We start from the raw sequence: 72089 nt of genomic DNA, 5'->3' as shown, positions 1-72089 counted from the left end.
GCATGAAGCAAAAGCGTCCATTGCGATACGATAGCAATATCGCGCCGCGATGGCTCTAGCGCGACGCGACAGTCCCATCGTTGCACGGTGGTCCAGTTTTTTCTACTTAAGTCTTTGCACCAAGTCCTATTGATCAATTTATTAATAACCAAAGTCGTATTCATTCCTTAATTGAGTCTAGTCATATAGTCCCATGGTCTTACACAAATGTCAACATGCCACTTTCACTCACTATTAAAAGCACACACTTTATGTAAGTTTCACTATGACCATGTATAGTAAGTCTTGTGTGCGCGTTTTTTCGTCATTTATTTTGGGGAGATGTCAGATATTAATCCTCCCAAGATAACCATGTTGTTTAAACCACTAAGCTTGGTTCCTAAAAATGTCAATTTTTTGCTTTTTGCTTTTTTTTAAAAAAAAACCAATAAAAGTCAAATTCAATTTGAGTCAAGTCATTATAAATCAATGGTTTAATATTACAGCGCTTGTTCAAGAAGAGAAGGACGATTAATCAAGGACAACACCTTCATTCAAGTACTATTCTTCGACAAACCCATCAGACACCGGAAATTGTTTTTACTAATGGCTACTCAACAGGAAGTCGATGAGCTAAGGAAAAACATGAACAACTTGACTGAGATGTTAAAGACTATTGCTCTTCAAGTCAACAATCCTGTCAAACAAAAACAACTTGAGCGTGTGGAGGAAAGCCTCAGCAAAATCTCCAACGACTAGAAGTTTCAGGGAATTAGCTCCCAAGGGGTCTTAGTGGATAAGGAACCTCTTCCGCATAAGTTCAACGCCAATGACATCCCTAAGTTCAACCCTACTGACAATCTTTAATTTCATTTAAGAGCTTTCGAGACTATAATGAGCATTAAGGAAATTGACAGGAAGGTCTTCCCTTCAGCTTTCTCACTATCTCTTGAAACCGTTTGTCAACAATGGTTTTTCTCCCTAAAAAAGGAAAAGACCTCCTCTTGGGAATCTATCACATTACAAACTCTTTCATTGATGGATAAAAGTGCAACATCCAAGTTGAGACTAACCATAGGGAGCTTCAGATGTTGAAGCAAAAGGAAAACGAAGAATTTACTTCCTTCTTCAACAAGTGGAGGAAAACATCTGCTAAGGTGGTAGATGTTCCTACTGAAACGGAATCTGTGAGGTTGTTCATTAAGAACCTCCAAGAAAATTATTCAAAACATTTAAAGTACCAAAGCAATTTGAATACTTTCAAGGTCGTCTATGACATAGGGATTGACATTGAAGACAACCTTGCAAAACAAAAAGCTGCTAATAACAGTAACAGTGGCTGGAAAGGCAAGAAGAACGACAATCCTTCTTCTTCCAAAACCACTCTTTCAAATGACGTTAGCACCTTTAACTTGAATGAGGTCCTTGCTAGGAACAATCAATGACAAAAAAAACCATTTAAGAGAAATTTCACACCTATTAGCATGAGTTATGATAAAGCGTTCGATCGAGTTCACGCTAAAGGACTCATAATTCCTATTGGAACATTTAGAGATCTACCAATCGAAAGGAGGACAACTAGTTGGAATCCCAACTCACATTGCAAGTGCCACCAAGGCAGGGGCCATCTCACTGAGAATTGTTAGAAGTTAAAAGAAGCCATTCAAGACTTAATTGATAGCAATAAACTTCCATTGCTTCCTACCAGTAAGAAGTCAAGTATCAACAGTGCTCCACTTTTAGACTCCTTGGAAATTTCTAATAAGGAAAATCACGTTGACCAATCACTCCTCATCAAACCGATTGAAGAAACTCATGCCAGTGGAGAAGAAGAGGAAACCTTTTTCAACGCCATGAGAGATTTTCTGCCAACTGAAAAACCTGCCTCTAAAGAAGATGTATGGGTTCTCATAAACATAATGAGGGCGGCGATGACCCAACTTCATTATTCCATCCAGGAAGCAAAGAAGATGGTGGAAAAACGCATCGCTAAAAGGATGATGCCCACAAAGACTATTGAAAGAAAACCTTTTTCTCTCAAAGTAGTCGAATCACCAGAAAATAATAACAAGGAATATACACCTATTGGGACTTCTTAAGCAAACATGTTCAAAATGCTCTTCGAGAATGGGAAGATCAAACCTGTCAAGCCAAGACCATTTGAATCATTGAAAAGGACAGATTGGTTCTACTGTTCGTATCATCAATCAGGAGGACATACCATAAAGCACTTTCGAATTCAAGGATCTAGTCTAAATATTAATTGACAATAAAAAGTTGGTTCAAATTCGGCCAGAAAAGGATGTTAGCATCAATTGAGTTTGGGAAGCAATGATGAGGATGTTTACCTCAAAGACGTAGAAGAAACTTCAATCTCCACGATGTATCTAGTCGATGATATATGGGATGAAGAAGATTCCTCTATCGACGTCCCCATGAGATCAGGGAGAATGTAACCTCCCATCACAAATCAACCCATTCCTACCACTCAACAAGTCCCCCTATTCCAATTATAGAAGACAACGATGTTGTCAAACAATTGAAAAAGACTAAGGTATAGATAAACATATGGAAACTTCTAGTCACATCCCACGAGCATAGGCTCACAGTAATGGATGCCTTAGCTAAAGTAGGGATAAATTCAGAAACCTCACCTAAAGGTTTGGCTAACTTCCTCACCAGTGATCTACCCAGTCCCATCAACTTTATCACCTTTTCTGACAAATATTTACCTCCTGAAGGTGATAAGCACAATAAAGCCTTAAACCTCATAGCCATTTGCAAAAGGATGAACTTTTCAATGACCCTCGTAGATAATGGGTCGGCAATTAATGTTTGCCCACTCTAAACCGTGAGAATGTTAGGAATAAGATATAAGGACTTGTCCCCATCAACACAAGGCATAAGAGCTTATGATTACACTCGACATCAAGCTCTCAAGACCATCACTAGGAATGTCACAACGGGATTCATTGAGCTTGCTGCTACTTTTCAAGTAGTATATATTAAGGTTTCTTTCAACCTATTATATATTGGGACGCCCTCGGCTTCACGACCTTAAGACCGCCCCTTCACCAACAATTCATGGTTATAGTTGGAGGAGTTCTTGTCTCCATCGATGCTTCCCCTATGAGAATCAAAGCAATTGATAAGTCAATCATAAATGTGGAGCACGATGAAAACGATGAAGACTTAGGAGACTTTAATGCCAAAGAGGTCTCTTTTATTGAGGAAGATGAAAAGACCCCTCTTTGCTACGACCTCCATTCAAACATGATAGTCAACACTATTTAAGAAAACAAGGACACTTTCCCGGAATGACTCTAGGAAAAAAGAAAAGAATAGCAAAACAAATGGGATTGCCTGGACTCCTTAAATTCGATACTTTTGAATTAATTTCAAAACGACTCCAAAAGACTATAAGTGAGCCCAGGAAAAGTTCAACGCACGGAGAAATGCTTGTACCCAGAAAAAAGCTTTTCCAATGGATCACTATCCCTTCACTCTAAATGGACAGTTCATAAAAGAGGGTGAGGATGATCCATGCCACGAATTTCCCGAAGCGTTTGTCAAAGATGAGATAAGACAACCAGGGTTCGAGATATTCTTGGACTGTAATTTCTTAGATGACCAACTCCCATCTACAAGGAGCAAGCACCTCCATGATTCGACTTTATTATTATGGGTCTCCTCTTTGGGCACAAGAAAAATGAGCCTAAGTGTGTTGGCGACGATTCTGCGCTTATCTAAACGGTATTACAAAGTGAAGACTTTGATCCTACAAAGCTCATTACTCCGGTGGAAGGATTAGTTCAGGGATGGCGAAAACTATGAAGGTGACTACGCCGAGTGGAAGAAAAATCTCCATCGCCACAGGACAAGGACCAATGTTCGATGAATCTGAGTTTGAGTCTGAGTCTGAGTCTGAGTCTGAGTCTAAATCCAAGTCTTTTGTAGCCGAGTCTTAAAATCTCCTATAGTTATATCTCCATTTATCTCTTCTAGTTTAGTTCTACTCCTAGGACAGCTAGTAATCCAGTCCCACCATATGTATCTCTTTTTGATGTAATGGTTTTATAATTTAATAACATGTCTTCTTCCTCTTACTTCTCGTGTCATTCTCTCACCCAAGATGATGAGCATTTCTTTGCTAAAAATGAAAATGATATAGAAATAATTAAAGCAGTAGAAACACTTGAAAATAAAACACTAATAATTGAAGACACCGAAACAGTCAATATCTCAAAGGATCCAACTATTAAAAGAGATGTTAAAATTGGTTTAACCCTTAATCAAGAGGAAAGAACCAATTTAATAAATCTACTAAAAGAATTCATCGATTTTTTTGCTTGGTCATATGAAGATATGCCAGGAATAAATAGAGAAATTTCTCAACACACTATACCACTAATCCCGGGAATGAAACCTGTAAAACAAAAGTTACGTCTAATGAAACCCGACATAGCTCTTAAGATAAAAGAAGAAATGCAAAAACAAATAATTGCAAGTTTTATCAAGGTATCCGAATACCCCAAGTAGGTCGCAAATGTGGTACCAATTCCTAAGAAGGATGGAAGGGTAAGAATGTGTGTCGACTACAGAGATCTAAACAAGGCAAGTCCAAAGGACGACTTCCCTTTTCCACATATCGACATTCTAGTAGATAATACACCGAATCACGCGCTCCTCTTGTTTATGGATGGACACACAGGATATAACCAGATATACTCATGGATGAAGAAGACATGGAAAAGACTACCTTTATAACACCTTGGGGGCACTTACTGTTACACGGTGATGTCGTTCGGGTTGAAAAACGCGCTTGCCACTTACTAAAGACTAGCGACTGCTTTATTCCATGACATGATGCATAAAGAGGTTGAAGTATATGTGGAAGATATGATTGTAAAATCAAAGGACTGTCCAGGACACCAAATAGCCTTAAAGGAATTCTTTGAGAGATTAAGAAAATATAACATGAGGCTAAACCCAACCGAGTGTGCATTTGGAATCACTTCAGTAAAACTCTTAGGCTATGTCATTAGCTCTAGAGGAATAGAAATATATCTAACCAAGATCAAAGCAATCATGTCAATGCCGCCGCCCAAAAATGAGAAACGGATTCGAGGATTTATTGGTCGGTTGCAATACATAAGTACGTAGGTTCATATTTAAACTCACTACGATATGTGAACCAATATTTAAGAAGCTCAAAAAGAATGTACCAATAATATGGGATGACAAGTATCAAAAAGCCTTTGATAAGATCAAAGCCTATCTCACTAATCTTCCTGTATTAGCACCTGCGCTTCAAGGAATCCTTCTTCGATTATACCTAACGATTACCAAAGAAACAATGGGAGCTTGTAGACAACCATTTGTGTCTCCCCAAAACAAAACCCAGTGATGAGTACCTTTCATGCCGAATCATAATCGAATGAAGTGAAAGTGTGGAAATTCTAGTGTTGCAGAAAGTTTTTATTCTTTTCTTTCTCTCTGTTTTTTGAAAACCTATTTTAAGAAAACAGCCAATCTAGTTTGGTTTGGTCCATGATATGGATCCAATAATAGTTTAGTTGGATGGGGTTCGAAAAGAGCTTTCCAACGATATATTATAAGCCCAATTCCGATGAATAATGAGGAAGTTATGGCCAAATTACTAAATTGGGCCCGGTTTGATCTTTATATGCGGCCCAATGATGTAGAGGAGGGCCTAATATGGATTTATCATTCCTAATGCAATTAGAATTGATTATAGTCTTCTAGATTTTTATAGAAGGTTCTTTTCATTCCTAATTCAATTAGCATTGATAAATTGTCTTTGGTTGACTTTTTAGAGTTTTAATCAGAATAAAAGACTGTTTTTAAGGAAAATACGATTTTGCCCTTCTGTACGGCTAAATTTTATCAAAACTAAGAAAACGCGTGAAATTAATTACTAGCGCCTGACGACAGGGATTAGAGCCTAGCGCTAATACTTGGCGCCTTGCGCTAGCCTTAGCGCCTGGTGCTAATGACCAGCGTCTGGCGCTAACCTGTTTTATTCTCGTCGAAACTCTGATTTATTTTTCTATTCGTCCAGCTGATTTTCTCTATAAATAGACTCCTAAAAACTCCGTTTTCCATCATCAAATATCATCAATTCTCATCAACTCTCTAGTTTTCTAATTCTCTTCTCTTTCTAAGCTAAAGCTTACTCTCTCTCTCTCTTTCTAAACCAACCCTTTTGCATACAAAATTCCGCATTCACAAGATCTAGAAACACCTAGCCAAGTTCGAAGTTACCTTCGCCCTAGACGTGAAAGGTTTTAATTTCTGAGGGTTTGGTCCCAAATCTCTCTTTTAATTATTTAATTTAATTGTTTGATTTTATTATTTTCCTTGAAGTTACTAACATGTGTATTTTGTTATTAGAAAGAGGTACGAGGCATCCAAGTAAGTGCTTTAATAGATTTTACAGATTTTATGATATAGAAATCATGCTTAGGTTATTATGATTCCTAGTGTCATGTTAGGGCGTTTTGATCTTCCTAGTATCATGTTTAGGGTAACAACTATAATTTCTAATATCAAATATGCTTATTATGATTCCTGCGACGCCTTTTGTTTCTTTCCTAATAGCATGTTAGTATCATGTTAGGGTTAAAGCTTTGATTTTTAATGTTTAGTGACATGCTAGGGTTTGTTATTAATCTTGTTAGTATCATGCCTAGAATCTTGCTATTATTATGATTTATTTTTAACATACATGAACATGATTATGATTATTATTATTATGATGATGATGATTATTGTTTTGATTGTTATTATTATGTTGCTTGATATTTATTGTTATTGCTTGATCACACCTTTTATGCATGTTTAAAGGGAATTGGTACTTGTAATCACGCTTAATAAGATAATTAATAATCTTGTTTAGGGCTAATATGATTATAATTCAAGTGATCGCTAATAATAGGTTTATTTATGCATTAATATTCAACCAACATAGATTAAACAGGTTTAGAGTTTAACCTATTAATTGCATGTTAGTCAGAAAGCGCACATGAATACGATCAGAATAAAGTAGAGGCCTATTATTAGGGCAGATTCAATCTCTTTTAGGTTGGATTTTTACCTTCATCCCCTAACTACCAGTCATGGTTCCAGACCTATTGGAGTTGACGATCTCCTGGATCGTTAAGGGGTGTAACCTTCACCTCGTGAACGGTTTACAAGTTCCTAAAACTTGTTGGCGACTCTTTTGCTCTATCTTCTTTCCCTTTGGACGCCACTGTATTTGGGGTTCAAGCTAGAGGTAATGCTTGAAATATTCCCTACAGCTATGCTAGCATAAGAATTAGAAAATAAAGAAAACGTCATCTACTACTTAAGCAAAAAGATGCTCGATTATGAAATTCGCTACACACCGCTTGAATAATTGTGCCTCGCATTAATGTGGGCCACAACCAAACTAAAACACTACATGCTTGTCTATACAGTATATGTAGTGTCTCAAATGGATCCTCTTAAGTACCTCTTTGAAAAATATACACTCAACGAGCAAATATCTAGATAAATAGTCAACTTAGCCCAATTTGATGTAAGATTCATGCCTTAAAAAGTGATCAAAGGATCAATTATCTCGGATTTCTTGGCAGATTTCTCAATTGAAGATTCGACACCAATGCATGAAAACGACTTTCCGGACGAAGACTTAATGGTCACGGAAGACGATCTTGGACATTATACTTTGATGGAGCCACAACCGAAAGGATGTGGCGTAGGAGTACTATTAGTGTCACCTAAGGAAGAACATGTCCCAATCTCAATAAAATTGGATTTCAACGTGACCAACAATGTCGCATATATAATACAAAGCATGAGTGGTAGGCCTTGAAACTGCTTTGGCATTGGGAGTAAAGAACCTACACATATTCGGAGACTCTTCCCTCATCATCACCGGATCCAAAAGATAGAAAGTAAGGAGTGAGAGTTTTGCCCCTTACCAAACATACTTAGAAACCCTTACTGACCAAATCGAGAAGGTAGAATACACAAATCTACCAAGAGAGGAAAATCAATTTGCTGATGCCTTGGCAAGACTAGCCTCGATGGTTAGAATTCCTAAGGAAATTGAGAAAATGCCCTTAATAATAGAAAAATGCATAAGCCAGCTTATATCCAAGCCATAGAAGATGATGAAATAGTTCAAGAAGAAGAGGAAGAGGAAGAGGAAACTTGGTACAATAACATCCTTAATTATGTCACAAAAGGGGGATATCCACTTCATGCGGACAAGAGAGGAAAATGTGCTCTAAGACTTTTGGCTTCTCAATTTGTGCTCATAAATGATGAACTACACAAAAGGGTACCTAAAATCAATAATCAATTCTCATCAAAACGTGAAGAGATTCCCTAAATGCCAAATATACGCTAACTTGAAACATGTTCCACCATTGCTACTGTATACCTATACATCTCCATGGTCGTTCTTAACATGGGGAATAGATATCACTGGGAAAATCAGCCCTCTTAGGACAGGAGGCCATGAATACATCCTTGTTGCAATTGATTACTTCACAAAATGGGTTAAAGCAGCATCATAAGCGAAACTCACCGCAAAACATATATGTAGCACTCTTTATCGAAAGAATCATCATATGTCGATACGGAGTCCCACATGAAATGATAAGTGACAATGGAACTCACTTTCAAGCGAAATGTGAAAAATTGCTGCAAAAATATGGCATTCAACATCATCACCCTTCTCCATACATACCTCAAGCAAACCGACGCAGTAGAAGCAGCCAATAAAAATTTAAAGACTATCATCGAAAAGATGACAGAAAACTACAAGGATTGGCCTGACAAACTCCACTTTGCTCTTTAGGGTTATCGCACGTTAATTGGCTCATCCACAGAAAATATGTCATTCTCCTTGATATATGAAATGGATGTCGTATAACCTATAGAATTGGAAATACCTTCCTTACGCATTGCGTTAGAAAGTAAAATTGATGAGGTTGAATGGAAAAGAGCAAGATATGAAGAGCTAATTCTACTCGATGAAAAGCGACTAGAAGCTCTACATCACACTCAATGCTATTAAACTCGCATGGCTAGACACTTTAACAATAAGATTAAGACAAGAAACATCAAAGTAGGAGACTTAATGTTAAAAGCATTAAGGAAAAATGTTCTAAACCCAAGAGGCAAATTTAGGCCTAATTGGTCTGGACCATACATCGTCAAAACCATTCTATCAGGAGGTGCTGCAAAACTAATTGATATGGATAGTAGTGAGTTCTCAAATATGACAAAACTTGACCAACTTAAGAAATTAGACCCATGATTGCTTGAGTTTTATACTCAAAATAGATACATTTAGCCTGATTCATAAAGAAAGGATACATAGGCAACCCTTTATGGGGCGCGGCCAATTTAAATTTTACAAATATCGCATGTTACATCAGAACATTGAACCAGAATTAAAATCGTATAAGAATTCAAGCCATCGCGCCACGACAAAGACTTTCGCATCGGGACAGAACTCTCGGGCCGCGACAAGAACGTCGCGTCGCGATGGATCTAGATTTCAGCAGTCGAAAATTTTCGTCAATCTGGGCAAGTTTCGGTGAATTTAATAAAATTTCGACTTCCGTGCTTGAATTTTTCTTTCGGAATTATTTCAAGTTGTTTTCCATTGCTTAAATAAAATAAAAGAATTCAATATAGAGTTTATTTAATTTTTAAAGCTGAAATTGCATTAATAATTAAAGTAAAAAATTTCCATTATTGATGGAATTAAAGAAAGCTTAAAAACATAAAATTGACTTGAAATTAAATTATCTAATAAATTAAAAGTAAAGCAATGCTTTAATCGGTCTTCTATTTTTTATCCCTCTTCTAATTCTTGTCTGCTTCCTCTTCTCGTCCATCTCTTTCACCAATAAGGATCCCTTAGATGATCTGCATACAATTTTAGTAGAGATGGTTTCTCCCTTGGCCATTACACCAATCTTTTTCTCAACCCACGCTTTCTTTTCTGTAAAGTCAGCTTTTCTTTTTTTCTTTGCCTTAAACAACACCTTTCTTTTTAGGCATCATAGGAGTCTTGAATTTAACTCTTGAACCTAGGCGGTCCTTAGGAGGAATTTTCTTATACCCTAGGCAGTCTTTAATACAGGTTTTATCCTTTTTTGTGTTCCTGATTTTGTTCTTGTCCTTTTGAGATCTACCAAATAACCACTGCTTCACATCTCTAGACAAAGGAGGGGGAACCTTTTGGGACACAACTTCCCATAAAGGCCTAGCGCACCAGTAGTCATAAAATCTTAATGCATCCTGAGAAATTTGAAATTCATAAGGGCGGCGAAGATCTCCTAAAGGAATGGTTTGAGCAAGACCATATTGTCTCTTTACCCTTGAAGGGCAATAAATAGTCAACTTTGATAAGCTTGGAATACGGCAAAAGGGTTAAGCATTGACACCGGTCATCTTCTCAATTCTCCACCAAGGAACAATCCACTTAATGGAAAAGTCGCGAGTTTTAAAGATTCTACTCCACTTCCAACACCCCATTTTTATGGAGAAGCGCTTCTTCCTTCTTACAAGACAATTCGGATTATATTATTCAATATTGTCAGGAGGGCTAATTAGCTCTAGCCTTTCCTTTAGCCAAATCTGCAAAAATTCAATGCAACAAATTATTATTACTATACAAAGTTATATATTTTTTATTTCTAATTAAAAATATGGTTTTTCTACCTGTAATAAATTGGAGAACCTCGAAGAGGCGCTTTTGGATCTCTTTTTAGTTCATCTAAACTAAGCATTGTTTCTCCAATGATTAGTGGCGTGGGATTCCTCCCGGCATCCACTTGCTCCATGATACAAGCTAAAATTGCTTGACCTTTATGCATACTACCATTGTTGAGAAAATATTGGCTAAACATACAAAAAATAAAATAAAATTCTTCTCTTGTAAACATGAAAAGACTCCGACTTTGGTCTATAAAATAAAAAGAAGCAAACTTTTTAAGATCAACTTCAATGCCATTAACTATGACTTTCAAATCATTACCCTTGAGGTTAAGAAAACGCTCAAAATATTTGTAGTAATATTCATCTAACCTAGGAATTACCACAAGATCGAGGGAAGGGCACCAAATTCTTCCGGCATAGGGGAAATCTCATCATATCCTAGTCTAAAGCAATGGGTATCGGGATCCCAATATTCTAAGGCGGTATGAATAAAATCTATGTCAAGATCTACCCCCTTAATACCATATAAACCTCTCAAATGGAAAAAGTCAAGTTATTTTCTCTCTTTAGCAGTCGGAGAATGACACCACTCGCGGGTTGTATCACAAAAATTCCTAGCCATAATTACTTGATTGGGAATTTAAAAGCTAATATTTTTTTTATTGATTCGAATTATGCTGGAATCGGAAAATTTGGGGGCTATTTATAAACAAAAATCGACGCAAATCGAATTCCAGTCGAATTCGGAAAATTTCAGATTATCGCGTTGCGCTAAAGTTGTCGCACCGCGATAGCCTTTATCCTCTGTGACAGAGAAACGCGCTATACTGACCGCATTTTTTTTTACTTTGGCTCAGATTTGTACTTTGGCTCTACACTTTCTTAACCCTCAAGCCTTTTTCAAGCTTTATTATTTTAAGTTTAATTTATTATTAAGCTTAGTTCTAGTCGAACTTCATTTTATTTTTTCATTTTTTTTCTTTTTGGGGGAGAAAGTCGGATATCCTCCAAGATAACAAAAATAATGACGGAAATTTTTGCGCAAAATTTATCACAATTTTTTCACACACTCACATGCACATAAAATATGAAAAAAATTAAAAGGCAAAGAATAAAAAACTATATAGTAATACTAGTATGTACATCGCATAAGAGTCAATAATATTACATAAAAATTAAAGTCCTATATAGTCAAAAATAAATAAGCACGGGTACAACTATGGCGCCGGAGGACGAATGCCAAAAGTATTGTAAAACTGCAAGGTCCGCGAAGTCATTTCCTGACCAGCGTCAGCCTCTCTAGTCGTAGAAATCGAAAGAGTAGGGCCAGCCCATCCTGACTCACTCTGTTGAGGCTTCTGTCGCTATGGCTGCTGTGACGACGAACCAACCTTGTACGTCCCACCGACCATGAAAGGAGTAGGTATCGGCGTACCTTAACCATGTGGTCTCGTCGCCACACCCTCAGAAGAAGAGCCTAAGTCGTCTAAAACATCTGTGTGATCCGACCCCTCTCACCCGTCCCGGGTCTCAACCGAGGTATGAAGGCGCCTCGATCTAGATCTCTTCCTTCTACCCTCTGGCCTCGAACGAGTGCGAGTTGATGGAACAAGCTGAAATCAAATAGTAAGCCAAGTTAAATAAAAGAAACAAAAGAAAGACAACACAATATAAGATAAGAGACGTACCTCTATCGCACCACCATCTCGACGGCATGATACCTGATTGCTTAACCTCACCAACTAATAACGAAAGGCGTTCATAGCTCTCGCCATCCTCGTCATCAGCTCGCGAGTAAACTGCAAAGGGAAAAGGATTAGAAATTATTTAAACATACATACAGACAGAAATAGGAGATAAACCCACCCAGGTCTGACGTCGAGGAATCAATCTCTCCACTATACTCCTATAAGACCCCTAATAGGTGATGGACATGGTCGGAGGTACAAACTCCATAGCCTCTGCAGCAGCCGGCGAAAATAAAGTTCCAACAATTAAACATCGTTGGGGGCTACCAAAAGATAAATCAAAATATGTAAAACACACCTCCGCCTCCTCCAATATGCAAGGTGGTGGAGCCAATCGCGGCAAAAGTCTCTCAGCATAATACTGGTTCGGGGGGCTAAACCTCTTCCATTCAACGTCAGCTGGCGACGAATCCATATGAGCCCCGAGACTCGCCTGGTCCATCATGTGCGATGGAGGACGAGTCGGAACGATGAAAAACTCGAAGGAGTGCTGAATCGCAACTCTCTCACCCAAATACACCGTAGCGTCATACGTCCCCTAGAAGTAGCGTCGCTGAGCTGTATGCTGAACAGCCCACACAGGAACATCCAATCCGACCCATGGACAAAAAAATAAGCTCACGATCTTGTAAAAAGATATATCCATAAGACAGAGTCCTACAAAAAAGAGTAAATGGAAATAATGGTAATGGCTCGTACCGCCAGAAGCGACTCTTGCACGAGTTCGGTAGCAACCATGCCAGGATAACGCCTCCCCAACTAGCAGCAATGGGGAGCCCTCGAGGCAAAGACCTAGCCAGAGATAAGGTCGGAAAATACTCTTAGAACCAAATCTATAATAACAGGGAAGAATCGGCAAAATCTAGCATGCACAGAACATCCAATTCTATTTAAGCAGAATATGAGTATACCTCTACAATCCTCCAGATACTGGAAAGGGTGACCTCCTCCTCATAGCTCCAATGGTGACAAGCGAGTTGCAATCCAAGTAGGAAGTCAGCGTAGGCTAAGTTAGCCCTATCAAAAGTCCCGACCCTCCTAAGGTTGCGAAGAGTAGGAAGGTAGTAGACCAACGCTCGGCTACACTTGTCCAGGGAGAAACTCCTAGACAAAAGAATTGAGACAAAGATGCACACCCGCTGCTCCAAAGTGGTCACATCATCTCGGAAGGTCTCCACTAGCAGAGACCTGTGAATGGATCGGTTGCTTATCTGTACCGACCTAGACTCAGCATGAGCTCGGATATCAATAGGACCTAGCAGCTCAAACACCTAAGGTGAGGAAAGAGTGAGGTCTCTACCAAGAGGAACAGCAGTCGATCGGAACTCCAATCCGGTGATAACCGGGAAGTCAAGAGAAGTGATAGTCATCTCACCCCAAGGAAAATGGAACGTGTTGGTGGTGTCCCAAAAGAACTCCACCAGAGCTTGAATTAAGAAACAGCTTGTCTGCAAGGATAAAAGCGTCTGCGTTGTTTGGAGATGAGGAGTCAAACCGCATGACTCCCAAAGTGTGAGCAGCTCCGCGTTGTTACAAAAGTAGCTATCGTACAGGTGCCCAATATCATTGTTGCCTCAGTCATGGTAACGAACTCGGTCGTCGATAATGCCACACCAAACGCGCTCTGAAATGTGAAAAGCAGGCGCGAAGCACAGAGTATGCTTGTCCCACTCAGGGAACTCCACGAGACTAGTGGACGTACCCTTGCTTGCATCGACATGCTTGTCCTCTTGGTTTGCTTAGAAAAATCTAATTAAAAAAAGCAGATTAACATCAGTGTCAAACAAAATCTATTTTGTCCCCTTCTTCGTAGTGATCATTGTGATCATTACTCTTGAAATTTTCTATCCGAAACAGGCGCCCAAACTTTCTTTTGGGGTTTCTCGAGTCTCGACGTTGTCAAAGCTTTCTTGCCATCAAGAACAACTGATAAGTGCATAATATATCGTATTTTTAGTCCATAATATTAGTCTCATAGCCTCGTTATTTTAGTTAATTTATGAAATTATCGATTTTAATTATTTTAGATTCTATTTTATTTAGTATTTTATTTTATAGTTATTTTTATGAATAATTGGCACTTAAAATTATGTTGTGTGTATTTGGTAGGAAAACAAGAGGGAAATAAGTGGGCCAAGATTATACAAGTAAAGATATTAAAGCCCACTTGTATCAAAAGCCACTTGCAACCACAACATCAAGAAGGAAATAAGTGGATTTGTAAACATAAGCCACTTATTGAAGCCCACAAGCAAATGGTTTCCTGAACAAGCACGTGATTAAGAGCCAAAGCAAAAGAAAAGAAAAAAATAAAAGATAAGAAGAAGAGGAAAAGGGGCGTGAATATTAACCAGAACAAGACCCCAAACTACCATCATCTTCCTTAATCAAAGAAGATCAATACTACCTCCGAAATTCAAGCAAAGATGAATCTCTATCTTTGTTCTCAATTCTATCTCTTTGATCCGGGAAAACCTAGGTTGTTTTTACTTATAAAAACCCCCCAATTATTCCTTCTCAACACACACAACTTAACCAGAAAACATTATCCGAGTGAGATAGTTCGAGTGACTCATAATTGGGCAATTGGAGTAGAGAAGATAGCCATTGGAGGAGGGCTTAGTCTCGAGTCCGAGGTAGAACGAGAACGACGACAATTCGCGGGGTCGAATTCGGGTCTTGTACGGTTGTTCTTGGGAGTATAGTTCATAAGTCTTCTTACTCAATTGTTCCATTTACTGTTATTTTGGATTGTTTTTGCTAAGATTGACTAATTACTTTTATTGGATTATTGGTGTGATGATTTGATTATTGATTTTATAATCTATTTGCATGGTTTATTTCAATTTACGGCTATTTGAATTTGCTAGGTATTAATTATTAATTTTGCAGTTCAGCTATGATTGTTATCTTTCTATTGTTGGATTGTAAAGTATTGCTATCTATATGGTTTAGCTTAGTTTAAATTTTATAGAAGAGTAGTCCCTAATTTTAAATCGAGTCTGCGATTATGGTTTGGTTTAAGTTAGAGAGCAATTTCAATCTAAATAATCTGACATTTATGTGATCGGATTAGTTAGGACTAATGAGGTCTCCTAGATATTAATGCTGCCAAGACTAATTCATGCAAGTTGCGACCATATTTGTGTTAATTAGATTGGTTTAGAGTCAATTTCGGCTTAGTTCAAAATTGGTTTAAAATAAGGGAAGACAGGGAGTCTTTGTTACTAAAGTCTCTACGGTTAGTCTAGTAATTAAATTGATTAATTATGCGAGTCCGGTTTATTATAATCACCAATAGTTTAATTTGAGTAAATGTTATTAATGGAGTTGGTTAAGTATGTCGTCGATTGTATATAGTAGTTTAAATTCTATTTTTTTTCATTATAGTACTAGTTGATTATTATCATTTAAACCCCCCCCCCCATCACATGTAAATAGTGTAAATAGTTATTGTATTTTACGAGTTACTCGAGTATAGTAGATTAACAATCTCTCCGTGGGATCGACCCTTTCTTGTCCTTTTTACTACTTGTAAATATTTTTGAAGGTCTAGTTAGGTAAATAAATTATTAATTTAATACGGTAAACGACACGTATCAATACCTAAGATTAGGGTGGTCTTTCCACCCTTCATTATAAGTTTGTGACAAAGGATCATACTTCCTATTTTGTTGACTAGAAAAACCTCCTAAGGCATTAACATCTTCACTCTGTAAAGTAGGACATTCATCAGTAGCATGAGAAAAATCAGAACAAACACCACAAACTCTGGATTTAGACTCATTACTAGCAATTTTAGAAACAAGAGTAGTCAAAGTAGCAATTTGTTGAGAATTTTCTTGCAATTGATTATGAATACCACTTATATCAATTTCATTTACTCTAGATTAATTTTCTAGCTTCAGTAGGGGTTTTATCAACTAATGCACCCCCACTAGATGCATCTATCATACCTCTATCATTAGGTAACAAACCCTCATAAAAGTATTGAATTAACAATTGATCCCTTATTTGGTGTCGTGGACAAGATGAACAAAGCCTATTAAAACGTTGCCAGTACTCATATAAAGACTCATTATTATTCTGTCTAATTCCACAAATTTCCTTCCTAATAGAACCTATACGACTTGCAGGAAAGAATCTTTCAAGAAAAACTTTTTCTAATTCTTCCCATGAATTAATAGAACTAGGTGGAAGTTGTTCATATAACCACTCTTTAGCAGGATCTTGCAAAGAAAAAGGAAAAGCATGCAATCTAATGTGTTCCTGTTGTATACCTTCGGGATTCATGGAAGAACATACTACTTTAAACTCTTTTAAATGTCTATAAGGATTCTCACCTGCGTTCCCATAGAATTTAGGGAGAAGATTAAGGAAACCTGAGTTTAGTTTGAGAGGATTCTCTAATTCCGGAAAGACAATGCAAAAAGGATCTTCCCCTGTTTTAGGGGCTCCCAGCTCCTTCAACGTCTGTTCTGCCATGTGGTTGTATTTGATCGGCAATGGATCTTCTATTTTAAGTGTTGGTTCAGCACTGAAAATATGAAGAAGCTCCTCTGGTTTCGCTTTGTTTAACAAGTCTATGTACGCTCTTATGCGGTGAAGTCTTGCTTCTTTATCGTATGCGTACATGCACCTGAAAAATATTTCATAAAACAAGTACATAATGAGTATATTATGCTGCCAGAATGTTAAGTAAATAATGCATTTCAGATTTTCAGCTTATTGTTGACACAGTAGCATAAAAACAACATTTAGACAGACAATATTCATTTAAATTTATTCTGCCAGGGATTTTAGCATATTTGTTTCAGTCTATTTCTATTCGAAAATCAGTTATTAGACCAGATTTGCAAAAACTCAAACTAAAAACAAGCAAGCTCTAATCTATGCTATTTAATGCACTTCATATGTCAAAAATAATTCACGGAATGACACATAAAAGGGAACTAACTCCTCATACAGTTTCTGCCAGGAAGCAATTATACACGTTTCAACATTCATAACTAAGTTCTAATGGTTCTAGCAGATTACATAAACAAGATTAATTCTTGCAAAAATAAGTTATGTGAGTACTTAAAGCAAAAGCTGAACATAAGTTGCTAGCATGCAATTATTCCGGTGAAGAAAATAAATAAATTAATAGGATCAGTTACAATATGTCAATCAGATTTTACCAAGTTATATTAAAGAGGATTAAGCAAGTCCTATTGTAGTTAGGCTCAAACAAACATAATTAGAAAAAGCCAATCAATAAAACTTGCAAAAATTTGGGTCTAAAAACAAACATATTCTATATAATCATGATAACATGCTACCCAATTTCCATCATCCATGTTCACTCATTAGTACTTAACACATATGCATCAATAAAAAAAAATCCATAGCATATACCAGATTGTTTAAGCTCACTAATCAGATTGTGTTAAACAAGAATGAAGCTTGCAAAAACGGTACCAAGAAACAAGCAAAAGACTCATTATAACCAATCTATCATATAATTAAGTTTATTTATATATTCAAAGTTCAAAAATCTGGTTTCATGCTATTACTAATATAGTCATTATTATTGATTCAATGGACTAAGCATTATATATATAAGTACTGTTGGATCAAAATAATATTTATATTAAGATCAAAACAAAAAGCTTACAATGGTACTTATATCCATACTAGTTAGTCAAGCAATATATGTCTAAACGATTTGTACAGCTATAGTTTGCAAGCAACTACAGTAAAGCAAACTAACTATCCACATTTAGGCACATACAAAAGCAAGCCTACGTGTATATACTCCATACTCCTAGAGTTAAGTAGGAAATAACTAATAGAATACTACATGCATTAATAATTAAACAACAATAACGGAGTTGACGAGTATTAAGAAAATTAAACATATCTCCCCGGCAACGGCGCCAAAATTTGATACGTGTCGTTTACCGTATTAAATTAATAATTTATTTACCTAACTAGACCTTCAAAAATATTTACAAGTAGTAAAAAGGACAATAAAGGGTCGATCCCACGGAGAGATTGTTAATCTACTATACTCGAGTAACTCGTAAAATACAATAACTATTTACACTATTTACATGTGATGGGGGGGTTTAAATGATAATAATCAACTAGTACTATAATGAAAAAAATAGAATTTAAACTACTATATACAATCGACGACATACTTAACTAACTCCATTAATAACATTTACTCAAATTAAACTATTGGTGATTATAATAAACCGGACTCGCATAATTAATCAATTTAATTACTAGACTAACCGTAGAGACTTTAGTAACAAAGACTCCCTGTCTTCCCTTATTTTAAACCAATTTTGAACTAAGCCGAAATTGACTCTAAACCAATCTAATTAACACAAATATGGTCGCAACTTATGAATGAAAGGTCACATGTCCAAGTGATCTCCTTGAAGGCCTTACCTATTGATAAGTTGATCCTATCAAGTAAGGTTAATCTAGCCATGATCGAACAGTTTCTGTACTCTATGCTATCTTTGTGTTTTGAAGTAGGTATCCACTCTTCCTTCTATAAGGAGGTCCTAATCTGCAACGTATCCGGCCAACCCCAGTTATGTAATTTTGGTTTTAGTTTTAAAAGTAGTAAAGGCTTAAATGTTAAAAGTCATGTAGTGATGAGTTTTAATTTTTATTTCGTAGTTTGTAAACTCTGATTTTATTAATATAATTTGCTTTTGTAAAAAAAAACAAAATGTCAAACTAATTTAAACTCGGGCTCTTGATATGAATAATTAGAGTAGAAAAGAAACAAATAAGAGGAATGAAAGAAATGATTTAACTCTTACCTTCCCATTTGTTTGGTTTAATCATGAAAAAGGAATCACTTAAACTTATCTCCCTTTATTTTTGTTGAGGATAGTAAGGGTAACTGTTACCAGGTTTTAGATAGGTAAGGATAATGGTAATTGTTACCCAAGCCTTCCGAACATCTACTTGAAAACGGTCATGTACTCATAACTCATGGTTTGATTGAATCCGTTTCCAACCCAAAAATTACTCTTACCAAACATCCTCTTAATTTATTTCTAAGTTTGTATCCTACCATGTATAAGATAAAAAATAGAATTCATATGCAAATGTAGTACTGTGTCTTTGATTAGTTGTTGTTTTTGGTAGAAAAATGTACTCCCTCTGTGTTTTTTTAGCTGTTACAGCTTGACCGGCACATAGTTTAAGCAATTTAATTAATTTAAATAAAATAAGTGGTCAGTGGGGCATTTGGAGTATTAAAAATTTGTAAAAGAAAGATAGTGGGGCTAATAGTTTATTAAAAAGTAATGAATGTGAGAGGAGAGATATAATAATAATAATAATAATAATAATAATAATAATAATAATAATAATAATAATAATAATAATAATAATAATAATAATAAAGTAGTCGTTGGTTTGGGTGGGGACCATGAGAGGAGATAAATATAATATTTTAATGTAGCTTTTTTGCAAAAAAAGGAAGTCTAACTCTTATTAAAACATGGCCGGATTTAGTAAGTGTAACAGTTAAAAAAACACGGAGGAAGTATGGTGTAGAGATTAAGACTTTGTTTGGATTGAAGGAAATAGAGAGAAAAGAAGGGAAGGAAAGGGAAATGGAGGGATTGATTATCTTTAATTTGGCTAATAAATTAGGAAGGAAAGGTATTTGAGGGGGTGACATAGAAGGATTAGATTGTAAGAAATTAATCTCTCCAACAATGGAAAGATTTAAAAGGAAAACTCATCTTTCTTCACTCCTCTTCCTTTCTCTTCGCTCCCCTTCACCTCCCCCCCCCCCCTTCTTTTCTTTCCCATTTCTTTATCCAAACACGCCGTAAAAATAAATAAATAAATAAACAATGACGTGATTGACATCACTCATAAAAAATAGAGAAAAAAGTTTTAATGATAAAAAGACATAGGATAATTTAAGGAGGCAGCCCCAGGCAATCAGCCTGATTGACGAAATTTTGTCAATCAAGACGCTGTTGTGGGCCATTCACCGTACCTGATAATAGTATTATATTCATTTGTACGGATTATTTTAACGGATGAAAAATGCCCGTTAGTGACGGTGGCAAATAACCCTTGAATTGTCACTCTTAATTTCTCTCTCCTAACTTGAAGCTTTCATTAATGGCGGAACCCGAATACGAAGATATCTTGAAGAAAGGCACCATAGCTGAAGTCAGTTCTGAAGACGAAGGTCTTCGAGGTTCCTGGTACACCGCTACTGCATGTTCTCCGCACAATTTCTCGTAAATCCCGCGAAATCTTCGTTGAGTACGGAGTACCCCAATCTCATGGAAAACGAAGGTGGTTCCAAGCATCTCTGTGAGTTCATTGACTAATTTTTCAATATACCACCATTAATGAAAGCTTCAAATTAGGAGAGAGAAAATAATGAATTCGTATTTACCAATGATAATTGGTCGGAAAAGTACCCAATTACTTGACACGCATCAGAATTCGTCGAAGAAATAACCGAAATCACTCCTCAAATGGTCGTAGAAGATGATCTCGCAACCAAATTTAATTAAGGTTATCAATTTGGGAAAGTGAAGTAAACAGACGGAAGTGAATTGCTTTGACTAACGACACTCAAGTTAACGTTTCAGCAACATCATTGTAGAGTTACATATTTACCCCAGGCTTAAACATAAAAAAGACCAGAATACCCTCTGATTTACATTCTATGTCAATCAGGCTGATCAACTAGTATTTCCCCTAGGGTTGATGATATCTGCAATGTTTTTTTTTTTTTTTTTTTTGTTTTTTTTTAAACGAGCAATATTTTGTTTTAGTATTAGTTAATTAATTGTCTTTAATGACTTATTTCAATATTAAGGCCACGTGGCCTAGGGTAACGATTAAGGAGAAATGAATAGGTCGCAAAGGAAAAGTGTAATAAGCTTCATTTTTCGAGAAAAGAACACTTTCATTATGAGATAAAAAAAAGATTGAAGACAAGAACCAATTAGTCACAACACATAAACTGAATATAGGCATCAAAAGTTTCAGATAACTAATGGCCATAACGCCTACAAGTACAACTTATATGACCAAACATTGGAACTTCATCACATATACAAATTGAAATTAGAGTTCTGCAAATAAATTACTCGTACGTGATTAAGCACGACAAAATGATTTATCATATACTGTACATGAGAAGAGACGCGATTTCAAGTGTCAAAAAATATTTCGCTTCATAATTATCTCTAAATTCAGTGTCAATGCTGCACCAATTCTTGAACCGTGCTAAGCCAGAAGGGGCTCTGATATAGGCTTTGGAGGAGTTTCAAGTTTCATACTATATGTTACTGCCACACCAATAAGAGCACAAATTGCGGGAACAATACCTACTGCATACCGTGTAACTGAGAAGCTATGTATAGACGAATGAAGCTCTCCAACATTTGAGGAGACATCTGTAGATAGATCAAGAATATCATTTTTAAGCTTTCAGACATCTGTAAATGCATGCACCATAGGAGAGTAAATAGGGTATATACTGGATATAAACAACTTACTACTATGATATGATTCCAAAATGTATAACACAATTCCACAACCCATTTTGTCCATAAAACTCAGTGATCCATAGACAAAAGCACTTCCATTAAGATCTTGTCCAACAAGAACACTCTGCATGCCTATTCCGGTGACCTGCAACAAAATTGCGAAAGTAGAAGTTATTAGGGTAATCATGGGCGATACATAAGAAAAATTTCTTAACATCCATAAGATATAACACACAAAGAAATCTCAGACAAACAATAACCCTTCTTTTACTTCCATTCTCTAAAACACAGTTACGTTAGTGTTGAATAACTCTTCTACAATTCAGGTACCCGAGTACTATTGCAAAAATAGGAAAAGTCCTTTTATGGTCCAAACTTCAAGTGGAATGGAATTGATGCGTGAGCTCACAATGATTTCAATATTCACATATAAAACCAAAGACATATTAAACACTGAATTGTGCATGAAACAGAATTCAAGACATACCATCATTAGGGCATTTGCAATGCCAATAATAACGGAGATGATATACATTAAACCACTCAAACCCAGAGGCAAAAATAAAACTGCTACACCGCAAAATATCCAAAGTACGCTTCCAATAGAAAAGAACGTCTTCAGACGGTAGCCAGTCCATGACATCTCCTATAAACAAGAACATATTACTCTCCAAGTGCTTAGTAGCAATATAATTAAGAGAATCCAATAAGGGGTACAGATTGAACCTGTAGAATAATGGATATGATAAAACTGCAAATGTATATGATAGCAGGCACCTACACATTATAAAGTTTAACCAATTACATGAGCTTGAGTATAACAGGGAAACCCCCCCCCCCCCCCCCCCCCCCAAAAAAAAAAAAAAAAAAAAAAAAAAAAGAAGAAACAATGCCATATGAAGATGTAGCTAATATTACCAGAGCTTTTGAAGATTGAGCCATTTGTAGGTCATTGATGACGTAAAAGGCCAGAAATGACTGACAGATACATAAAAACACAAAATCAGAGTCATACAACAGACAACTGACTCCTTTCGGGGGGAAATTGCCAGGAAAATCCTTACAAGATCAACAATTCCACAAAGATAAACTTTATATCTCAAAAAAAAAAAAATGATGGAGATTCCTACTCACCTGTGAGACATTAGTCACCAGTCTAGTCAAAACATATACAAGAGCAACCTGGTAGTATAGAACTTTATGGAACCAATAAGTCCATTCAACTCTAGCATAAACTTTTCCTGGAAAGCCATCTTTCAACCTACAGAGAGGGTAAAAAAACAGAGCAAAAGGTAAGGGGGACACATTGATCAAAGACGGTATACATAAACATAGTAGACTAAATTTCTATAATGTAAAAATATAATAGCACCATGCTGATCCTTGAGCCTTAGGACTCTAATTATCTAAGATATTATAATTAATATTTTGACAAGTTGAAAGCATTGCATTCTTTTAATATGAATTTTCCGATAGGGGCAATATCTCAACATATAGAGCCTATGGGTTTGGCCAATGAATAAAGCATCATAATCATACAAAGATTAATCCTCAATACACAGAACTAAGTCAAACAAATACACACCTGGGCTCTTTAGTTCCAATTAGGAAGATGCAGACAAAGCAGCACCCGATAAAAATTGATGAATAAGCAATCCAACGATACTGTGAAAGGAAGATGGTCAGCAAGATATTCCGAAAAGATGCACCAGTTAAAAGAAAGGTAATGCCTGCATAGGCGTACCTGGCTTTCTATCTCATCATGGGTCCTTGATTTACCAAGACCAAAGACAACAAAAGCCACAGCATACAAGCTTAAATTTGCAATCTGAAAACAAATATTGGGGCCAAAAAAAAATTATATCAAGACAAAGCAGAGCATGAGCATGCATGCTTCAAAAAAACAAACCACTCTGGTTAAGAGCGTCACCATAGTAAATGCATTCCGACAGCTGGCTAACACAACTCTGCTTGTCGGATTCAGCGTCATACAGTTCACCATAGACCTTTCATGCATAAAAGAAAAAATAATATATATCTGTTTGGAAACAAACGATACTACCATTTGCAAGTATTTCTAAACTTGATGCATAAAGAGTATTTAAATTTACATGTGTGACACTTGAGTGGCAGCCCAACCAATATTGAAGATAGCTGCAAAAATGCTGTATCCAATTGTCTCCAAAGCAGATGAGTCTGTACCAAATATTTTGCACGGTATACAACCACCAAAAACAGAAGAAAATGAAACAGCAACCAACAGAGAACCAGCGCCATGCCAAATTTTGAAGCGCCCAAACCGGTCTATCTAGCACACAGAGAAACAAAAAAAATACAAAGACGAGTTCACTAATGGTACAAGTGAGCAAGTAATTCAATTACAAACAAGCTTTCAGATAAAACACACCACAAATTTAGGACCAACTAAAAGAAATGTAATTCAATCAAGCATGAAATCACTAGATATATTTAATTTGCATTAAAGAAATATTAATTCCATCATTTTAGGTGGTCTTAATACTGTGCTAGAAGCCAACTAAGATCAATGAGCTAATATTGTTGAGCCCGTCAACAATTATGATTGAATCCTATAGGCCACACAACAAATATGACTGTATGAATTTGGATAAAAGATACACCATTGCCCACATAAGCATTGGTGTGGCCGACCAGGCCACCAAAATAGGTAAATTAGGATAATTAGATTTCCCTCTTGTTGCTTAACTATACTATATAATTAACATATGTATTATGTATAAAATACACGGCACACAAGAAATACTGAGGCCAAATTAAACTATCTAGCCAACGCCCCTTCAAGCAAAAGTAAGAGAGTGATTTGATTCTCCTGTTCTAGCAAATGTTAAGATCTGCATTCATACTCATGGTATAAATAGAAGAGCTGTGTTTGAAGCTATTGATCTCTAAATGAGGATTATATAAAGTTAGAGGAAAGCACACATCAAAGGTTGTAATTCTATACTCATTATGCAATTCATGTTATTAATATGCATATGATCCCAAGTAAATGCGAGAAAATGGTTCCCCACAATTTCATTAATTGCATCTAAAACCCTAAATCAAATTATGTCATGATTTTAACACCACCAACCCTCATTAAGATCCTCACCAAAAAAAAAATTTCAAAAAAAAAAACATGACACATGTTATGAGACATAACTAAGAAATGAAGATCACAAACGAAAGCTGCAAAACTGTATGCGTTTACAGTCTATAAAACATGACAGTTGTCTGCTTTCGATTGACAAGTACTATGTTCACCAGCCTTCCAAGCGATAAAAGAAATATAAAAATAACAGGAAACACTTGAATGCTATTAGTTAGAACTCTTGAGTAGCCTAAACTAACTAAAATGATGATTTTATATGAACCTATTCTTTAGTTGACTGAACCAATAATTTTCTTACACACTACTAGTTTAAGCACATTTTCACCTCCTGAATCCCCAACCATGCATACTGAAATTCTTCCATCATCACTTCCTTTCGCCACCCAATTTCACGATTATTTAAGCCCTCTATAATCAATGCCAGCCACTTCACATTGTCACAAGAAATTAAAGAGAAGTACATACTTCAAAAAAAGCATCAAATCCTCCCATTACTCAACTTCATCCCCCCAATTCCATTCATTCCTAGTATCTTGTCTGTATGTGTCAACAAAGAACTCTACAGCCTTCTCCCTGTGTGCTCCCAAATTCACTATTTAGATAGCACAATGTAGGCAACCCAGGCGGACAGTGTGCGTTGCTTCCTGTCATCAGGACCAGAACTATATCGCAAAGAATCAAGGTTATTTTGAACTATATGACATGTGACACTTTCTAGTAAAAGAAAGGTGTAATGAGAAGGATAGCTACATGTTGAGCAAGTGTCTTCGTATTACTTAATATTTTCTGTTAGCATTTTCTTTTACACGAAAATAATTATGAAATGATTGTAAAATAGTCCTCAAATTCTCATCTAGTCCAGCTTCTTAGCATGTACTACTACCTAATCTTTTAAACCAACTGCTGTCTATAATTATACAATCAGGTTAAGCAATTCACTTCTGCCTCCACCAAGATATATCAATTAATAAGCTAATACTAATTCTACAAGAATCTATGTCAAAAAAGGCATATATGATGACTAAGGCAACTTAAAGCTGTAAAATAGGTTTATAAAATACCAGTTCCCCAGAAAATGCAGTCATGAATCCATCTGCCACTTGTCCACTAAGCATTACAATTGCAGCATTCCTGTAAACATACAGTAAGTTATAATCGACATATATGGATCATATACAAATGTAACACAACCAAAAGGGTGTACATAGTTAAGGATAAAGAGGAAGAATCATCAACTAAAATCATTGACGCATACAAACTTCGTAAGAACAAGCACTTCATACACATCTTATCTTAGACATATGGCAATAAATCAAAACAATATCAAAATTACAATAACAATAAATCCAAACATCTAAGCAACTCCCGTCGTAGGGGGAGCAATTAGAATGACGATTTAGTTTAACTGTATGGCATATGAGAGATTAGAATAGTACTGTTTATTAATTAACACCATAATGAAGGGTATCATCCATTTTCAACGAAGTTAAATAAACCAACATTTTGAAAATTATGTTACAGCTTGCAACTCTTGGTTTGTAACACACATCCACTATTTATAGTGGACTCTCCTTTTTCATATCTGCAAAGCAGCAGGGCTACCAACTGCCTTATCAAACAAAGTGCTTTAATGCCAGTAGCCTCTGAGCAATTGCATGAATAAAACAACCTACATAATATCTCCTTTACTTTGTCCTAGAGTCTCATCCATTACGACCAATATGTCATCCTTCAAAAGAGCTCATCACTTGCAAAACAGGGACAAAATCATAATTCATGCCTCATAAATTATTATAATATTCATAAATGATTTAACATCGGTTAATCTTATGAAATAAGATTTCATCCGCACCTATGCTACTTTGTAACTTCTAAGCTATTCTTCCACGATAATATAAACTTTAAATGATGAAAACAACACCAATCTAAATTATAAACCCTCTTCCTTGCCCTTCGATATACAAACCCTTTTAAAAGAAAGTAAACAAATGAAACAACAAACAATATATAGAAGCATACCCTGGTGAAAGTCCAATATCTGTCAGGAAGACCAACAAATAAGCAAACCAACAGGCAGATGTAATGTCATTGAGCATGTGGCCAACACCATAGACGAAAACAGGCCACCGTCCAAGCGGCCTGTTGTAATACTCTTCATCTTCCACATCACCAATCATACTTCAGTGAATAAAAGCTCACGTAAGGACTTCAAATGCCTGTCAAATGCAACATTTCAGTACAATCAGCATAACTGAAGCAACCAAGCAAGTATCTAACGAAACTTCAACACACTACGAGCACAATTCAAATTACTAGGTGTTGTTATTTATCATTGACAGATTCCATTAAATCGCCATTGCATTACTTTTCGTTACAACATCCTATGCTTAATAATCAAATGCAGTTGACTAATGTTTCATCAAGGAACTGGCAAATACATGATGAACACCTTAAGCTCATAAGAAAGACTCCAGCTATCAAAATTGGTAGACAATTTTACAAAACATAAAAAAAAAAAAATTAAATAAATAAATAAAAAGACTAACATCCTAATTAAACTTGTATTTATCGGAATTTCGCAATTTGTTCGAATCTAAGTCTAAAAAATAATAATTCATAGTTAAAATTAGGTTAATTTTTCCAAAATTACAAAACCTCAATAGATAAGAAGCTAAACAATACTCAGAAAACTGGAATTCTAGTTAAAATCAGTAGTGCCTTACCTACCCTCCATAACTAGTTCAAAATTACAATGGTTTCTTTTTCAATTTCTCATATTGTTCATCAACAAGTACACAACATAATAATAAAACTTTATTGTTCTGTGTACAGCTGCATATAATTAAATATTATATGCTCGAAACGGAATTTGATCTCCGGTCTTGGTTAACTAACTAAACTAACCACACTAACTAATCAAATTAAACTTAAACACAAGTAATAATAAATAAACAAATAGTTTCACATATAAAAAAAAATAGAAAGTAAGATTAGGAAAATAAAGAGGGGCAAAATGCAGAGTAAAGAAACATACTTTGATAAGAAGTTGCAATTCTTCAAGTACAGAATCCAAGAGTACAAATCAAATTCATTTATTACATCCCCACTTCTAATTTAAAAAAAAAAAAAAAAAAAAAAAATTCAAGGAAAAAGCGACGGAAATTGCTAGAGAAGAAAAATAAATGTGAGGTAGTAGAAGAAGAAGAAAAAGAAAAAAAGAAAGGATGAAATCGACGCTTTAGATAGTTCCAACATTGAGTCATGGGCATGAGTTACGTAAAAGATCAGAAAGCATAAAATGGTTACGACAAATGGTGTTACCCTTGAAAATTGTGGACTGCAAATTTTGAAAATTTAATTATCCAACGAAACAAATGGGAGTATGGGACCAATCCTACCAGAAAAAATACTCTTTTTTTTTAATTCTAACTGGGAATTTAATTATTCTCATTTCCGTTTCTTATTATTTGTACCATTTTAGTGTTATGGATTAACAATTAAGGTTGTTTAGTTTGTCTCATTTCTATTTTTGATTATGGTTTATAATTTAACTTTTGCGGTAATTTTGTCTCTTCTCTTTCTAATGTCTCTCAGTGAAAAAAAAAATTAACAATGACGGCAAATAAAATGAGAACGTATAAGTAAAGGCATTGTTTATGACATTAGTCATTACAAGTACAATTAACAAAAAGACAAATCTTACAAAAGAAAAGTGTTTGTGTTAATCACACTTACAAATAATAACGAATAACAGATTTAATTCCCTAATATAGTATTATGTAATTGATTGGAAAAGAGACAAAAACAATACGAAACTGAAAAAGATTATGTCATAACTCATAAAATCTTATTGTGAAATCAAAATTGTTGAAAACTAGGGAGAATTAGACTACTGTAAAATCAAATAAAATAGAAATTATAATGAAATAGAGAAAACAGACCTTGTGACAATTGAAGAATTACGGAAAATAGGCCGACGTCGGAAAATCCGTCGCCGGGGAAAGTGAGCATAGGAAGTGGAGATGATGAAATGGGAAAGGAATGAAAAAAATAGTACTCCGTAAAGTTTAAGGAATGAAGGGATTGCGTGGTTTGTGGATGACGATGACGACGGTGACTTTTTGACAGTTTAAGGGTGTGCACTTGTTCGGCAACATAAACCAATTAAACCTAAGGAATAAAGATTCCTACAGTATTTGTATTTTCCTAGTTTTAAATATCTTTTCTACTGTATTAGATTCAATTGCACTTGCCAATTATATTTTATTTTTCCTTTTTCTTTTTGACTTTGTTTGGTAACAAGGGTTTTTTTATTGGCAATAAATAAAAAATAAAAAATAAAAAAAAGCATTTGACTAATTTAGAGGGTTGACTTTATCACTTTACCATTTTGGCTCTTTGGTAAGGAATTAACCCAATTAGGGGGTGTTTGGTTCAAGTAACCTTAGGGCCTGTTCCGATTGACTGAACTCAGCTCAACTGAACTGAACTGAACTCAACTTATTAATTAGTGATTTTTAACTACGGATTAGTGATTTTTGATTATTTATTGATTATTTATTACTATATATATGTGTATATACAAATGTACATATTATTAATATTATTATTATTATTATTAATTATTGATTATTATTATTATTATTATTATTAATTATTGATTATTATTATTATTATTATTATTAATTATTGATGATGATGATTATTATTATTATTATTATTATTATTATTATTATTTATTGATTATTATTATTAGTATTATTATTATTATTGTTTTATTATTATTATTATTTATTGATGATTATTATTATTATTTATTGATTATTATTATTAGTATTATTATTTCAATTATTATTGTTATTATTATTATTATTATTATTTATTGATGATTATTATTATTATTTATTACTTATTGATTATTATTATTATTATTATTATTATTATTGTTAATAATATTATTATTATTGTTGTTGTTGTTGTTGTTGTCGTCGTCGTCGTCGTTGTAATAAAAGCTTAAAAGAATGAAATTTGGCTTTATATCATTAGCAATATCATTAGACATAAATTAAGAGCTAAACTGAACTGAATTTCAACGGAAGAGAACATGCCCTTAGTATGGCCCATGAGGTACGGTTTTAGGGTTTAGATCGAAAAAACTCAAATTTAATATAGTACTAGATAATATCCCCGTGTCACGTACGGGTTTAACAAAATATTATAATGAGTTATAATGTTAATTTAAAGTTTACCAAAATATAATCCTCATATTTTTAATTGAAATTGAAAAGATTTGAATCTTAATTTATACTGAAAATTGGGTTTTGAATTCGGATTATACCAAATTACCAAAGGTAGATCACCAAAAAACAAAGTAAAATATGTAGAATAATATTTTATACAATAAAAATATGAAAAATATGTGAATATTTTTTTAGGAAGTGTATCACAATTATAGAAGTAAATCACAATTAAGGAACTGAATAAAAAATACAAAGGAAAAAGTTTTGAAGGGGAAAAAAAATAACATCAAGAAGTGACATGTGTCATTCTTGGTGTTTGTTTTAGTATTATGTTATTGATTGATTATTTGATTGATTGATAAATTTGTTTAAGAAAATTTTAATTTTTGGAAATTCAATTTTTAATTTTTAATCAAAGAAATTCAATAAAGTGGGTATTTATTCCATTTTATGAATCCATGTGGGCTGAGTATTGCTTATACCATATATTCAGTTGCCATTTAAAAGAAAATGTTCATTACTAGCAAAACCAAACATGTGGTATTATGAATCAAGTTGTAATTCTACACTAGCCAGATTTCATACTTGAATCTTGATTACAAACCAAATCAACCCGACCTGCTAGCCCGACCAAATTTATTGCGGACTTTAGGTAGAAAGTTTCGCCCCAAAACAATTTTTTAGTTTTCTCAAAAGCCTTGGGCAAGCAATTTTCTATAATTTTTGTTTTAATTATTTGGCAGGTCCAAAAAGCCATCTAGATTCAATCTATTATTGCGGGGTTTGAGGAAACAAATTTGGCCTAAACCTTGGCACAAACCAGTCTCCGACCCTATCAAGCGACTTGATATTTTTGCCTTCAGCTTAACTTGACCCATGATCACCACTAACTTGAGGGTCATCTTAATTGATCATTAATTCTTAAATAGACCTACTTCACATTTAATTATTTATTGTGAACCACTATTATTAGGGACACTATAATCGCTATATTATTATTATTATTATTATTATTATTATTATTATTATTATTATTATTATTATTATTATTATTATTATTATTATTATTATTATTATTATTATTATTTTATTTTTTTTACAAGATTGCTATGTTAAAATAAAGGTTATTATGTTATAAAAATCATTGTGTTTGTATAAAGATCATAAGAGATTAATTTTTTTTTTTAATTGAATGTTTGTATATAGATCAATATGAATAAAAAAAGATCACTATATTAAAAATAAGATCATTTTAACATAGCATCAGTTGACATATAAGTACTTCAGCTTCACAACATATAATATTAAAGGTCACACGAGTTTAAATAAAGCTCAATATATTAAAATTAGGGTAACTATGTTCAATACAATTAATATTATTTGTGCGCGTATAGTATATACCTACAATAATATTATTGTATGTGAACCAGGTCCTAACAAGTTTTAATTATCTTTATTATATATTGACCTAATTTATAATCCTATTTTGCTATTACATACTCTATATGAGGTTGTTAAATACTTTTTTAATAAAAAATAAAATTAAAACAATATATATCTATTTATAATTTTATTAAACTCAAAGAGACGATGATATGATATTGCCATGTGTCATATTCATTCTTCTACCGTGACTTAGAGTTACATAAGTAATGACATGTTTTTTTTTTCTTGCCATTTAGAGAGCCATAAGGGCAAGAGTGAGAATCGATCTCAAGATCTCCTGAAACTGGGAGAGAAGCTTTAAGCACTTGAGCTATCCCTCACTATCATAAGTAATGACATGTCAAGTCCATAAAACCCATAAATATTAAATACTATACAACTAGTTGGTAGCCCGGGCATTGCCCCGGGTCATTGCATTACATGTGTTTATGTAAAAAATGATTAAGGGAATTGTTGAACTATGGAATGAATGAGGTTAGATAATATCTGTATTGGATCCATCATATGCATGAACTTAAGCTACAAATTAAGCTAAGCCAATAGTTGGCCCCTCCCTTCACTCTTTAGAGGTTAATAGTTTCACCCTACATATAACAATTATAATAGACTACTATACCCTTGCTCATCACCATGTATATGGATTATAATTGTTTACCTTTTCATTATTGCATTGGTTGTTTTGACCCTCCTTTTAATGATCTCTATGCAATCATAATATATAAACACTAACTACACTGATTTATGCGCGTTTTTGTCATGAATTTCTAATTTTATACAATTTTTAAGAGTGTATTTACACCCTCCGTGTTTTTTTAAGTGATACATATTGACCGGCACATAGTTTTAGGCAATTTAATTGACTTAAATAAAATAAGAGGTAAGTGGGGTAGTGGAGTATTAAAAAATTGTTAAAGAAAGATAGTAGGGTTAATAGTTTATTGAAAAGTAATGAATGTGAGAGGAAAGATATAATAAAAAAGTAGTAGTGGGTTTGGGTGGGGGCCATGAGAGGAGAGAGATATAATATTTTAATGTATTGTTTTGCCAAAAAAGGAAATGTATCACTTAAAAAAACACGGCCGAAATTGGAAAATGTATCGCTTAAAAAAACACGGAGGGAGTAGTGTTTATATATATCCCTAAGGGTTAGGGCTACATATAGCATTACCCAAATAAATAATAGTTATTCGGCTCCCTAGTTAAAAACTTAATAAGTATGAGAATACATAATTAGCTACTCCATCTATAATTATGGACAATGTCACTTACAAATATATTTTGGCCATTCATTAAGACTATTGAACTATTTAGTGTAAATCAAGGTAAAAATTAAATTCATGATTAATGAATGAAGTAATGACTTGTTGGTAGTAAAAATTGTTATTGTTATCACACTGACATGTAATTGCTTATGTGGTGCTTTTTCAATTACTATAAGTAACACATGGCATATTGATTCTCCTTGCGTTGGAGTTTTAATAATACTATATTGACTATTGATATAATTAAAATTCACAGGAAAAAATATGATGTTGGAGTTTTAATAATACTATTGACAATTGATATAATTAAAATTCAAAGGAAAAACATGATGTTGTCATTTGTTATCTTTCCTTCACTATGACTAGGCGATGTATAATAAATGACATGGCAAGTCCATATAATCTTAAATTCTTTTACTATTTTGTTTAATGAATCACACTAAATAACTACCTTACTATAGTTAGCAATAATATATATTTTTTTTGATGCAATATATTTAGCAAATATGCACCAATACTTCGTCATTATTTCCGGTTACATGTACAACATGTTATTTTTTACTGAGTATGATTTTGTTTTTAAACTAACTATATACGAAGGGGAAATGATTTTGGCACACCCTTAACTGATTTTGGCACACCCCTATGTGAGAGCACAATTTTTCTATGCTCTTCTCACATAGGGGTGTGCCAAAATTAATAAAGAGTGTGCCAAAATCAATTTCCTATACACATCTATATTTTTTTTTTTTGACAAGAAGAAGAATATTATATTAATAAATAGCCATATATACGACATCCACAACAATAATAAAGATTTGTAAACCACAGATCTAGAGAAAATAACATAACTTTCACAATCAAAATCATAACTAATTTGCATATCGGGCATAACTCACACTCCACCGCTTCAAACTTGACGCGAGTATTAAAGTTTGGTTCATGTGATTGCTTGAATTTGTTAATGTTATAATATTAAACTACATATTTCCTACCCATGTAAAATAAAATTCCTATAACATCTTACATATTATTATTTTTTTCTTTTTTTTTTTTTTTTGTACAAAAAATTATGGTCAAAATAAATGGTGAAATTAAAAGGTAATTATTGAATGATGTGCGTATAGCAGTATAGCTTTTTTGTAAATATTTACCGAAATCACCCAAATATGAAGATGTATGCAACCTTAAACGCTATTTATAAGACTTCATCCATTGGATTGTAAGAAGTCTTGCCCACTAACTCGAATTGGTGAACACTGAAGAGTTCAAACCATAAGGGTCTTACCTTATCTTTTCCTAGTTATAACAGTCCCTGTGTTTTGTTCAAGTGTCTTAGTTTATCTTTTTTTTTTTTTTGTCAATATATAACTTTGACTAATACTCTCTCCATTTTTAAATACTTGTTTTATTTCTCTATGTATGGAGTTTAGTTTTAGAAGAAATTGGGGAAAATAATAAAATATGGAGGTAGTGGGGTAAAAAGCAAAAAGTAGTTGAGAAAATTGGAAGAGATAGAATATGAAATTAATAAAATATAATTTATGTTGGGTCAGTAGGTGAGAGAAAAAAATTAAATATTATAAAAGATTTCCAAAAAGGAAAATTGAGCAAGTATTTAAAAACACGGCCTATAAAGAAAAGTGGAGCAAGTATTAAAAACGGAGGAAGTAATATATTTTATTATCGATAAGTTTTAATTATAAAAAGTTGATAATAGAAAAATATGCATTGAGACGATTCTAATAAGCACTTTATGACTATAATTAATCTTATTTATTAAACAGAAACATTGGTTAAAGAGGTGCATGTGATGCTAGAGTCAAACCAGGGCACTTGAGTAAAAATGGAGAGAGTATCTCTTTGTATTTTGTATATACTCTCTCCGTTTTTAAATACCTGCTTCACTCTTTTTTTTCGGCCGTTTTTAAATACTTGCTCCATTTCTTTATTTGGAAAGTTTTTACAATATTTAATTCATTTACCTCACCTAGTGGACCCAACAAATATCATATTTTATTATTAATTTTATATTCTCTCTCCTCCAATTTCTCCACTACTTTTGCTTTTTTACAATTTTTTTTTTATTCTTCCACCAATTCCACTACCTCCATATCTTATTACTTTCTTCAATTTCTCCTAAAACTCTGCGCATGAAAAAATTGAGCAAGTATTTAAAAATGGAAGGAGTAGCAGATTAGCAGTTCATGTATTTGTAAAGTATCTACATCAACCCATATTTTCTTAATAATGACCTTTTAAATTAATTATTAAAAATGAGAAGACATCTTACTAGACCGACCTTGTATATTACAACCTAAATCGGTTTTTCAACTTGTTCACATTTACTGAACTTCTGAAGTGAACTGATTGAAGCTGAACTGAACTGAATAGAGCTAAATTGAAATGAATATTTTATGAGAGAATGAAAATTAAGAACTGAACTGAACTGAAATTAAGGTGAAGTGAACAGACCCTTTAGTGATATATCATTCCTTACAAGAATATGAATATCGATGTTATCAATACTTATGTTTGATATTTCTACATGCATGTACAAGATGTATACATCATTTTCCAAAAGCAATAAATTAAATTAGACAATATGAAAAGCAAGAAATGAAATGAAATCAGACCTTAATAGAGATACGTTGACTTGATGATTGAAGAGCTAGCAATGAATGTGGTGACAATAAGTGAAGATGGTTGTTTAGATGGAGATAGTTTACATGAGAATAGGTGCTCTACTGAAGAAGAGGGAAAAGGATCAAAGAGTATTTATAAGTTGATGTTGTGTCTTAAACTTTTTAGCCGATTAAGATCGATGATGACATGCTAACAGCAAGGGCAACAGTAGTATGTATAGTTAAAAGTGGCTGTATATTGTGGACCCTGACGCCTGACGGTCGAAGTCAGGGTGCATAAATTATCTTATTCTCAAGTCCAAAATCTAGGCTAGATTCAATTCTGGCTACCGTCTTCCTCTGACTCCAACATATATAAATCCCTTTATTTTAAGATTTTTAACTACGTCCAAAAAAAAAAAAAAAAAAATTAACTATTTTTTTTTATTATTATTATTTTTTTTGGTAGAGCTCTAATCATTTGAACTATCTCTCACTCTTAGGGCATGTTCTCTTACGTTGAAATTCAGTTCATTTCAGTTCAGCTCAGTTCAGTTCAGTTCAGTTCAGTTCAGTTCAGCTCCTAATTTCCTTGTCTTATAAAATATTTATTTCAGTTCAGTTCAGCTCCTAATTTCCTTCTCTTATAAAATATTCAGTTCAGTTCAGTTCAGTTCAATTCAGTTCAGTTCAGTTCAGTCAATGAGAACATGCCCTTAGTTTTTATGATTTATACATGTAATAAAAATATAATCCGTAATAATGTGTGATCTTGTTTGAATTATCTCACTGTACTCTATCCATGTTTTAATAAATATTGCACTTTTTTTTGGGTAAAAAATTACTCCCTCTGTCCAGCTTACTTGCAACATTTTGACTAGACACGCTTGCCAATTCATATGTTTGACCGTCCATATCTTTTATTATATATTTATAAAAGCTTTAAAAAGTTTATATTAAGATACTACGCATTAAAATAGATCCAACAACATCTTACATGATTACATTGGCATTCATATAATAATTAAAAATGATGGTTAAAATGAGATGAATGAATAGTGCAAAAAGTCAAAACGTTGCGAGTAATTTGGGATGGAGGGAGTACATTTTAATATTAAATTTTCTCCTTTTACGTCCTTACCAAACCCACTCCTACTTTTTTTTTCCTTTTACAATCATTATTTTTCAACAAACTATTAATCTCACTAGTCACTATCTTTCTTTTACAATTTTTTTTAGTACTTTAACTACCACCACTTTTCTCTTATTTTATTTAAATCAATTAAATTGTCTAAAGTAATGTGTCAGTCAAAATGTCACAATTATTAAAACACGAAGGGATTATATTTTATAATTAATATCCACTTTTATTTTTTAAAAATAATTTTACAATATTGATAATTAATCTTTAAAATAGTGCGTTGGCAAGCGTGATAGGTGCGTGTCATCTAAAAAAACCCAAAGGTAGTACTCCCTCTGTGTTTTTTTTTTAGTGTTACAATTTGACCGGCACATAATTTTAGGCAATTTAATTAACTTACTAGTAAATAAAATAAGAGGTAAGTGAGATAGTTGGGGTATTAAAAAATTGTAAAAGAAAGATAGTGGGGTTAATAATTTTTTTTTTTTTTTTTTTTTGGTGAAGGGGAGGGGCAAGCCCCTAAAAGACAAAGAGAAAGCTAGAAAACTAGAAACAGAAAAGAGAAAAAACAGAACACAGAAAAGCAAATAAAACAAACAGAACAAGAAATAAGACTACAAACAAGAACTAAGCCGCTCTAGCCGGAACCATTCTTGCTATAGTCACACCCCCCAAATCCTCCAATAAAATAGCACGAAGATCCGAAGGGACCGCCTCATAAAGCATGAACCGGGAGTTCAACTCCACCCCCGCATTAGAAAGTCAATCCGCAACCCGGTTGGCCTCACGATAGCAATGTTGAATTGTCACCTTCCAACCTTCTCTGCGAATCATACACTTGCATCTCCGAATGATATGAAAGAAAGGAGAATTAGGAACAAATGGTTTCGTTAATAGGTTGACCACTATTTCCGAATCCAAGGAGAGTTGCACTTGCTTATGCCCAGCATTCCAAGCCACTGCGAGCCCACGAACAACAGCTAGAAGTTCAGCCTTAGTAGAAGAGCAGATCCCACACTTGGCAGAGAAAACTTCAAAGAGTTCTCCCCTATGACCTCTAATTATACCCCCGCACCCTGCAGCACCTGGGTTCCCCCTTGAAGCTCCATCCGTATTAAGTCTCACCCACCCCATCCTTGGAGCTTCCCACCTTATATATTTCACTTCTCTACTCCTCTTTCTTTTACCCAGCATAAGGTCCTCTTGCTTCATAGCTCGCTGAATAAAGTCTACCCTTGCCATAATGAAACTTACTGGATCAAAAGGCATGTCCACCTCTCTCCCAAAACACTTGTTATTTCTCCACCTCCATATCCACCAATGAGTCATAGCAAAAACAATATGCCAATCTTCCACCCAAGATACATTACTCGGCCGAAGATTATATTCTACCCAGTCATTAAAAGGTCTCCCAAAAATCTCATTATCTTCTAACCAAGGAAATTTCTTCCAAATCAAAATTGCAGCAGGGCAGCTTCGAAATATATGTTCCACATTTTCCTCTATTGCTCCACAAACAAAACACCTAGGATTTTCAGACAAATGCCTCAAAAATCTATTAGCATTAGACATCAAACGATCTCGAAGCAGCAACCATAAGAAAAATTTGATTCTTTGAGGGATCCTCAGCTTCCAAAGCTGATCCCAAAATCCCCACGGTTCATCCACCCCATCCCCTCGAATCAGTTGCAACGCTGATTTTATAGAAAACTTGCCCGACGCTTCACCATTCCAGAAGATTTGGTCAATAGCCTCGTCATCTTCTTGCAATTCAAAGGATTCAATAACTCTAAGTATAGCAGGGGGAAGATAATCCGCAAAATACTCCAGCTTCCAGCCAATATTTTGATCCCAAACTTCCTTTACCAAAAGGTTATATGACTCACCAGGTGGTTCCACAAAGGTATACTCAATCAGAGGCTTAGGAGTAGCCCACGAGTGGTGCCAAAAGGAAGTATTCAAGCCATTACCTACTACTTTACTGATCCCTTTTCGCAAAACATCTATATTATCAACTATGCCTCGCCAAGCATTCGATGCATCATTCTTTACCTTGAACATGTCAACATCACATCTCCCTTCACAATATTTATTTCTAAGCACCCTAGACCATAGGGCATCCGGTTCCGCAAGTACTCTCCAGCCTAGTTTGGATAAAAAGGCTGCATTCGCTTGCCTTATAGACCTAATTCCAAGACCTCCCGCATTCTTAGGCTTGTTAACAACTTCCCACGCAACCAGATGGCACTTCTTTTTTTCCTCCGACCCACCCCAAAGAAATCTCCTAGAAATACGATCAATCTCATCACAAGTTGACCGAGGGAGCTTTGTTGTTTGCATAGCATAATACGGCATAGAGCTAATACATGATTGTACAAGGGTTGCCCTGCCAGCCATTGAAATTAGCTTCGATTTCCACCCTGCCAACTTCCCATTGATGCGATCTACCAAAAATTGATACTCTTTTTTCGAAGTTCTTCCATTAATAGTAGGCACTCCCAAGTAAGACCCTAGATCTTCAGTCTCCTCAATCCCCAATCTCTCACAAATGGTATGCCTCTCTTCCAGAGCTGTATTTTTGGAGAAGAAAACACGAGATTTGGAGCAGCTCACTTTGCTCCCTGACTTCTCACAAAATTGTTCTAAACACGCAGCAACTATTTGGGCTTGATCCGGAGTGGCTTCCGCAAATAATATCAGGTCGTCAGCAAATGCAAGATTTGAAATTTCAGGCCCAGCTCTACAAGCTTTGACAGGTTTCCACGCACCCAACTGAATAGCCCTGTCAATAATATGCGCTAGCCTTTCCATACATATCACATAAAGATATGGCGAAAGAGGGTCCCCTTGACGTATCCCTCTCGTGGGTTTGAAACTCTCAGTAGGTTCCCCATTCCACAAAATCTGGAGGGTAGTTGAAGTTACGCAGTTCATGATTAGCTCAACCAAACCTTGAGGTAAACTAATATCCATTAGAGCTTGTCTAATAAAGCTCCATCTCAAACGGTCATATGTCTTCTCAAAGTCTATCTTGATAGCCATGTACCCCACTTTCCCCTATTTTTTCCTCATCGTATGAAGCATTTCTTGGACGATGATTATGTTATCTGTGATTTGTCTCCTAGGAACAAAACTACATTGTGTAGGAGATATCACAGATGGGAGCATACCTTTAAGTCGATTCACAACTACCTTCGTGACCAATTTATAGACAATATTACAAAGCCCTATCGGCCTAAATTGCGTCACCAATTGAGGATTCGAATCTTTGGGGATAAGAACCAAAAATGCTTTATTCAAATCCTCTGGAAAAGCTCTCCCCTCTAGCACATCCATGACTGTTCGAGTTACCGAGGGCAGAACCAACTGCCAAAAGTGTTGATAAAACAGCGGTTGGAATCCGTCCGGACCCTGAGCTTTATACGGTCTCATCGACATTAGAGCTCTGTATATCTCACAAGGAGCATAAGGCTTGGTCAAGGTCTGCCATTCATCTTCAGGAATGGGAGGAAATTAAAGCAATTAGGCATAAAATCATGCACATTCGCATGGGGATTTTCCTCTTGAAAAAGCTTCTCCCAATATTCAACAACCATATTCTTCACCTGCGCAGGTTCAGTAATCCACTCCCCACTAGAATTTTGCAGCATATCTATCTTATTTCTCCTTCTTCGAATTACAGTGGAAAGATGAAAAAATTTTGTATTTCAATCCCCATCTCTAATAGCCTCTAATCTCGATTTCTGGAACCAAAGAAGCTCTTCTTTCTGTAACACTTGCTCCATCTCAAGCTTTAAGGATTTCTCGAGTTCAATCAACCTGTCCACTCTTCTTTCAGCCAACACTTTCTGAATCCCCTCTAACCGAGCCCACAAACGAGATTTCCTACAAAATATATTGCGAAAGATATCCCTATTCCAATCATTCAACTTATCCGAGAAAAAATTCAGAAAGGAAATTAACGGGATATCATTATTCCAATTTTGCACCATAAATTCTTCAAATTTCTCATGAGTTAGCCAAGCTGCTTGGAATCGGAAAGGCTTTAGAGACATAGGAATCGGAGCAAAACCACAAGTACTCAATAAAATTGGATAGTGATCTGAGCAAGCTTTCGGAAGGTGACGAACAGAACCCTCTTCGAAATTCAACCTCTAGTCTTGATTAGAGATAAACCGGTCCAACCTTGCAGATTTATAGGTCTGGGCAGACTCTCCCCTAGCCCAGGTATGCGCAGGACCCGAGTAACCTAGGTCTATGAGGTCATTATCCTCCATCCAATTGCTAAATTGCAGACATCTTTGCATTTTGAATCCCTCTACACCTTGTCTTTCAGACATATTTCTTGTTTCATTAAAATCTCCCGCCAAGAGCCACGGGCTAGAAAAGTTATTCTTAATATTCTCCATTGCACTCCACAAATCTCTACGAATAGTCGAGTCAGGACTGGCATAAATAGCCGAGAAAATCCAAGGATCATCACCTACCCTTGCAATTTTCACAGTGATATGTTGACCATGGTGTTCAATAGGAACAACACTCACTTCATCTTGCTTCCAAAACAACCAAATCCCTCCGCTAAAGCCCTGAGCTTCAACACGAGTTTGGCCAGAAAATCCTATTTTGTCACAAATCTTTTGAGCTCTCTCACCACTAATATGAGTTTCCACAAGTGCAAGCACATTGGGATTATTAATTCTAATAATCTCCCTAAGAGTAGGAAGAAAGGCTTGCTTCCCTGCCCCCTAAACATTCCACATCATTATTTTGAGCGACATATTAAACATCGGACATAAAGGTAAACGGTCATATAAGTTCAAAGGAACTCTAGGCAGAATTTTCATGAAGTCCATTGACAGGTCCTTCAGAGGGTGAATCAATTCCATAGGAATCTTGATCGTTGCCAACAATTCCTTGGGAACATGAACCAGAGGCAGGAATGAACTCACATTGAGTTCCACCTTGTGAATCAAAGGGTGAACTGACACCATTGTCAGACCTTCCATAAGATAATCTAGGAATGTTGTATAGTCCGGAGGCATTCGCACTTCCAACGTAATTGGGGGAAGGAGAGGATTCATGGCTCACTAAATTTACCACACAATCCGGAGGAACAATATTGAGAGGAACAGAATTCTCTCTCGGAGGAGATAGAAAATTCTCTTTCCCCACTTCAATTAAGGCATGCGCATGAGGGAAAGGTAATTTCCTAAAATCCTAGGATTTCTTCTTTAATTGTTTATTAAACTCTTTCAAAGGGACTTGTCTAGGGCTCAAATTCTTTTTTCCTAAATTGTCTAGAGAAGAAGATCTTCTCAAAGGTCCCCCACTTTTTGAATTTTTCCTTACCTTAATTGAAGGCATCCTTTGAGAATCCAATCGAACAGTATCTTAACTAAATAAAGTCTCACCCAAGATCATGTGATTCCCATCCTTAATCATTTCCAAATCCATATCCTCATTACCTAAATCAGCCGTAGCAAAATCCTTGGAGAAAACCTCCTTTTCTTTTAAATTGCTAGCCTCCACCTCTTTTCCTTTTTTCGTGTTATTTCTTTCCAAAACAGAGCCTTGAGAATCAATCTTCTCTGAGTTACCTTCTTCAGCAGAATCAATCTTCTTTTCCACTTGGGAAATTTTTTGCAACACATCGAATCGAGACCCAAAATTGGATTTTTCCTGAATTACACCTTGACTGATTTGTTTCTTCTTTCCTTGATTTTGGTTTCCTTTATTAGACTCTGTAAAGTTTCCCTCACCACTAGACGGTGGTTTCCTAGCCGGAGTCTCCTTGCTCTTAGTGTTTTTTCTATTCGGCCTTTGTACCAGCATCCAGGCTCCGTACTGTTCTGTTGGCTCTGATTTTTTCTGGACTTCGTCACTATGTGTCCGTTCACCTTCTCCCCTGTTATGCGTTGATGCAAATAGGAGGAAATCATCCTCCTTGTGACCAAGAGTTCCACACTTAAAGCATATTTGCCTAAGGCCCTCATATTGGATTAACCAAACCCTTCCATTGAGCTTGAATTTTGATAGTAATGGTTTAGAAATATCCACTTCAACACATAGACGAATGTATTGTCCACGGCTCATAGCTTCGGTGTGCATTTTTATAACTTTCCCAATTCTCTCCCCTATCCTTTGCAGGAAACTCTTATCAAAATACTCGACAGACAGATTTGGTATTCTCACCCAAGCTGTTAGTACCTTGACTGGTTCTTCGTCCGGTATGAAATTCGGGATCCACTTACGGATGGTTAGATAACTATCTCCAATCATCCATGGTCCTTGAGTCATGACAAAGGAATAGTCCTCATAGTTCGTGAATCTCACAATATAGTATGAGCATCCCACATCAGTCAAGGAGATGTCTCCTTTCAAACTCCACCTAGATCTCAAACGCTTAATGAGATCATCATACCTCATTCTTCTATCATATAACTTCATAATTAAGGCATTTCTCCATGGTTGCCTCAATCGAATTTTCTCCTCTTTAGACAGCTTAATCACAGGACAGTTTGGAACATCATCCTCCTGACCATCAGACTCATCATCTGAGGCTTCCTCAAACTCTCCATTAGACTCCAGTTGTTGATTCATGATTCGAACCAACTGATCCCCATAACCATCCGCAACCTGGCTATATGAGCCCCCAGTCTTCGCTTTTCCATACTGCTGAGATAAAACAGTCTGTGATGCATGAGATCCTACTAAGCCATAGTCAGACTCAGATCCTAATCTCTTGAGCCTTCAAATTCTTTGCGCTTGAATTTTTTATTAGATCTATTTATCAAGTCAGTCTCTTCTTTGGAGAGTTCCTCATTTTCTCTCTCTTGATTCTCTCTCATTTTTTTTCTATTATTGCTGTATAATTGAACTGAAAATATATACTATTTCATATGAGGTATCTATAGGTTTGTATAATTTATTGAAAAGTAATGAATGTGAGAAGAAAGATATAATAAAAAAGTAGTAGCGGGTTTGGGCGGGGACCATGAGAGGAGAGAGATATAATATTTTAATGTAGCTTTTTGCCAAAAAAGGAAGTGTAACACTTAAAAAAAACACGGTCGAAAATGGGAAGTGTAACTCTTAAAAAAATACAGAGGGAGTATAATTCATGTTTGAAAGAGTTTTTTTTTTTTTTTTTTTTTCGAAAGATGTATAGTGTTAAGATTGAAAGTTTGTGTACCATAAGTTATATGTTTAGATCACCCCACTCTTGTTTATAATTTGAATTGTCTTTTTATATCATTTGCACCAAAAAAAAAAAAAAAAATCCATTTCGTTTCACCTATTACATGGTGTGTCGGTGTGGCCAGAGTTGTTTGGTCGATCAAAGTTTACTCAATCAAATGTTACTCGGTCGTTCAAGTGTTACACGATCAGGGGTTGTGTGTGGATGGGGTTACTTAGTCAGATGTTACTCGGTCGTTCATGGGTTACTCGATGAGGGGTTTTATGGCTAGGGTTAACCTATCGGACAAAGGTGATCTGGTCAGTGTTTTGGTGTGTGTTAGTGTGCTAAGAGATAAAAGTTGTGGCTGACTACACCAAAAAAAACTGCTGATTAAATATACTTTTGTTGTTAGCATAGCAAAATGATAAACATAACCTTAAAGTTAAAAAATATAAACCTAATACATAACAGCCAAATTTTATAAATAATACTCTTTATTATTATTATTATTTATTTATTTAATTGTTCCACTTTGACTTTCATATTTAGAAATGCATAACTTTGACCTCATTTTTATAAAGAAACTTTGTTCAATAAAATCCTTAACTACTACTACTACCAATAATAATAATAATAATAATAATAATAATACATCTGTTTCATATTTTTTGCAACTTTTGCCAAAAATGGATGCTACACATTATTTGCAACTAATGTTTTCAATTCTTTTTAGGTTGTCATTTCTCTCTTTCTCTCTCCTCATCACATGCATTCTTATTTTTATCTCTCTATCTTAAACTCACAAACAAATTTTGTCTAGAAACCCGTGCACCCTTCAAAGTTGCAAAAAACTGTGAAACTGAGGTAGTAATAAAGTTGATAATTTTTAAATTACATGGAGTACTAATATATATAGACATTTTTTTAAATATATATATATATATATATATATATATATATATATATATATATATATATATATATATATATATATATATATATATATATATATATAGACATATTCATTAACCGTTGATAAGGTTTTATAAAAGTAAAAAAAAGTAGTGAGAAAAAATTGTATGGATGAGTAAAAGACCCAATACAAAAGAAAAAGTAGAGAGAGAGAGATTCCTTAAAAATTAAACAAAACAAGTAAATTGGAACACCCAAAAATGAAAAGGGAGTATATCGATATACTTGTAATACACATAGTACTACTCTTATGTAATTAATTTAGAAATACAGTGTTAAACTGTTAATTTGATCGACATCAGTACATTATGAAACTAAGATCAATTTTGTTGACATAATTATAGATTTTAAAATATATGATAAATTTTTTAAATAAACTTGATAGCTAATATACTTAATTAAAAAGATATATTGGCATTTTAGTTTTTCCAGAAAGTGAATAAAGAGTAAAGTAATTTTTCTGATTAGTTGTTTGATTCAAAAAATAAAATGAGGGAGGTAGAAAATCATGAAAATTAATTTAATAACTTGAAATATAATGTTGTTGCAATTAGGAATTTGTGATTTGATTGATACATTATACTCATCCATTGGAATTTTTCTTTTTAAAAAAAAATGTAATTTATGAAGTTAATTGACATTTTTTTTTTAAAAAATATGAAGTTAATTGATTGTAAACAAAAATTATAATAAGTAATCATTTTGTGAGTTTAATTGAAATCATCATTGAGAATTAATTAGAGACATAATTGATTAAAGATTATTTTTTTTGAAGAGTTGATTAAAGATTATTGATTAACATAGAAATATTTTTTTAGTGATTTAATTATGGAAAAATTGACAACTTATTAAAAAAAAAATGAAAATTGACAACAATAATCTCAACTTTGTGTGATTCGCCCAAAATAATCCTAACTTTGGATCATTATTGATATGAATTTGCTTCAAATAGTCCCAAGTGTTCGGTAATATGTAAAGTAGGTAAATTTCTTTTTTTAAAGTTTAATTTACACGTGTCACCACGTGATTGGTCATAAAATAAGATTTTTTTTTTTAAAAAATATGATTATTTGTTACTAATTTACACTTAATTAACAAACATAAAACTAAATAATTTCAAAATAATTAAAAAAAAAACAAATTAATGTTAACCACACATCAGCCACCAACACCAACGACCCAACCACCTCCACCACCCTACCTCCCCCCCCCCCGAGCCACCAACACCAACCCAACCACCTCCAGTCCTCCACCACCCTACCTCCCAAGCCTAACACCCACCCCTACCACAACCACTGTAACAAAAAAAAGACAACTTAAGCAATCTCCTCGAAACGAGAAACGTTGACGTGGACAAGGCGGCGTCCAAGATCACAGTTAAAGCAGAATCAACGACGCGGTCGATCGGATGAGCCCAGATAGAGAACAAGCTGCCTAGCCATGGACGAACCGACGTTCGACGACGCGTGGGAGTAGAGAAGTATCGGTGGGAGCTGGTTTAAAAAAGTTTTGTGGGGTTGGGGAGGAGGGTTGGTAGTTAAGAGGGAAAGGGGTCGGCGCAACGTCGGCGCAGGGGGAGAGGTCTGCTCGCGGTCGGATGTTACTGTCCTTTCGTTGAGGCTACATGAGGGTGGCTTTTGACTGCGGATTTAATGATTCATTGCAAGGTATGAGACTTGAGTCCCACCGCGATCATAGAGGGGACTAATGTGGGATTTGAGCTAGCTTTTGGGGATGGCTGTCTCATCGCCTTATATCAATGGTATCAGAGCCAGGTTCCTCTCCTTCGAAGCCACATGAGGGCAAGTGGCTCACAAGGGTGTATGTTACGATCCTCTCATTGAAGCTACAAGATGATGGCTCTAGACTGCAAATTTAATAATCCATTGCAAAGTATGGGACTTGAGTCCCACATCGGTCATATGGAGGACTAATGTGGGATTTGAGCTAGCTTTTGGGGATGGCTCTCCCATTATCTTATATCACCGGAGTTGGTGGTTGGGGGTCGGGTTGGCGGGGATGGCGACGGATAGCGTGGTTGGGGATGCCGGGGTAGGTTTTTTTTTTTTTTTTTTTTTTTTTTTTTCTTCTAATTATTAGTAATTTTTTAAATTATTTTTCCTTAGAAACATCATTTTTTTAAAATTTTTTGTTTTTATTTTTTGACCATCTAGTGCCGACACGTGTCATCAAAGTTCGTATCATTAAAAAATAATCCGAAGTTGGGATTATTTTGGACGAATCACGTAAAGTTGAGATTATTCTTGTCATTTTTTCCTTTAATTATAGGTAAGTTGCAAGTAAGAACCTAGAATTGCTTTTTTACCCCCCCCCCTTTTTTTTTGTTTTTTTTCCGTGCGCTAGAGCAAGCCGGTATTAAAGTATTTTTAGGAGGACATCACAACTCCATGCCTTGGCTAGTTGGCTTATAATATAAAGACTAGATTTATATGAAGGAAGTGTGTCCTCGACTTTAGTGCAATTACTTAATATAATCATGGATCGTATTATGGAGATAGTAATTCGTTTATTTGGGTCGTCTATACGTCTTGCTAGAGAATGCTATAGAACTTTGGGTTAGTAAGTAACAAACCCGAAGCCCGCCTAAACGGATCCTACAAGGTCACACATTAGGATTGGATCAATAAAGAAACCCGAAGCCCATAGTGGGCCTTAGGGTGACCGGCCAAATAGGGAAAGGGGAGAGAAAACCCTAACCTAATTAATAATAATATGATTATATATTAATTAGTTAGGGATAATTAAAATACACAGTATTTAGTTTTCTGAAAAACAACGTAAGTTTTCTCTCAATATTTTCTCTCTAAAATTGGTTCTCAACTCCAAGAAAGGTGAAAGGTTTTTCCCGTCCAACTAGCATTGGTGGAGTGTTGATTCAATCCGGTGGACCGAATAGAGGAGTTACAATTGAGGCTCTTTATCTCCGGTAGAGAAGAAGATTGCTAAGAGGATTCACGCTTCAAAGGTTAATTCTAAACTGTTATGTGATCTTTATTTGTATATGCATGAGATCCTGTTTAGGTGCGTATGAATGTGATTCATGAAATTCCGCTTAGAGTACCTAAAACCCTACATTATATTCATCTTACATCTCTTGCCAGGTACAATACGTACTGAATGACGTAAGTGTATAGCACATATCATTTTACAAGGTTCATATTACTGTAATCTTCAATACTGAAAACATTGACTCATATTGGCATAGTTTTAAAATGTCTAAATAACATTAAATAATTTTGATGGCTTCTCTTGAAATTTACAGACTAAATATTTACACTGGATCATCATTTCATCTATTTGATCATTACATTCTAAATACACCATACTTTGTCTCTTCCGGAGCACGATTCATTGAAGCAGAGATGCATAGACCAATAATTTTTCTAGTATCTGCAGGATCAATGACACCATCATCCCAAAGCCTAGCAGTGGAGTAATATGGAGAACCTTCTTCCTCGTATGCTTGTTCCACCTTCGCTTTGAATGTTTCCTCTTCTTGAGCTGTCCACTACACAAGTAAAATATATGCAAGATCAGGTAAACGTAGTTGTCTGGCACATGAACCAAGATTCTAAAGACCAGTAGCAATGTACAAGTAAAATGCAGCATTTCCAAACAAACATTACCTGGATCCCTCGCCGTTTCTTGTTTGCCTTTTCTACTTGAGTCAGTACACCTGCAGCCTACACAGTGCCATGCAAGAAATTAGTCCTCATTTTACAGTTTAATCACGTGATATTTGTCATTAAACATCAGCAGGAGAAATGTTAAAAAATAAATCAAGGATCTTGAGCTAGCTCAAACTGTTGTAACACCTTCTATCATCAGCACAGGCAACTGAGGATTGGGTAAGCAGACCATTCAAGTGAGTAGTGACATGGTTTACATAATCTTAGCTGGGTCTTAACCATGCTTTTAGGGAGCATAATAACTTCGTGGACAACTACTCTATGCTTTAGTACAATTACAACTCGGATACTTGGCTTTTCAGGTGAGATTGAGCACTCTTTGGTTTGGCATCTCTTGGCCTCCTGGATTAGATACTTCAAGTCTGTGTTCTATTTAAAGAAGAGAGAGTGCACCCCCAGCTAATCAACATGCACATTTGATGTTGCTCAAAAATAAACATCATGTTTAAAACCATTAATTAATATACATATCAAAAATAGCATTGATCCCTATTCTTCAGTTTAATGGATTAAAAATGGTGGTCCAAGAAGAATGAAAAAAAAAAAAATTATCATCTTATAAGAGGTATTTGATCTGATCAGGGGTATCCTATAATGCTCAGATGGATTATAAATGATTATCACTACATAATGCTCAGGTTGGAACTTGCAAGCCTCACTTTCCAAAGATCCACTTAAACCACTCAATATAAGGGTAGAAGGTAAAATTCATCAAGCATGATGTTATTCTTTTGATAGATCAACATATTAACTGACAAAAAGAAACAGAGAAGTGCATCTAGTATTTACATAGTTTATGCTTCCAAGGGCCAAGGCATATCATAATCACCATTGTATATTGGAAGTAATTCACGTAAGAACATTGAAAATGATATCAACCAACCTTTTTGACAATGATGGAAAAAGAACAGTCTTTATGGGTCAGCAAGCTAGCGCCCCACTCAACCCACAATTATCCACTCCCCCCCCCCTCCCCCCTAATTCAGCTCATATGAACCTATAACCTAGCTCCACTGCCAGGCTTCCACCCATCCACAGGACTCGCAATGAATCGAACTAAACTAAATTCCAACATGGCTCGGCTCAATCTAACTTGGATCATACGGAGTTCAAACACTGGCTCCTCTTAAACTAGATGAGCCTAGCTGAAGCTTAGCTTGGATTCTAGATCTCGAACTACAGCTGAAGTTTGCCTAGATAAACAATGTTTCAACAATTAATACATGGTAACATACTGAGAATAATAACAGTGTTCTTTCTATTCAGTTATTTGGTAGTGTTTGGCTAATAGGCTTGGTCCAATTTTTGCTAAAAATTACCATATCCTTTAAATAGAAAGTTGATGCACAGAGGTAAAAAAAATTTATAACTACCTCTTATGATTTGAAAGGTATACATCGATTTCTTAATTTTATGAGCCCACGACTCAAAATCAGCTGAATTTAAGTTCAGCTCATTAAGGCTATATGTTTGGATAACAAAAAATGGAAGGAAAGAAAGGGAAGGGAAAGGGAGGGAGACAAACTTCTTGTTTGGATAATATGTTGGCAGAGGGAAGGGGAGGGGGAGGGAGGGATCCATGATCCCTCCTCCTTTCATAAAGACCATCCCTTCAAAATTGGAGAGATTTGGAGGGAAAATGGAGCTCATCATTTCCTCCACTTTCCCTTCCTTCCCCTTCCTCCTATTTCCCTCCCTTCCATTTCTCTTCTAATTTGTTATCCAAACATAGCATAAGTACTCAAGCTCATTTACAAGTGAATTAAGCTGAGCCAAGTCATAATTTCTCATGAGCAGCTCTGTCTGTTGCCAACCCTAAGGCCATTGCTGGAGACATGGTCATGCTCCGCTCCAGCCCTTATCCTGTCACTACCATCTTAAAAGATCTGTGTTGTTTCAGTAGCTTCTGTGTTGAACCTACTAATAGCCAGCTTTACTGATAGTCTTCCTTAATGGCAAGTCACTCAGACACGACACACAGTAATGCCAAAAAGATACCCTCAAAGGAGTATGGGCAACGCAAAACCTATAGAACAATGAATCTGAAGAGGAAATTGACAAGAACTATGCTAAAGATGAACTCATCCATGAAGTGAGTGTGGAAGAATTTTTTCAAAAAAAAAAAAAAAAAAGGATAGCAGTGGTGTCCTGTGAAACTTGTCATGTGTGGGGAACTGGGCATGGAACAAAGTCAACAAACTACACGCTGAAAAGTAGGTCTTTTGAACTCTGACTTACACGGGCCATAGTCAACAGTTCCATTTATTTGATTTACAAGATGACTTTTTAAGTCTGTAAATGGGATAAAATAAGAACGCCAAAGTAAAGCAGGTAGCAGCAGATAAGTCAAGCAGGTTGAGATAGGGGATGTTATAGGGGTAAGTAATTGCCACTACTGTGTCATTGCACATCACCTAACTCATTTAAAAACTGCTAAATCTCAGTCTTTGATAATTTAAGCTCAAGTAGCTTAAAGTATTCCTCATGGTTCACAAATGAACCTAAAATGTTATGGCACAGCAACCTCAATTATCAAATACGTAGTACTACGTAAGACACAATAAACAATTAAAATCAACACTTTATTAAAAAGGCGGTAAAAAGAAATAACATAGTATAAAAGTTATACCTGCGCCCCTCCCATTATGGATATTCTTGCATTTGGCCAGAAGAACATAAAATTGGGACTATATGCACGTCCACACATAGCATAGTTTCCAGCACCAAAACTTCCACCAATTATAACAGTGATTTTAGGAACCTGCACAGAGTGATAATTTCAGAAAACATATACAGGTCACTCATTTCCTCGGGTCTTTGATCCATTAATTATTGCACACGAACTTGGAAGTCATCCATTCAAAGATAGTGTTATATCAAACATAACTAACTATAAAACCACACAGGAATTGAGGAAGAAATTACATTTCAAATTGGGGATCCTGCCACTTTTTTAGTTTTATTCCTATGATGTCAATACGGAGTATTTATCTTACAGCATTTGGAAGAGGTAAAGTATCCCAGACCAAACATGAGACTAATGAGTGTCATTTATGGCACTCATATGGTTCTCTTTAGGGTGGAATTCATGCTATTTTATAGCTATTTTCTTTAGTTTTTCCTTAGTTTTACTCTCTATTTCCTTAGTTTGCATTTTCCTAGTTGATTTTCTATTTTTATGCATTTCTTTTTATTTTGTTTCGTTCATTTTTCAGGTTATGAATGATCATAATCCGAGGATCCCCGAGTCTCCTTCCCAAGTTTTACATCGTTTGAGATGCCTCTTGCCTACCATTTGAAGTTCAAGTTTGAAGGAGTGTAAAGTCCAAGTCTTCTAGCTCGTGCATGCAAGCGGCGGGTACACCACTCTTGGTGTTGAAGCCACTGTGGAGGCTATCTGCTCCTTCCGTGTTCATCAACATCATCAAGTGGAGCGCACGAGGAAGAGCAAAGTCGAAGGTGGAGGCTGCCCTGCTCCCAGGCGCGGGCGCGCGCGACCTGGTGGCGCGGGCGCACCTCGCCTGGGCACGCCTCTCTGGGTCTCTGTTCCGTACCCTTTTATGAGCGGCTGCGCATCCACCTTGGAGAGGGCCGCGCTTGTACGGGTCTTTTTGGACGATCTAACTAATTTCTCTTTGTTAGTTTTACTATATACAGATTTTCCTTCTATTTTTAGGGAGAGAAGTGTTAATTTTAGAATTAGGTTAGATTTTGTAGAGAGAGAAACTCTAGTTTTTAGAGAGAGAAATTCTTGATTGAAGATTCTAAGCATTTTCTCCATTGATTTGAAGCAAGTTTGTAAGGATTTCTTTTACCTTAATGCAGTCTTTAGTTTTTTATTACAACTTATGATTGAATTAGTTTGATTAATATGATGATGATGAATTTGTTGTTTAGTTTAGTTTTGATCTTGATTTCCATGGATTGTGAGTAGTTTTCTTGCTAGGGGAATGGTGAAGCATATATGAGTAATGGATTGATGCTAATTGGGGGAAATTGATGGAGTTGATGTAGTGATTAAAATGGTTGATTGATTATGTGCATGTGTGTGATTGATTGAAGAGTAGCTAACTTTCATCGTTGCACTAAATTGCATTGTAAGTTCACATTGATACGAACAATTGATTTGTGGCTTGCATTTGTCGATTGAGTTGGTTTGTGAAGTTCCTAGCTAAAGTCTCTCGTAGTTGACGCTAGTTTGACCTCTAGGAGAATAGCCTATCATACTCTCTTGATTGCTTAATTGATTTTCCCTCGCAACACTCGACTTAGTCAATTCCAATCCCGATTAGTTGTATCCATTGCATGTATATGTGGATCCTAAACCCTAGTGTTTGATATATTTGGTTTTAATTTCATTTTCTTAGTTGTTTTAGAGTACACACACCTTACTTCACTTCTTCGAAATAGCTTAACTCTAGCAATAGTGACCACCTTCCATTCCTAGTGGTTCGACCCTCGACTTACTCCTATGCTAGTTATAAGGGTGTGTTGAGTGATTACAAATTTTGTTTAACCGAGGGAGGATTAGTTTCAACGACCCAGTTCCACCCCTCGTCAAAATGGCGCCGTTGCCGGTGAATAGTGTAGTTGTTTGCTATTGTTGTAGAGTCTATTTCACCTTATTTCAAAAATACAAAAAGATTTTTCTCCTTTAGGCTACATTTGTAGCCGTGCTACTAATAGTTTCTTTTGAGTTTATGTGTGCAAGTTAACATAGGAAAAGACCCAAGGCTTACATTGAAGCAGTTGGGCACTCCGGGTGCATACAAGTATGAGAGCGGGATTGCTCCATTATTAATCCCGGATAGTGATTTTGAAATCAAGCCGCCAATGATTTTATGTGTGCAAGTTAACATGGGAGAAGTCCCAAGGCTTACATTGAAGCAGTTAGGCACTCCGGGTGCATACAAGTATGAGAGCGGGATTGCTCCATTATTAATCCCGGATAGTGATTTTGAAATCAAGCCGCCAATGATAGCTTTGATTGAAAGAAGACAATATAGTGATGCAACAAATGAAAGTCCCCTCAATCATCTTAAGGAGTTCGAGAAATATAGAATTTATAAGGCTTAAAATATTTCCCTTTTCCCTAATTGGAAGAGCTTAAGAATGGCTTGATAAGGAAGTGAAGCCTAATTCCTTGAGAACTTGGGATAAAGTCACCGGGAAATTTCTTTCCCGTTTCTTCCCTCAAAAGAAAACGGCGGAGACTAGAGTTTTGATTCAAAGTTTCAAGCAAAGGACTAGTGAAAGCCTCTATGAAGCATGGGAGAGGTACAAAGATTATCAAAGAAAGTGTCCTCACCATGGAATTCCGACTTACCAAATTATTCAATTTTTTTATGGTGGTTTGAGTCCTCAAGGGAGGTCAAGTCTTGATGTCGGAGCCAGAGGCCCAATCATGAACAAGACGGTGGAGGAGGTTGTGGATGTGATAGATGATGTAGTGAGGAACTACATGGATTGGCAAGAAGTTGAGATAGAGTCGACAAGCGAAAATGGCTTGATTGATCAACTCAACGCCTTCAACAATTTGTCCACACTACTTTCGAACTTAGGGAAGGAGGTGGTTTCCATCAAGGCTAAGCTTGAGAATGCTTCTTCACAAGCACAAACTCTTCCCTCCCAATTTCCGTGGAGTGGTACGTCTTCTTACTCTAAGTTATAGGAACCAAGTAACCCAAGGGTTTCGTGGTAACCATAACAACTATGGTTATAATGATCAAAGTCACGGCCAAGGATATGGGGATCATAACCAAGGTTATGGTTACCATAATCGAAATTTCGGCCAAAATCATGGTAGGGGTATTTGGAGTAATCAAAGTAGGAGAAATTTTCAAAACAATGCTCAAAGAGGTCCCCCACCCGAATTTACTCCAAAGACCCAAGGGAAAAGTGATAATTCCTATGATCTACTATCTCATTCTATGAGTAGGTTAGAGAATGTCATGGTAGATCAAGCCAAGAAATTGAATGATTACATATCGTCTAGTAACAAAATGTTTCATGATATGTTAACTCATGGAATGATGCTTGAGACCCAAATCATTCAACTAGCTAACACCTCGAAAGAGCATGCTACCCTTTCTTCTTTACCTTCGCAAGGAATTGATCCTAAGAAACCGGTTTGTTCAATCACCACTAGGAGTGGTAGGGTCCTTGAGAGTGAGGTGTCTAAGAAGAGTGATGCGAAAAAGAGTCCAATTGAGAATGAGGGAGATGAGAGCCCTTTAGATGAGGAAGTTGCTAAGGAACAAGTTGAGAAGGTGAAAGAGAAAGAAAAAGAAGTCTACAAACCCAAACTTCCTTACCCCCAAAAGTTCAATAGGCACAAATTGAATGAACAATTTGGGCAATTCATCGAAATGCTTAAGAAAATTCATCTTTCTATTCCTTTCACCGAAGTCTTGGAACAAATGCCAAACTATTCTAAGTTTCTTAAGGAAATTTTGAGCGGCAAGAGAGATTGCAATGTGGTTGAGCCGGTGAGTTTGGGGGAGTGTTGTAGTGCCTTTATCCATAATGACTTTCCCCCAAAGATGAAAGATCCCGGAAATTTCTCCATCCCTTGCAATATTAATGGGAAATTGTTCCAAAATGCCCTAGTGATCTTGGTGCTAGTGTTAGCATCATGCCTTATTCCGTCTTCAAGAGACTTAAGATAGGTGAGCTCTTTCCATCTAACATGACCCTTGAATTGGCCGACCGTTCTATTAAGTTTCCTAAAGGTAGAGTTGAAGATGTCCCCCTCAAGATAGGAGAATTCACTACCCCGTTGATTTCATTGTGCTAAAGATTGCGAAAGATGACCATATTCCTATCGTTTTAGGAAGACCTTTCTTAGCTACCTCGGGAGCTTTGATAGATGTTAAGAGAGGTCGAATTACTTTGAGAGTTGGTAACAATCAGGAAAGTTTTGATTTAAAACCGATGCATGAGTCTTTGTCCCTTGTGAAAGGAATCACGTGTGTTAATTCCCTTCACTCCATTGATAATGTTTGTGTGATTAATTTTTCGACTAACGATGTTCATGAGATTTGTGATGCTGTGCTTGTGAGTTTTGATTGCATGAAAGTTAGTGAAGAGAAAAAGGAGCTTTCAAAGGCTATGGACGAAGAGGTAATTGACATTCCGCATTGGTTTGAGCTCTACCCTCAAGAGGAGGAAAATGATCCTAAGAGTGTGGATGGTGTGAGACCGTTTACAAAAAGGAACAAGGTAAAGAAGAAAGCGAGAGCTTCTAGGAAGAAGAGAATGAGAATGAAGTTGAAGCAAGAGAGACTTGCTTTAGAAGTCCAATCAAACGAACTTTTATCAAGCAACAATGAGAAGTTGCTAATTATTGAAGAGGAATTTGTGCCTTCCACCACTTCGAAGAAGGTGGTGTTCTTTGACCCTCCATGATTTGGAGGAAGGGTCGAGTTTAGGACCATAAGCAAGCACTTCTCGGGAGGAACCCTGAGATTTCTAACCTTTTCTTTTGATTTCTTTTTCTTAATTTTCTTTCTTTTATTTTCTTTTCTTTCACTTATTTTTTTTTCTTTTGGATTTATAGGGTGAATTCAGGGAGTTGGATTAATTCAAGTGAGCATGAGCAATGGAAAGGTGTTTCGCGGTTTTTGATGTGATTACATTCGATTTTATCGAATTTTGAGGTAAAAAGGTCAGCCTTGTTTGTGAGGTAAGATAGGGAAAATTGTGCTTATATTTGAAGAAAGTTTGAACTTGGTGGGTTCATTGTGGTGCTATCATTATTTTGGGATGTTGGACGCACTATCAACGTGTTTTGAAATTGCCATATTTGGTGGTTTCAATAGCCCCGGGATGATATAGAATGAAGAGCCCACGGGTGAACCAAGGAACCAAGGTGTGTGTACTCTAAAACAACTAAGAAAACGAGATTAAAACCGAATATATCAAACACTAGGGTTTAAGATCTACATATACATGCAATGGATACAACTAATCGGGATTGGAATTGACTAAGTCGAGTGTTGCGAGGGAAAATCAATTAAGCAATCAAAAGAGTATGATAGGCTATTCTCCTAGAGGTCAAACTAGCATCAACTAGGAGAGACTCTAGCTAGGAACTTCACAAACCAACTCAATCGACAAATGCAAGCCACAAATCAATTGTCCGTATCAATGTGAACTTACAATGCAATCTAGTGCAACGATCAAAGTTAGCTACTCTTCAATCAATCACACACATGCACATAATCAATCAACCAATTTAATCACTACATCAACTCCATCCAATTCCCCAAATTAGTATCAATGCATTACTCATATATGCTTCACCATTCCCCTAGCAAAAAAAAACTACTCACAATCCATGGAAATCAAGATCAAAACTAAGCTAAATAACAAATTCATCATCATCATATTAATCAAACTAATTTAATCACAAGTCAATCAAACTTGAACAATCAACAAAACAATTGAAATAAAAAACTAAAGACTGCATTAAAGTAAAAGAAACCCTTACAAACTTGCTTCAAATCAATGGAGAAAATGCTTAGAATCATGAATCTTCAATCATCAATCAAGAATTTCTCTCTACAAACTAGAGTTTCTCTCTCTACAAAATCTAACCTAATTCTAAAACTAACTCTTCTCTCCCTAAAAATAGAAGGAAAATCTATATATAGAGAAACTAACAAGGAGAAATTAGTTAGATCGTCCAAAAAGACCCGTATAGGCGCGGCCTTCTCTAAGGTGGATGCGCGGCCGCTCATAAAAGGGTACGGAACAGAGACCCAGAGAGGCGCACCTGGGCGCGCCCCCGCGCCACCAGAGACCAACAACTTAAAGATACTTAAAAAAATTTTAGCAGTCTACTCATCGGTGTGAAGCAGGCTAGCAGCTAATCCAACACCCAGAACCATCATGCTAAATTCTAATATTTTCCTACAGCTAAGCAGGATTTCATTTAGCCATCTTGAAAGTTCTATGACATTTTAAAAAAAAAAAAAAATTAAAAAAAAGAAAAGAAAAGAACAAATATACATGGGCCACATGTTATAAATAGAGTGCCTTATAGTTATATAATTTTAACATAATATTCCTTGGAAAGTTCATAGACAATGAGCATACTGATAACTGATAATATATGATCATTTTTTTCTCCACAATTTGATAGATATATCAGGGTCTTAGAAAAGTTGGGTATTCTATACCCCTAGAATCACTACAAACACCCAGTGTGACATCTTTTGTGATGCAATAATTTAATTTGGCTACTAATTACTCTTGATTGTAAGGTCAATCAAGAAATTAAAGATGATATCATCCTATAGCTAGTAATGTACAACAAAATTGAAGGTTGCCTCTTTTACTAGTCTCCAATTACCATACTAAAAAATTGGCCCATAATTCTCCAATATAATGCAATGCACCAACACCCTCCACCAGTCACTATCGTGTACAGAAGAAGACAAAAGACAACAGCAGCAAACCACCACCCTACTACCAACACAACAGCAGCAGAACACCCTCCCACTACCAACACAAGCAACGGTTAAGTGGGCAGAGAGCAGGACTGATTTTCACTATAGTAACTCAGCAAGAGACAAAAAGTAGTAAAGTAGTAATTAAGGCTTTTGTCCATTATGTAGTAAAGCAGTAGTATAAATAGTAGAAGAGTAGCAGAAGGAAGGCATTCAGAAATTGTATGAAAAAACATTGAGAGTGATGGCCTAAAGCCATTAATGATTGTACGAAGCTTTAAGCTAATTTATCTCAAACAACCTTCCGGCTAATTTTCTGCTTGTGAACATCCGCGCACGTTGCATATAATCAGTGCTGCAATGCCCTCAATCTCATCAGTACTTAGTAAAAAAGCTTGCGGTACTTGCACATTCATTTCCATTGCTTTTGAAAGTTAAGGCTTCATTAAGAGATAATATTTACCCAACTCGTGAGAGAGAGCAGTTTAACACATCAAACCAACAGTATAGTAACTGATCGCACAAAAATCATATTAATGAGAAGACGGTGGTCATGTATTTTAGTGACTAAAGCTGATAAACAACCACAGCACTGACTTCCAAAGTCGAACTCATCCTTTATAGTCTGATCAAGCATGGACAATATGAGATACTACCTTTGCTTCTCAATTCTTGCAAGCCTTTTTTGAATAATTCATTTAAGATTTTTAAATGACATGTCATTAATTTAACCACTGTTGGGTTGATCTCAATGTATATGTTTATAATATCAGCTTTTTTTTTTCTTTTTAATATGAATAGGGATATTAATGGTCAAAGTCGCATATAAATAGTGCTAAAAGCTCAAATATTACTAGAATTCAAACAAAGGTAGTAGTGGTTGATAATACTCATTATGTAAAAATCAAAGCTGAAACTTGGTATATATACTGTGTTGCACAAAGGGAATAACAATAAATGAGCTCAAACTCCAAAATCACAGAGATCAAGCTTGATCATAGCAAAGTTAACCGAAAGAGCATGACCATTTTAAGTTCAATCAAGATTTTAACACCTAATTCTTGAACTTGTTCACACAACTCTGACATAGCAAAGCCTCTTAATTTGACAATATTACATATAATGTCAAAACACAGATAGCATCCTTTACTATTTACAAAACTAGGTCCACAAATAAGCGGTATAGCTCATGCTAAACTGAGCAACTGTACAGAAGCCTGAGGTCATTTCTCATGCTCCTTATATAGACAAACGATCTATAGGGTATAATAAAGGATGCATGCAATATGATATGAAAAATACAATTGGACTTCTGGCATTGAAGAAATTAGCCAAGAATTAGAAGCAAATTGATCTGAAGGTCAATACTTCCATTAATGCCCCATAGAGCAAAGATCACTAATTTTAAGAAGCAAAAACAAACTAACTTGGGGGTTGCAAGTGGAAAATTTCACCAGATAATGGAGTAATGTGAAAGAGACCCCTTAAAAAGGAATACGGGGCAAGCAAAGTGAACAATTTTGAGAAGGAGAAAGCAAAAGTAAAAGCAAGAATTTGAAAAAGTGACATGATCTTGCACTTTGAAATTTATGCAACTTATCTGTTCAAAATACATCAACTGTATGGTGGTAATCCAGGGTCTCAGAAATGAATCCTGCTGTGGCAGGTTGGATGGAAGGGAGGGAGGGGGAGTTGGCTGTGAATAACCTTACTGGTTCAATAATAAAGGTGTTGTTTCCAGATGAAACTGATCCGAAATGCAATGAAATCATATACTTCACAATAAAAGAGAAGCGCCAACACTTTGATGAACCATTTTAATTTTGTCCACTTAAATATGGATTCAAAAAGTAGTGAATATTTTGTTTGCATTATATTATATGCTATCTCTACCCCCCACCCACCCCTTTTTTTCTCATTGCTGTGATGCTGTATCTACTGACTAAAGACTTTATTCTATAGACAATTGTAGTTTATAGCTAAGGTTGCATAAATAAAGTGTAAATGGGCAATACTTACAATAGGAGGGGGAGTTGGCTGTGAATAACCAAGCCCTTACATATGTCACCAATGGGAAATTAAAATTCAGACGTTCCAAAAATTTCAGTGTCACAAATTTTACACAGAAATAACATAAACAGCATAGATCTGACATGGAACTAACAAGGTGGGAAGGAAGTGGGAACCCGCGCTGATAATGTCACAGCATGGAGACCACCCCAATCCCGCGAAATTTTTTCTAAGGGTCATGGGTACTGCAATAGTCAGAAACTCAGAACACTTTAAATCTACATATTTTTTAATTATCAGCATTTCATATTTCAGACAAATTTTACTTGGTAGATCAAAATTCTAACAACCACACATGGTAGATCAAAATCTAACAAATACAAAAGTATCTGATGATGGGAAAATGCTCTCAAAAGGAACCTAAACCCCCAGAAATGCAAATAACATAATCTCAAAATAGGAAAAGAATGATATCCATGTGTAAGAAAGGAAAGGGAGTGAGATAATATCCATGTGTAAGATGGAGGGCAAAAGTCAAAGTTACACCAACCTTTGCACATGCAACGGCCATCACCATTTTTGCCCCAGCTTTTGCTATGCCATTTGCTTCGGCCTTTGAGCCAACCTACCAAGACATTATACCAAGAGTTATTGCATAATGAAACAATTGTCTGTTTAATGTTATTACTCTATAATATACTCCCTCTAATCCTAAAAGTTCTTCCCACTTTTTTTTTCACGTTTGCCAATGCATTACTTTGACCATATATATCTTTAGACTTTAGTTGCATAATGCATATTAGTAAAAATGTAACAGTTGAATATTAATAAAAACACTCATTGAGACGAATCAAATAAGACACAACATGAATGTGTTATGTGTTACATATTGAGAGTAATTTGGAAGATTCTCTCATGGGAAGAACAAAAAGGAATGGAGGGAGGACAATGTATGTGTTTAGAGGACAACATTTCAGGAAAAAAAAACCAGCAAGTTTGATTTAAAAATTAAATTTGAGACGGATTAAGTAAAGACAAAAGATTAGAGAAAACATGGGATGGGATTAGACAAAATAGGATTGTTGTATAGTGAGCTAAGGATGGGATGGGATTAGAGAAAACACTCATTGAGACAGGACAATTAAAAAAACCCTTGAATTGGTGTCGACTAGGCCTGATAAGGTCTGCCCATACACAATTGTGAAAGGGCAAGTCTCTGGACCAACTAAATAAGTTAAACCTCAAAATTTACGAGAGACCTAATCTTTAGCAATATGTTGCATAACACCTATATTAGAAATTTGTCTCAAGTCTTTGTTGACAGAAGGTGAACCAGATACGCATGTCTTCAACTCTATAGAGGTGGCTCTTGCGTATAGAAAGATCTTTAATCAAAATGTATCTCAAACATGGTTAACTTATATAGCCATGGTAACCCTATAGTTCCTTTTAGTTCGATAACATCAGCTTTATAACACGAAGGCAAAGGAAACATCTCAAAGCAGTCTATTCAATATTTCAGAGGTATAAGAATGCCCCATACCATAAATCCTGTAATATTCTGAAGAAAAACCAAAGGAATGCCTCGCTGAGTGCATAGTTCAATGAAATGGGCCCCTTTAAGAGCAGATTCATGAAATAATACTCCATTATTTCCAATGATGCCAACAGGTTTCCCAAAAATTTTTGCAAAACCAGTTACAAGGGTCTGCAAAATATAACAAACAAGAAATTCTAATTCAAAAATTAAAATTAAAATAATGATTAGCCTGAAATAGTAAATAACTATAACCTAGGAATTCAGGTGAATGTGTTTGGGAGATAAATATGGGACTCACAGTGCCATACAGTTTCTTGAATTCATCAAATTCACTCCCGTCAACTATACGAGCAATAACAGATCGTATATCAAATTGCTGCTTGTGATCAATTGGGGCAATATATCTGAGCTCTTTCACATCATAAAGAGGTTCCTTAGGCTCTGCTGTCTTCCAGGTACTAGATAATTCTTCTACTCCAGCCTTATATAGATTCTTAATAATACTCCTTCCTGTATGCAGTGCATGCAGTTCATCTGCAAGGAAATGCCATAAATACGAGAATAAAATGTTTTTAGTTGGTTGTTCCAATCCCTTATATATCTTCCACTAAAGGAGAGGAAAAAGGAAAAAGGATACAGAAGAAGAGAGAGCTGCTAAAATTAAGCTGAGAATGTCATATTTCCCAGGTTTTAGAATTTTTGCTTCTGTATCCTATAAAGTTCAAAAATTGCAATCTAGACATGCACAAGATGTTCAACATACACACGAAAAGAAACAAGGAGTTGCATTCAAAGAAGGTGTAAAGCATGTAATATATGATGCCTTAATCTCTGACGAGTTCAGTTCAAAGATTTCTCCACAAGTATCACTAGTCATGAAACGGGAGCTGGGTAGCTTGACATATCACAGTCACAATGTGGTGCCTTGTGTGGATAAACATTAAAAATAATATAAGTGAAAGTGTGAAATCATCAAAATAATATGCAGTTACTAAATCATATTAATGCATCACTGCACCAGGAAAAAGCATGCAAGTTAGTTTACAAAGTACAATTCTGAAACTTATCGATCATCACATTCAAAGGAAGAAAGCAAACACATTCAAAGGAAGAAAGCAAATATCTAAAAGCTATGATTTCAGGCCATATTGTGCTTGTATTAGATAGTTGGTGTCCTGCCACCACCTTTATGCACTTACACCATCACAAATTTTTGTCTGTGTCATCTTGCCATATCATGCGATGAGCACAGCGAGAAGTCAGAACTTGAAATATGTTCAACCTTATTAGTGTTTAAAAAAGTGCGTTAGGCATTGAGGCGCAAGGCGATATAGGGTAAGTGCTTAACTTGGTCAAAGGTTAGACGCAGGTAAGGCGCACGAGGTGCACCAAAAGCACACGAGGCGCACCTGAAACAAATTTTTGCCATTTTTTTACTGTTCATAACTTTATATAGTGCGCCTCACTTCAAAGAGGCGCACCTAGGCGCTGCATAACCCTTCACGTTTCAGCGCGCCTTGAGCTTTTTTATACATTGAGCCTTATGTGCCAAATAGGCAAACAACGTCATAAAAAGATTTGTATAACTGAGACTTTAATAAGACATTCCTCGGTCATATCAATCAAAGCCTTAATCCCATAAGTGGGGTTGGCTACATGAGCCAAAAATGGTTATTCCGTGTAGTCATCCACAAAAATCTTCCTCCTCCACATTTCTCAGTTACCTAAGCAATAATTACTAGCAGTTGGCATACACGGAGTAGAATTGATGCAAGGAAGGGGAAGGAAAGTGGACAACCAAAGTTTGCCAGGACTTTAAACAGTAAGTTTATTAGCTGTAAGGAGGTTTTAAAAATAGAGTAGTTCAATAGTTGAGGCAATATGTGATAGCTAAAGGGAACTTTTCGACTCCTCTAAATTGTTGAAATAAATGAATAGTAGAATAGATCTCATTGCAACAACATACAAGAAAGAAAAGGGCTAATACGTATAAATTGGGAGAAATTCTATTATTAGGTACAACAGATCACAGAGCAAGAAGGTATGACAATACACATATGTTTGCTTAACAAAAACACATGAATGCATTACTTTCATCATTCCAACAGAAAGGGTTTCCTTAAAACCATGAGCCGTATTATAATATAGGGGCGAACAAAGAAGTAGCAGCGAAATTTCACAGGAGTTCACGTAAATAGACTAATTGCAATAATGAGTGTGTAAATCTTCAATTTTTTACAAAGAACATAACTCTTTTTTTTTTTTTTTTTTTTTGGGGGGGGGGGGGGGGGGGTTGAGGGGGACAACATGTATAAATTTATGCTGAACCTTTGATATTATAGAACTAGCTCAAAAAGTAAACTCTCCCTCCAGCAATAATCATAAATTGAAGCTTTATTAATGATGAAACCTGAAAGTAATTTTAGGGGACTACATATTACTAATTCAAGTTCTACATCAACTATAGTATGTAAATTCAATTACATTACATGCAACAGCCAGATGTAAATATTAATATAAACAGTTCCAGCCATTATTTTTATTATATATATATATATAATAGACAGTAATGCTTGTTTAAATTGTCATGACATTAGTGTCGTAATAATGCTAGATGAAGATTGTAGAAATGGTTTCATTAAATCATGAAGCTTACAAGAGAAAGTAATCAATAAATTATTGATCAACCAACTCTTATGAGATAAAGAAATAAGATTCTACAGCAGTAGAATACCTTCAGCAAAATAATCAGATACTCCTGATATCTTGCAGTGCACACTAGCACCTCCCAAATCTTCAGCAGAAATTTCCTCACCAGTAGCAGCCTGTTTCAATTTATATCCATCAGAAAAAAATACACGCACACAATACAATTGCATTCTCATAGCTCTGAAAACTGAAACAAGACCAACAGATCAAGCTGGAAACAGATAAAAAGAAGGCTTCATGGTTGCCATGGTACCCTGTCCGGATACCATAACTGTATCACTAACCTTCACAAGTGGAGGTCCAGCAAGAAATATTGTTCCATTTCCTTTTACCATGACACTTTCATCAGCCATAGCAGGTATATATGCTCCTCCAGCAGTACATGAACCCAAAACAAGAGCAATTTGAGGAATGCCTTGGGAAGACATTATGGCTTGATTGTAAAATATTCTGCCAAAATTCTCCTTGTCGGGAAAGACTTCAGCCTGTTTGGGTAGAAAAGCACCACCACTATCTACAAGATACAAGCATGGTAGTTTGCATTGAGCAGCGATTTCTTGTGCCCTTAAGTGCTTCTTGACTGTGATGGGAAAATAAGTTCCTCCCTTGACAGTGGGATCATTAGCTACAAACATACAAAGTTTCCCATGAACTGGTCCAATTCCTGTTATTATTCCACCAGATGGAAGAGATTCTTCATACAACCCATGCCCTGCAAGCTAATCACATCAATTTGAGCTTAGACAAAGTAGAAAACTTCTTTTCTTACATTACTTGGCTATTATTCGCATGATGTCTTCCTAATGAAAAATCCAAAGGTAGAACTACTAGAACAGGAGTGGAGAGCATAGTGGATCAATACAATAAAAGAGTTAACAGATTACCAAGAAGATTGAGTCAGGACCATCAAAAGTCACCACATCAAATCAGCCATGATGTGAAATCAAGCAATTCACTCATGCAAGTAGCCATATGATGAGTGACAACATCCTCAAACGTACATTCTACTTTCTACAGGCCTTGACAAGAATTATTCAAAGTTTGTCCAGCTAGCTAAGTCATTAATCCACTTTTAGCTAAAAACTAACATATTCAAAGAATTCGAGTGGTTACCCCCTTACCCACCCACCCAACCTAGGATATTCAAAGTGTATGCCAACTACCAGTCGAAAAATTCAAAACTAGTCAAAATTTCGCTTACTTAAGTAAAATGATAAAAGCCGGAATTGGACTACATGAATTCCAATAAAATTAGATGTGATTATTTTATAAAAGCAGGATTCAACTCTGAATTTCAAGACAACCCCTTACCCCAAACTTCAATTCCACAGTCCATGTACCTAAATAATCTAACGCTACATATGTTTCTCCAATTCTCCTTGCAATGTCAAATGCAAACTGTTAAATTAAACTACAATTTTATTCATTGATCCCCAATAATCATAAATTAGTCCAAAAAAGCAACAAATTGATCATTACCTTCTATGAATATGTTCTTTTGTAAATCTCATTGGACTTACCATAAAGCAGAATCATAGTTTTGTTCAAAGTTAAGCAGCACAGCAAGAATTCGACTTGGTAAAATAAGTACACTATACTGTCATTCAACCATTAATATAAAAGGGTCTAATTTAATAAGATTATAGGAACAAACATGCATTTAGATAATCATACTAAAAAAATATGATAAGTTCCCAAACTAATCACATAATTTCCAACTAAATAAAAAGTATTCAGAATATAGTAAAAACCTGGGAAAGTTCAAGGAATGAAGAACCAGGATCAAGAATCCGTTCAATTCTCTCTCTAGGAAGAAGCTTCTTCCTACTCCTATTCCTCTTCACTGCTTCTTCTCCTCCACCAGCAATTACCTTTAACAATAAACAAATTAAAATTGGAAAATGGGAAATCAACGAAACCCACAAAAGTGGATGTCAACTAGCTTAAAGTCATGTTCTAGTCGTATCATGACTTGCGATCAAATTCCGTCTATAATAATTAAAAATATAATAATTAAAGTCGAGAAGTGACCTTGTTGATATTAGAATGGAGTTGAGAGAGTGAATCCTGCATAAGTTTGGAATTGCGAGTGAAAGTGTCGGAATTTCGGTCAACATCATTGGGAAGAACACCTAAACAAAATCCTCTCCTTGTTTGAAGCCATGAATTCAAATAAAGTGTTGATTTTGATGGTGATGAATTTCTTCTTATGAAACCCAGCATTTTCAGGGTTTAATTTGAAATTTTAATTGGGTGATTTTCTCTCTTTTTTAGCTGTCGCATAAGTTGAGTGTATTATTAATGTGATCATGAACAAACCAAAAATGTGATTAATGTATAACGTTGTGCTGATCCGTGTTTTTGTTGTTGTTGACATGGAATACTAATCCATTACGCATATAGATTTCTATCTCTATACTTTATCTCAACATATATTTCAATATTATTATTTTTTTATGGGCTGAAGATAGTTTTGGGTCGTATCTTTCTCTGTTTTGTGTCAAAAAAAAAGGAACGAGAGATAATTGAATTTGGCTGACTCCCTTCCATGCCTCATTTAATAGGGAACCTCAAAGTGTTGAGCCGGTGATTTGATGTGAAGCGTGATCGAAGGTCCAACTCATTTACTATGTGCACACAACTTAAGCTCACATAGTCACATGCTATAGTGTTGTGTTTTCTCTTTTTTGTTTTTTTAAACAATCATTGTGTTTTGTGTCTAGCCAAAATTTTACTTATTTTAGCTCGTTATGTCTTGTTGTACAATGTTTTCTTTAAAGGAAGAAAAAAAAATCCTCAATAAAAGATATTCAAATGACACTTTTAAACGATTCATAAGAAATCAAAAATTACAAAGTAAGTACTTCCTCTGTTTTTAATTAAATACATCACTTTCTATTTATGGATGTTTCAATTAAGATGCATTACTTTCTCTTTTGGTCAATAAATTCTCTCTCATATCGCATGAGCTGTAATCCCCCGTATTTTTAAATATATTATAAATGAAATTATATTTTATTTATAATATTTATTTGTATTTTTCCGGAATTTAATTTCAAAAGTTTCAAATTATTTTGGGTGGAAAATTATTTTTATTACAATATAATTTTTATGAACCATCATTCTATAATTCATGTTCAAACAATCAAAACCTAACCCACTTTACTTACTTAATTGACCCATTAATTTTTGAGGCCCAATTTTACTACTTACCCTACACCACTCTCTCTCCTATAAATACCCCATACATCCCAAAATTTTTCCCACACTAAAGGTTAGTCTTATTTTCTCTCCTCTTTATTTTATTTTCTTATTTTCCTTTTATTTTTATTTTTCTTTTTCCTTTTATTTTCTTTTCTTTTCCCTTTCTCTTTTCTTTTTCTTTCTTTCTTTTTTTCCTCCTCTTTACGTGAGTTTTGACTCACCACCAACTGCCACCTGCTACCACCTGCCGCCCAGCCACCTCCGGCGCACCCCCCTGCCGCCGCCGCCGGCGACCCTGCCGGCCCAGCGGCCTAGCCGTGGCCACTCCCCCTTCCTCCTCCTTTGTTTTATTTTTTTTAGTTTTGCTTAGAATTGATTTAATTGTTTTGGGTTTTGATTTTATAGTATAAAGTTTATATTTTTAGTATCAAAATCATGTTTTTGATGTTTTAAACTAATAATTTCAGATTATAATTGTTGTTATAATTTTCAGATTTTATAATTTTAAAACCTAGGGTTTCAACTTATTTAAATTGGGATTTTAGGGTTCTTATGAGCAATTAAATTGGGGCTTTTGTTCCTATTGAATTTCTAATGATTAATTAAGCATAAATACATGTTTTTGATGAAGTTTTAAGGAGTTTTAATCTAAATTATATTGCTGGAAATTTGGTTAAGTATTAATTTATTGTTGTTGCTTGTTTTCTAGGAAGTGATTATTTTTTAGGAGACTTTTAAGTGATTAAAAGTGGCACAAAGGATTGTTTACACAAGGTACGTACATGTCTACTTCGTTGTAAGTAGTATCATGTTTAGGTACCAAAGAAAAGAACTTAGTTTCATGATTAGAGAACACTTGGATGAAAATTGTTTGGTTATACATTTAATTAATTCATGTGCTTATGTTTATGAGACATGTTTTGGTGAATTGAGTATGTTTGTATGGAATTATGGATGCAAGCTTGTTGAATTATATTGGATTAATTGTTTGTATGGAATGTTGATACAAGCATATTTTTATTGGATTGGTTTTTCAACCACATTTGGATTATCAAAGGATTGGAACTAAATGGTTGAGTGGAATGAATTTATTAAGTATTCCACAAGGTTATTATTTATTTATTTATTACTCAATCATGACTTGTTAGTATGTTGAGTAAAGGTGGATTAAGCCAAATTGGCTAGGTGGGTTGACTATGTGCAACAATTTGGATAATTTGGAAGTTTAATGAAATTAAAGGTCAATTTGTGATGTGATCACCTGTCCTAAATAAGATTAAAAGTAAATTGATGTATGATTTTTATGTATGGTCTATTTGATTGAGTCGGCTATTAATTAAAATTGTAATCACGTAAAGTGAAACATGGATGAGCAATAAAACTCTAGAAAGCGTGCACTTCTAGAGTATTGACAATTACGGGTTGGGGTACACGGTGGTAGCCCGTGGCTTTTCAAGGCTTGTTTGCATCAACATGTCCTCTTTTCTTTTGGTATTTACATTTTTGTTTTATAATGAAAGTTAGATGGGATCCTAGACTAACTTTGTGAGAATGGAGTTGCGCCCATTCTTGCATTGCGCTAAACTTTTATTTTAAATGGTCATTTGGGACCAAAATGATTTGATGGATTGGACAACCTCGTCTATTGCTTACTCCAAATTAAATTAATTAAATTAAATATAAAGAGTCAAGTGTTTGGAATTGATTAGCAAGTATGTTGAGTCGATTTGTTTAAGTGTGGAGTCTTGATTAATGAATTCGAGTTGTATATTTATTTACTTTAACTAGTTGAGCATGCTAGGTTTTGTGCGTTGTAGCTTGTATGTACTCAGCTTTGCTGATTGCGTGTTTTTGTGTGTTTTCTTTTGGTCATGGCCTTCGCCTTTCAATGACCCTGTGATGATCCAATTATTACACTTGTATTATTGGGGAGCAGTATTGCACAGGTTAGCTTGATGATGTGAAGTTCGGTGATTTGACATACGCATTGTCAAGGGATTGGTGTGATTGAGAGTATTCGTTCTTTGTGTTGAACTTATTTATGTTTTACTACTTTAATTATGTTTTGAGACTTTGATTATTGGTTTGGTTTTAAATAAGGGCCTTTATGGTTCCAATTTGTAAGCTTTGACTTATTGGTTTTCTAAATTATATTTTTTTAAGATTTAAGTTGAATTTCCGCTGCAATACTTTGATAAAGCCTTAACGTTTTAACATGTGGCGGTAACATGCCAATGATTCTCCTCTATTTTTATTTAAAGTAAGTGGTTTGGAAAAGGGGGAATTATTAGGGTGTTACATGAGCCCTATTTATTTTTTCTCTCTATCTCTTTCTACTTTAAAATTTTCTTAGGAGTCCGTAATTTCAAATATGACGCATCTAATAAAAAACGGAGGAAGTATATAACACATTAGACTAATTATATCGCAAATTCGTGTTGTACAACCAAGTTAACATTTTACAACCAAAAAAAAAAAAAAAAAAAAAAAAAAAAAAAAAAAACTATGCTCAAAATGTGCTCCTAATAACATTTATGTGCCACATGTAGGCCCTTTTCTTTAGAGCTGATCTGCTCTGCACTGCTCTACTTTGCTCTGCTGAAATCTGCTCTGCTCTACTCCATAGTGTGTGGAAGCCTAGCCCTACTCTACTCTGCTCTGCCCTGCTGAAATCTGCTCTGCCCTGTAGTGTATGGAAGCCTAGCCTAGCCTAGCCTAGCCTAGCCTTGCTCTGCTCTACTCTGCTGAAATCTGCTCTGTCCTACTCTACTCTACCCTGCTCTGCTCTACCCAGAAGCTCAAAAGAACAGGGTTGTAGTCTTCTTGCAATACATCCATGACATCAAAACGCATAGATGAAGTTTTGAACGCCTTTTCGATCCTCAATGCATCTCTTGTGCTCAGTTGGGCGCGGGATAGGGTGAGAAGCAGCTTCTTTGGTCATTCGCCCCGCCCGCCGGGACGCGCCTTCGGGCGAGGCCTCATCTGGACGGGCGAAACCTTGGGCTCTTCTTTGGACTTTCGTTTGGGCTATTATCTTAGCCCAAACGCTAGTTTCCTCCTTAGGGCTTAAATCACTCGGTCCATAGCCTCAACTTCTCATATGTTGAGCCCTTAATCACCGGTTTGATGAATCCAACCGGCCCTGGGCTAGAAAAGATGGTCGTGCTCCTCTAATGCTCGTAGTTGCTCCAAACACTAGAAATCATATATTAGCAATAAAAGTGGCTCTAAAGAGCAAAAAATTCTCCTAATTATGACCAAGGGACGGAGGTAAATCACTATATAAATTAGACATATCAAAAGGCATTTTGAACATCCATCTGATGATTGCAAGAAAAGCACGAACTGTATTCATTTTTGCAACCGGAGCGAAAGTCTCACCATAATTTATACCTTCTTGATGATTGCCAAAGACAACCAAACGAGACTTGAGACATTCAATATCACCATTTGACAGAAATTTCGTCTTGTATACCCATTGACTACCTAGAGCCTTCTTGTCGGGGGAAGGTGCTCTAAGGTTCAGGTCTCGTTGTCTTTTAACGCTTTTATTTATTCTTGCATAGATCGTCACCAACCCTTATATTTCATGGCCTCTTTAAAGGATCTTGGATCCTTTCCTTGAACAAGTGCTGCAAAGAAACTTGCGATAATTCTCACAAAGAACATGTCACAATTTATATAATGCGCTAAAGGATAAGACGTACCTAAAGGAGGGATTGGAGACACAGGGAATGGAGACAAACTATTAGCAAAAACGAAATATGTCACTGTAGGCGTTGTTTGAAGTGGGCCTACCTTAAGCACGTGATGTGAATATGCTTGGTGCTCTTAGGAAGTGGGAAATGACATATACAATTAGGGATAAGGATAGTAGGGATCCGCCAACAAGTTTTTAAGGAACTTTTAAACCGTTCACGGATCATAAAAGGCAACCACGATAAAGGGACAACGAAAGGTATGATTATGTGTCTTGTATTGGTGGACGACTCATTCGAATCCCATGGATGATATGTATATTTTATATAGTATTTTAACCCCGTCCCTTGGTCATAATTAGTAGTTTTTTTGGCTCTTTAGAGCCACTTTTATTACTAATTGGTGTTTTCTAGTGTTTTCGTAGATTTGGTTGACTTTTGTAGGGATTTTCACTTTTAGAGCATTTTCCCGGGATTTTATGGAGCAACTACGAGCATTAGAGAAGCACGACCAGTTTTTATAGCCCAGGGCCGGTTAGAGCCATCGAACCGGTGATTAAGGGCTCGGTATAAGTGATACCGGGGCATTTGGACTGAGTATTTCAAGACCCGAATAGGAGATCTAGATTGGCCCGAAGCATTGAAGCCCAATCGAAGTCCAAATAGTGGCCTAAGAGTGTCGCCCGACCAAAGAAGCTGGCGCCCGAAGGTGCGTCCGGCCGGGCGAGGGAAGCAAGGCTGGCGCCCTAACTCGCG

The 72089-nt window shown here is 35.5% G+C and overlaps 3 protein-coding genes and 1 non-coding gene across 6 annotated transcripts; all 4 read right to left on the bottom strand.

Moving 5' to 3' along the window:
- Nucleotides 1-21448: 21448 nt before the first annotated feature.
- Nucleotides 21449-29320, bottom strand: LOC145638895 (uncharacterized). 2 transcript variants are annotated; one of them, XM_081689953.1, is made up of 13 exons: nucleotides 29084-29320; nucleotides 27162-27358; nucleotides 26204-26273; nucleotides 24124-24320; nucleotides 23943-24018; nucleotides 23757-23840; nucleotides 23598-23677; nucleotides 23147-23273; nucleotides 22931-22990; nucleotides 22739-22789; nucleotides 22500-22658; nucleotides 22022-22157; nucleotides 21449-21919 (listed from the first exon to the last, which is right to left on the bottom strand). In XM_081689953.1, the coding sequence occupies exons 2-13, from the start codon at nucleotides 27317-27319 to the stop codon at nucleotides 21750-21752; spliced, it is 1368 nt and encodes a 455-aa protein (XP_081546079.1). In that variant the 5' UTR covers nucleotides 27320-27358; nucleotides 29084-29320; the 3' UTR covers nucleotides 21449-21749. The 2 variants fall into 2 exon arrangements, with proteins under 2 accessions (XP_081546079.1, XP_081546080.1); XM_081689954.1 differs by lacking the exon at nucleotides 29084-29320 and adding an exon at nucleotides 28177-28426.
- An 11242-nt stretch (nucleotides 29321-40562) lies between these two features.
- LOC145639977 (uncharacterized) lies at nucleotides 40563-43455 on the bottom strand. The gene is made up of 4 exons (XM_081691291.1): nucleotides 42267-43455; nucleotides 41713-41942; nucleotides 41041-41600; nucleotides 40563-40740 (listed from the first exon to the last, which is right to left on the bottom strand). Exons 1-4 carry the CDS (start codon nucleotides 43453-43455, stop codon nucleotides 40563-40565), a joined length of 2157 nt encoding a protein of 718 aa, XP_081547417.1.
- A 4743-nt stretch (nucleotides 43456-48198) lies between these two features.
- Nucleotides 48199-66794, bottom strand: LOC145640889 (methylcrotonoyl-CoA carboxylase beta chain, mitochondrial-like). 2 transcript variants are annotated; one of them, XM_081692117.1, is made up of 10 exons: nucleotides 66460-66794; nucleotides 66180-66299; nucleotides 64713-65147; nucleotides 64454-64544; nucleotides 62018-62253; nucleotides 61723-61887; nucleotides 60730-60804; nucleotides 51347-51478; nucleotides 48655-48711; nucleotides 48199-48536 (listed from the first exon to the last, which is right to left on the bottom strand). In XM_081692117.1, the coding sequence occupies exons 1-10, from the start codon at nucleotides 66649-66651 to the stop codon at nucleotides 48333-48335; spliced, it is 1707 nt and encodes a 568-aa protein (XP_081548243.1). In that variant the 5' UTR covers nucleotides 66652-66794; the 3' UTR covers nucleotides 48199-48332. The 2 variants fall into 2 exon arrangements, with proteins under 2 accessions (XP_081548243.1, XP_081548245.1); XM_081692119.1 differs by lacking the exon at nucleotides 66460-66794 and having other exon boundaries at nucleotides 64713-65140; nucleotides 66180-66261.
- LOC145641210 (small nucleolar RNA R71) lies at nucleotides 53928-54033 on the bottom strand. The gene has a single exon (XR_014115271.1). It is a non-coding gene; the product is annotated as a small nucleolar RNA R71 (small nucleolar RNA).
- Nucleotides 66795-72089: the final 5295 nt, after the last annotated feature.

The sequence above is a fragment of the Chenopodium album genome, chromosome 7 (genome assembly GCF_948465745.1).
Source record: "Chenopodium album chromosome 7, dcCheAlbu1.1, whole genome shotgun sequence".
In the NCBI taxonomy this organism is placed as follows: domain Eukaryota; kingdom Viridiplantae; phylum Streptophyta; class Magnoliopsida; order Caryophyllales; family Amaranthaceae; genus Chenopodium; species Chenopodium album.
This window is presented reverse-complemented; position numbering and strand designations above follow the sequence as displayed.

What these genes read in the sequence shown, in the direction of transcription:
- LOC145639977 (XM_081691291.1), bottom strand. Translation starts at nt 43,455, where the DNA reads ATGAATCAACAACTGGAGTCTAATGGAGAGTTTGAGGAAGCCTCAGAT. An exon ending in TGGGAATCACATGATCTTGG is followed by an intron (nt 41,943 to 42,266) that starts GTGAGACTTTAT and finishes TGGTAAATTTAG; the next exon opens with TGAGCCATGAATCCTCTCCT. An exon ending in ATTCACCCTCTGAAGGACCT is followed by an intron (nt 41,601 to 41,712) that starts GTCAATGGACTT and finishes TGGAATGTTTAG; the next exon opens with GGGGCAGGGAAGCAAGCCTT.
- LOC145640889 (XM_081692117.1), bottom strand. Translation starts at nt 66,651, where the DNA reads ATGCTGGGTTTCATAAGAAGAAATTCATCACCATCAAAATCAACACTT. An exon ending in TCAAGAAACTGTATGGCACT is followed by an intron (nt 61,888 to 62,017) that starts GTGAGTCCCATA and finishes TATATTTTGCAG; the next exon opens with ACCCTTGTAACTGGTTTTGC. An exon ending in AGAAACGGCGAGGGATCCAG is followed by an intron (nt 48,537 to 48,654) that starts GTAATGTTTGTT and finishes TTACTTGTGTAG; the next exon opens with TGGACAGCTCAAGAAGAGGA.
- LOC145638895 (XM_081689953.1), bottom strand. Translation starts at nt 27,319, where the DNA reads ATGATTGGTGATGTGGAAGATGAAGAGTATTACAACAGGCCGCTTGGA. An exon ending in TCATATCCATTATTCTACAG is followed by an intron (nt 22,659 to 22,738) that starts GTTCAATCTGTA and finishes TCTTGTTTATAG; the next exon opens with GAGATGTCATGGACTGGCTA. An exon ending in TTGCAAATGCCCTAATGATG is followed by an intron (nt 22,158 to 22,499) that starts GTATGTCTTGAA and finishes ATTTTGTTGCAG; the next exon opens with GTCACCGGAATAGGCATGCA.